Source organism: Gossypium raimondii, chromosome 9 (assembly GCF_025698545.1).
Source record: "Gossypium raimondii isolate GPD5lz chromosome 9, ASM2569854v1, whole genome shotgun sequence".
NCBI lineage: Eukaryota > Viridiplantae > Streptophyta > Magnoliopsida > Malvales > Malvaceae > Gossypium > Gossypium raimondii.
In genome coordinates this window covers 43,338,106-43,395,890 of record NC_068573.1, presented here as the reverse complement: position 1 = coordinate 43,395,890, position 57,785 = coordinate 43,338,106, and the positions used below count along the sequence as shown (strand labels likewise).

General features: G+C 33.6%; 8 protein-coding genes and 1 pseudogene across 12 annotated transcripts; 8 read left to right on the top strand and 1 right to left on the bottom strand.

The window, feature by feature from the left end:
* The first annotated feature begins 759 nt into the window (after positions 1-759).
* On the top strand, positions 760-3,837 carry LOC105800016 (cysteine-rich receptor-like protein kinase 1). The gene is made up of 6 exons (XM_012630872.2): positions 760-1,953; positions 2,040-2,150; positions 2,240-2,590; positions 2,680-2,914; positions 3,046-3,190; positions 3,292-3,837. The coding sequence occupies exons 1-6, from the start codon at positions 1,191-1,193 to the stop codon at positions 3,622-3,624; spliced, it is 1,938 nt and encodes a 645-aa protein (XP_012486326.1). The 5' UTR covers positions 760-1,190; the 3' UTR covers positions 3,625-3,837.
* Positions 3,838-8,685: 4,848 nt separating this feature from the next.
* LOC105800011 (GDSL esterase/lipase At5g03610-like) lies at positions 8,686-10,918 on the top strand (annotated as a pseudogene).
* Positions 10,919-12,344: 1,426 nt separating this feature from the next.
* Positions 12,345-15,849, top strand: LOC105800010 (26S proteasome regulatory subunit 6B homolog). The gene is made up of 6 exons (XM_012630857.2): positions 12,345-12,923; positions 14,338-14,568; positions 14,664-14,822; positions 14,933-15,085; positions 15,277-15,360; positions 15,468-15,849. The coding sequence occupies exons 1-6, from the start codon at positions 12,423-12,425 to the stop codon at positions 15,600-15,602; spliced, it is 1,263 nt and encodes a 420-aa protein (XP_012486311.1). The 5' UTR covers positions 12,345-12,422; the 3' UTR covers positions 15,603-15,849.
* Positions 15,850-16,219: 370 nt separating this feature from the next.
* On the bottom strand, positions 16,220-19,309 carry LOC105800014 (phosphopantetheine adenylyltransferase). 4 transcript variants are annotated; one of them, XM_012630867.2, is made up of 8 exons: positions 19,218-19,309; positions 18,979-19,024; positions 18,452-18,572; positions 18,269-18,340; positions 17,595-17,654; positions 17,087-17,181; positions 16,687-16,756; positions 16,220-16,553 (listed from the first exon to the last, which is right to left on the bottom strand). In XM_012630867.2, the coding sequence occupies exons 3-8, from the start codon at positions 18,569-18,571 to the stop codon at positions 16,419-16,421; spliced, it is 552 nt and encodes a 183-aa protein (XP_012486321.1). In that variant the 5' UTR covers position 18,572; positions 18,979-19,024; positions 19,218-19,309; the 3' UTR covers positions 16,220-16,418. The 4 variants fall into 4 exon arrangements, with proteins under 4 accessions (XP_012486321.1, XP_012486324.1, XP_012486319.1 ...); XM_012630870.2 differs by having other exon boundaries at positions 16,220-16,591; positions 19,131-19,250; XM_012630865.2 differs by having other exon boundaries at positions 19,131-19,241.
* Positions 19,310-23,404: 4,095 nt separating this feature from the next.
* Positions 23,405-28,272, top strand: LOC105800013 (ubiquitin-conjugating enzyme E2-23 kDa). The gene is made up of 7 exons (XM_012630861.2): positions 23,405-23,539; positions 25,517-25,590; positions 26,278-26,357; positions 26,801-26,915; positions 27,199-27,251; positions 27,444-27,572; positions 27,812-28,272. The coding sequence occupies exons 2-7, from the start codon at positions 25,547-25,549 to the stop codon at positions 27,946-27,948; spliced, it is 558 nt and encodes a 185-aa protein (XP_012486315.1). The 5' UTR covers positions 23,405-23,539; positions 25,517-25,546; the 3' UTR covers positions 27,949-28,272.
* Positions 28,273-28,419: 147 nt separating this feature from the next.
* Positions 28,420-30,796, top strand: LOC105800009 (probable inactive receptor kinase At2g26730). Its single transcript, XM_012630855.2, has 2 exons — positions 28,420-29,979; positions 30,065-30,796. The coding sequence occupies exons 1-2, from the start codon at positions 28,683-28,685 to the stop codon at positions 30,631-30,633; spliced, it is 1,866 nt and encodes a 621-aa protein (XP_012486309.1). The 5' UTR covers positions 28,420-28,682; the 3' UTR covers positions 30,634-30,796.
* Positions 30,797-32,096: 1,300 nt separating this feature from the next.
* LOC105800012 (WAT1-related protein At5g40230) lies at positions 32,097-35,684 on the top strand. 2 transcript variants are annotated; one of them, XM_052621466.1, is made up of 7 exons: positions 32,097-32,412; positions 32,494-32,556; positions 32,637-32,753; positions 32,863-33,103; positions 33,180-33,338; positions 33,420-33,571; positions 35,378-35,684. In XM_052621466.1, the coding sequence occupies exons 1-7, from the start codon at positions 32,222-32,224 to the stop codon at positions 35,499-35,501; spliced, it is 1,047 nt and encodes a 348-aa protein (XP_052477426.1). In that variant the 5' UTR covers positions 32,097-32,221; the 3' UTR covers positions 35,502-35,684. The 2 variants fall into 2 exon arrangements, with proteins under 2 accessions (XP_052477426.1, XP_012486312.1); XM_012630858.2 differs by having other exon boundaries at positions 32,098-32,412; positions 35,391-35,684.
* A 10,734-nt stretch (positions 35,685-46,418) lies between these two features.
* Positions 46,419-52,516, top strand: LOC105800008 (alpha-mannosidase I MNS5). Its single transcript, XM_012630853.2, has 16 exons — positions 46,419-46,679; positions 47,049-47,091; positions 47,173-47,238; positions 47,307-47,368; positions 47,528-47,627; positions 47,833-48,015; positions 48,427-48,475; positions 48,561-48,740; positions 48,959-49,079; positions 49,829-49,910; positions 49,999-50,084; positions 50,208-50,308; positions 50,458-50,599; positions 50,718-50,868; positions 50,974-51,218; positions 52,200-52,516. Exons 1-15 carry the CDS (start codon positions 46,540-46,542, stop codon positions 51,196-51,198), a joined length of 1,731 nt encoding a protein of 576 aa, XP_012486307.1. The 5' UTR covers positions 46,419-46,539; the 3' UTR covers positions 51,199-51,218; positions 52,200-52,516.
* A 1,232-nt stretch (positions 52,517-53,748) lies between these two features.
* On the top strand, positions 53,749-54,646 carry LOC105800007 (snakin-2). Its single transcript, XM_012630848.2, has 4 exons — positions 53,749-53,906; positions 53,986-54,033; positions 54,100-54,151; positions 54,227-54,646. The coding sequence occupies exons 1-4, from the start codon at positions 53,853-53,855 to the stop codon at positions 54,409-54,411; spliced, it is 339 nt and encodes a 112-aa protein (XP_012486302.1). The 5' UTR covers positions 53,749-53,852; the 3' UTR covers positions 54,412-54,646.
* The last annotated feature ends 3,139 nt before the right edge of the window (positions 54,647-57,785 follow it).

Below are 57,785 nucleotides of genomic sequence, written 5' to 3'. Positions count from 1 at the left end.
AACAAAAATCTCTTCACCTTTCAAGGTGTATCTTGGAGCCCTTTTGAGATCATCAAAGTCTCCTATAGCTGGGCAAAGCAGTACATTTCAATTCATAAGAATACTTAGATTAGCCAACATGAGGATAGCTCTAGTCAGGTATTGACAAGTAATTGGGTTCTTTTAAATACTGATGGTGTTGTTAAATTGGACTCAGGAATTGGAGTTGCAGGGGGAGTAGTGTGTGATGGGAATGATGATTGGATTTTCGGATATAATCGACATTTGGGGCAATGCCCAATGTTTGATATAAAATTATGAGGTATTTTGGATGGTCTGGTGTTCCTTCAAAAACAAGGCTATAAAAAGGTAGTTATTCAATCTGACAGTTTGTAGGTGGTTAAAGTTATCCAAGACAGTTCATTGATAGACTCAAGCGGATTCAATAAGTTTTGCAACATTAAAGTTATTGGCTCTTAAGGCATGTTCCGAGACAAAAGATTCAAGCCGCTGACTGCATGGCAAAAATGTCTTTTGATAGGAGGGAAGATTTGCAAGTGTTTGAGAGTCCGCTTAGGAGATAATAAAAGTCTTAGTTTCCGATAGATTAGAAGGAAATTGTGGCCAAATTAATTTAGTTTAATTCCTTTTGTTTGTTTTCATAAAAAAAAAATATAAAAAGAAAAGTTCTAATTTGGTATTATTATACTAAATTTAATTACCTGAATTGGCTATTTAATTACAATTTTAAACAAAGCTGGCTGTCCCGCAAGGCGGGGCAGTTGTGGAAGTCGACCCACGTTGCCGGCTGAAGGCTGATATGGAACGTTGGCGCAAGGGTTACATTACAGCGAAATCCCATGAATCAGTTATCTAAAAATGGCCTTAAAACAACAAGGAGAAACGAAATTCAGTTCTTGATTTTTGCATTTTTATCTTTCTGTCTCCCCGAAACAATAAAGACAAACAAAACAAACCATCTTCCCTTATGCATGCAAAAAGCACCAGACATCATACCTCGTACACACAACAACGACTCCATACCTCCCTAGCCTTGGGCTTCAAAATCCTCTCTCCATCCGCACACCCATATTTACCCAAACAACACAGGGAGAGAGGGGTAGGATAGGAGAGAAGACAAGAGAAGACAACACAACTGGTAACCTTCGATGTGTTCATGAAAATTGCACCAACAACCGAGATAGAATTCGATGCGATTATCAATCCCATATCCTTGGAACATAAAAACAATATGGATGTTTTTGGTATTTTGTTCATGTTTTTTCCCTTCCTTGTCCTTCGAAGGCCACCTTATATGTGGAACTAACAACCAAACGTCGGACAACTTTGGTCACAAAGTTAATGAAGCCATGGAATCATTGTGGGAACTCGTGTCTTCTAAAAGTTGGGGAACCGTGTTTAAGAAAGATCCAAAGTACAATATTTTTGGATTAGCCCAATGCTACCAAGATGTGAATGCTGACGATTGTGAACTCTGTTTCAAAACATCCCAAGAAAAACTCCAACAATGCATTCCTGCCAGATCTGGCCGGGTCTATCTCGACCAATGCTTCCATCGTTTCGATCACTATAACTTTTACAACGAAGGGGTTGATCCAAAGTATGATCACGTCACCTGTGGCTCCCCTACAGGTGATTCCAATGACACTTACATGTCTCAGGATTTTCAAAGTAAGTTAGATCATGTGATTTTGAACGTCGAGGAGGCTGCGTTGCGGAAAAATGGATATGGGACAACCGAAGTAAAAGGTGGGGTGGTAACCGTTTACGCCTTGGCTCAGTGTTGGAAAACCATCGATAAACAAGCTTGCGATAAGTGCCTCACCGATGCAGGGATGCGGCTGAGGGAGTGTGGCCCAGCAGCCGAAGGCCGGGCTTTGTTTACTGGGTGTTATATGAGGTATTCAACCAATAGATTCTTTGATCATGGTTCGGGAACGGTGGAAAAAAAGGGTAAATTTTGCTGCCCACATTGATTTTCTTCTTTATCTATGTTGTCTGTCATGTTGGATAGTGATTCTTGTAATTTGTGTTTGTAGGGTTTACAGATTGGGTCACCTTAGGAGTGGCTTTATCTGGAGCTACATTCCTTTTGCTTGCTGTCGTTGGTGCTTTTGTAAGCTACAAGAAATTATCCAGAACAAAAGAAGGTATATATATACATATATCATATAAAGCAAAATGATTGAAATTTGAACCTTTTTTACTTGTTTAACTATTTTCTGTTGATTTCTCGTAGAGGTGACTGGTCTAGATGCCCTTCCGGCCACCGGACTCAAGACTAGTTTAAACTTCAAGTATGAAATGCTTGAAAAGGCAACCAATAATTTCAATGAATCAATGAAATTAGGCCAAGGAGGAGCAGGCTCGGTGTTCAAAGGAGTCCTACCTAACGCAGAAGCTGTTGCAGTTAAGAGATTGTTCTTCAATACTCGGCAGTGGGTGGATCAGTTCTTTAATGAAGTAAATTTGATCAGTGGAATTCAACACAAGAACCTTGTAAGGCTTCTAGGATGCAGCATTGAAGGTCCGGAGAGTCTTCTTGTTTATGAATATGTGCCTAATAGGAGCCTCGATCAAATCCTTTTCTGTAAGTGCATGCTTTCTAAACTTAAATTTCCTTATTATCATTTGATACATTTCTCCATTTTCCACTCTTATTATGATTATTTGATGCAGCTAAGGACAAAAGATATATTCTAAGCTGGTCCCAGAGGTTCAACATCATATGTGGAACAGCTGAAGGGCTGGCATATCTTCATGGAGGTTCTGGCGTGAAAATCCTTCACAGAGACATCAAAGCCAGCAACATTCTCCTCGATGAGCATCTCTCTCCCAAGATTGCTGATTTCGGACTTGCTCGTTGCGTTGCTTCGGATAAATCCCATGTCAGTACTGCAATTGCAGGGACACTGTAAGATATTTAGTTTTGGTGCAAAAAGATAAATAAATGCAAAATCACCGAGACTTGCTCTCTAATCAAAACAAACATATAACAAGATGATATGATATGATACAACTATGAACTTTTAATCTGTGTTGCAGAGGATACATGGCTCCAGAATACCTTGTCCGGGGACAACTAACAGAGAAAGCAGACGTTTATGGATTCGGGGTGCTAGTTCTTGAGATTGCAACTGGTCGGAAAAACAGTGTTTTCTCGGAGGGTTCAAGTTCAATTTTGTACTCGGTGAGATATCCATTATTCTTACAAGCAGATATCTTTAATGTTAATGTTTAAACTATAGAACATGGATAGAGGGGCTCTTAATACTGTGCTTTTTCAATCAGGTTTGGAAGCAATACAAGGCAGACCACATTACACAATCAATTGACCCTGGGTTAGAAGGCAAGTTTGAGGAAAGGGAGGCATCTAATGTGCTACTAGTTGGGCTTTTGTGCACTCAACCTTCAGTTGCAATAAGACCATCCATGCATGACGTTCTTCAAATGCTAACCAATGCACATTGTGAAATTCCTTGTCCAAAACAACCTCCGTTCTTAAATGCCAGTGTGTTAAGTCCGGCACACACCCCCGACGATTCTTTTGCAATGGATTCTTCAGCTTTAGATCAGCCTAAAACAGGTTCTGAGTCATCTACTCAGAAGGCCATCGGGCATTAAATTAAAGCTACAACGGAGTCAACATAGCCTTCGCTCATTTTCTTCTTCGACTTTGGGGAACCAAACAATTGTAAATCTCAGCGATGCAGGGCAAGAGATCTGAGAATTTTCCTCCCCCAACTGCAATGAAACCTTTGTTTTTCCTACTTGGAGGCCAGGCGGGGGAGCAAGAATATTTGCATGGCTTCTTTTTAGGGATCACGGTAGGTCGGATATGTGTACCTTTTTTTTTTTTTTGTAATACTTGAATTCAAATTCTGCTTTAATTTTTAAATTCTTTTATTATTTACATTAAATTTAAATATTATTATCTGAATTTAAATTTAAAAATTATAAAACCTATAATCCTTCATATAACTTAATACAACATATAATTCAACCACAATTCCATGAACAACAAAGTTTCCATTACTACCGAGAATTAAGATGAACTAAATTTTGTAACACTTGTTCATTAATCTCCTATTAGTTGCACCTTACCATCCTCCATAACCATTCTCTACATTTCTCTCTTCACTATATATACACACAAATTTTTTTGTCACCATCTTATAACATAAGATTAGCAATATATTTCTTATACCTCGCTTCCTTATCACTTTAACTAGTAGAAACTTAGCTTCCCTTAACCAATTTCGCCCTCTTTTAATTGCAAACAACATTAGGTGATTTGGATTGTGGTTAGTTGAGTGAAAAAAATGAAAAGAAGATAAATTTTAAATGTACTTTGTTAGGGAGAAAAGTGAGAGAAAGAAAATGGAATGGATGAGCATTTTCCATCCTAATGCATAAAAATTTATCTTTTCAAATTGGAATGATTAGAGGAAAGAAAAAGAGAGAGATGTGGATATTAGTTCAAAATTATGTATTTTCAAATACATTTTCTTTTCTTTTATTTTCAACTCTACTAAGTAATGGATGAAATTTTCTTCTCTCGAAATTTTCTTCTCATTTTCCATCATTCCTACCAAGCACGCCTATTGAAAGAAGATTTATGTTTTTCATTTTTCTTGTTTTTCTACCCTCATTTTTCCATCCTTCTAATTTTCTTTATACTCTACCAAGCAAAGTCCTAGTGATTAAGGTTCGGTTTGGATGGGCGGTGGGGTGCAGTGGGGTGTATTTGGTTTGTTTTTTTGTCTCACATTGCAGTATCACTACAGTATCTAATATCATTACTATCGTTGTTTTTACATTAACTACAGGTAAACGCACCGTCCATCCAAACCTACTATAATTCTATACTAAAATTTAAGGTACTATTTTCATGAAGTAATGATCAATATGTTAAGGTTTTAGCAAGTTTTCTTCTTCTTTCAAGTTGCCTAAAACACTCAAATTTTTGGCTCTTCTCTTTCTTCTCCCTTTTGCCAAAACATGAGAAACGTCTCCCCCCACCATGTAATAGCACCATGTAATGGCGAGAAATTTGACAATTCTTTCACTTGCCACCTAGCTATTTATGTGTCACATATTTCTTACTTAAATTGTTATTAGTTTTTAATGGCTAATATCAAACCTCACCTTCCACTCAAATATGTAGTAAAATTACATTTTAAGTCTATATTTCTCTTCAATTTTAATACAGTCCTTACCCGAAATTGTAATTTATATTTTATCACCTTTAATACTTTTTCTTGATGTCTAATTTAATTCTACTAATATTATTCAAATAATATTTATTTATTCTCTCGAGAAATTTACTACTTATATTCTCGAAATAATATTGTTAACTCTGAAATTCTCGGAACATTATAAAAATAAAATCAATTAATAAAAAATTGTATGCTTTTTCACTGTTAGAGTTCTTCACATGTAAAGAAATTTGTGTACTGCTTCATGTTAGGTTGTCGAGACCTACAAAAAATAAAACGTACTTGAAAAAGAGTAATTAGTAAAAGCAACAAGTAGGGTCGCATCTATAGAGATCAGTAATAACTTTATTTCTTCAAGTAAAAAATAATAAAAGTAAATTGGAAGGGAGATTTTATGAAATCGAAAACTAAAATTAAACTAAAGCTAAATTTAAATTGAAAACTTAGGTTGAAGAAAGCAATAATTAAAAGTTTTAGAAAAATCTATGGGAAAAAGCTCTAGTCAAAGGTAAATCTCCATTTGATTTATGAATTCGATCATTGATGCAAAAATAACATTTACACCTTTAATAAATTAGTTCTAGTCGCTGACTTAATGCTGGGCAACCAATCTCTCCTTACTTGTTTAGTAACCAAGAGGCAGTTCATTTGAAATTACAAATCTAACCGATAAATAACGCTGTAACTCAGCACTAGACCTGTCCATGGGCCGGGCGGCCCGGCCCGGCCCGACGGTCCGCCCGAAATATGGGAGGGTTCGGGTAAAAATATAGGCCCGAAATATGGGCTTGGGCAAAAAAAGAGGCCCGTTTAAAAAATGGGCCGGGCCTCGGGCAGAATTTTTTTGGCCCGGGCCCGGCCCGGCCCGAAAATATATTAAATATATATTAAGTTTTTTATGTTTTAAGTTTTTTATGTTTAATATATATATATATATATATATTTTTTATGTTTAAGTTTTTAGTTTTAGTTTTCAATTTCATTTCCCCTGACAGTTTAAGTTTTCAATTTTATTTTTATGTTTTCAATTTCATTTCCCCCGACATTTACTCTTCTTTTCTAAAATATATTTATTTATTTTTATGTTTAAGTTTTCAATTTTATTTTTATGTTTTCAATTTTATTTTTAGTTTTCAATTTCATTTCCCCGACAGACTGTAGAAAGGAAGTCAAGGCATGATAGCAATTGAAAGTGATAACATTGGTATTTGGTAAATGCTGCACATAGCAATTGACAGGATAGCAATTGAAAGTGATAACATTGGTGTAATATTGGTTGGATATTGGTTGGTTTTAAGATAAAAAAAATGTAAACTTATTTGTTTACAAAATATTTGATAATACAAAAATGTAAACTAATCAAATGTTAGATTTTGTTACAACAATTAATATAATTAACAATTAATACAATTAATAATTTGATAATTTTACTAATCAAATGTTAGATTTTATTACAACAATTAATACAATTAACAATTAATAATTTGATAATTTTACTAACAATTAATTTTAATAACAATTAGTTTTAATTTTATCAAAAAAATTAATTTTAATTAAAAACGGGTCGGACCGGGCCGGGACAAAATCTCAGGCCCATATTTCGGGCCGGGCCCGGGCCTAGGAAGCGGGACGGAATTTTTTCTGGGCCCGGCCCGGCCCATGGACAGGTCTACTCAGCACTCAAGATTTACCTTATCGATAGCATTAAAAATAAGAAATACTGAAATCTAACCAACAAACTCACCTTAGTAAAGTTTATTTAAGTTGGATCACACACCCGCACCGCATAAGCGTAAACTACGATATAAGCGAGTTATGCAAATCGTTAGTAGTATACGACTTTAATTATTGAAAAGGTAATCATTCTAAGCTATCAAAATCAGCCAAATATTAAGATATTTGAGCATTAAAATAAAACAATCTTTTTGTACAAACAAAATGAAACAATTAATTACCTTACTTTGTAACAATATAATAATTCTTGCTTCATCTTTAATCTTAAATGCTTGTATTATAGTTATGAATGGATATTCTTCCTTTATTCATCTTTACAACTTTTAATTGAAATTATAAAAAATACTTTTTGTTAGAAAAATAAATAAGAAAATTGAAAAAATAAAAAAATTAGTAACTATAATGAATTTGAATTTGAGTTACGTAAAATATTTTATTAAAATTTTAATATGTCTTCAAAATACAACAAAATCATCAATACTCTAATTATGGAAATATGTAATAGAAAAGTGTTTTATATACCTACCAAATAGATGCATTTTTCACGAGATAATTTTTCATAAGATTATATTGCTTTTGAAGACAATTTTATATAAAATTATACAACACAACTAATAATGAATAATCATATTTTAATTTCTAATTACTTAACTATTTTAGATAATAAAATATTATTACTTATCAATATAATAAACTCCATGAAAAGATATCAAAATGGTTCCCTACTTCCACAACACCCATCACTTGTAGATTTTCCTCAATAACAACTCAATAATAACAAAAACATATAAAATTTAAGATAACACGGGTCCAAATCGACAAATGAAATAATTTATTGTTCTAAAATACTCTCCAAACAGAAACAGATTAAGAAGTTGATCACGAAGAGTCACCCACTTTCCAAGAACTACTGGTGGTCGGTGGAGTTTTAGCAAACGGCAGGCACCGTCATCTATCTATCACAACTTGTGAAGACAACAAAGATACTCACAAAATAGATCTACAAGTTGAAAAGAGAGAATACATGTGTAGTGAATGAGAAGAAAAAAAAGGGATAATGGGAGAAGAAAAAGGCAGACAATAACCAACCCAGAGACTGACACCATCGCTAAGCAAAACAAAATATAAAAAGCAAATGACTTAAAAAAAAGAAAAGGAGAAGTGTCTTTAATCTTAAATGATTGTATTATAGTAATAAATCAGTATTCTTCCTTTATTCATCTTTACAACTTTGAAAAAATAAATAAAATGTTAGTAAATATGATGGATTAGAGGTGCTTAGAATACTTTTATTAAGATTTCAGTATGCTCTAACATACAAGAGAATCATCAATACTCATGAAAATGACTAATAGAAAAATGTTTTATATACCCACCAAATAGGTATATTTTTCACTAGATTACTTTTTGTTTTTGAAGATAACTTTTCATAAGATTATATAAAGTTATACAACAAAATAATCGTATTTTAGATTCTAATTGTTTAATTTTTTAGATAATAAAATATTATTACTTATTATCATTAAGAATTAGTATCACTTTAAACTCCATAAAAAAATATCAAAGTCGTTCCCGGCTTCCACAACAACCTTCATTTGTAGATTTTCCTCAATGGCCTTATGATAACCAAACGATACAACCTACGTCCTATTCTAATGCTTAGAAGTAAAAAATTTCCTAGTCTATCATTTAGCCAAGTCAACTTAAGAGAAATATACGCATGTTAGAGAAAAATATAAGTTTAAACTCTTGATTAAGCCTTACGTATGTTCCACCATATAACCTCTAGAAATTATTGGTTTACCGTTCATCTTCCAAATATCAATTCTCAAGCTTAAGGTTATCCAAACCAAACCATTTCCTTTCCTTTCTTTTACCCAAAAATTTTCTTTTCCATGGACACTCTAAACTATCTCTTCTCACTCTTTTGTTTCTTCCTAGTTTGTTTTTTCTCAGGTAATAAGAAAACAAATTAACCCCATTTTCTGCTTCATTTGCAAGGAGTTTTTAATAATTTCTTTTGATGGTTAAACAATGGGATTGTAGGTGAACAAGAAGTTGTTGAAGGTAGGAGGTTGCCTTGGACATCATCACCCTTTGGTTTTAGACCAAAAATGTTGTTTGTGTTCGGAGATTCCTATGCTGATACAGGGAACACTAAGATAGCAGAGACAAGATCTTGGAAATTCCCTTAGGGAATTACATTTCCCGGGAAACCTTCTGGTCGTTTCTCCGATGGTTTTGTTTCCACTGATTACATTGGTAAAATATTAATTTCTATCTTTATTACATATTAAGAAAAGCAAATTAAGACTAAATTGGGAATGGTTTTTGGAGAAGCAGCGGGGTGCTTGGGAATGAAGACACCGATACCGTACAGATGGAGGGAACAACTGAGTGAGCGAGTGAAGGATGGATTGAACATTGCTTATGGAGGTACAGGTGTGTTCGACACGATGGTTGCGGAGCCAAACATGACCACCCAAATCGATTTCCTACAACAGCTTCTCCACGACTCAGTCTACACTAAAAGGAATTTGAAAACTTCAGTCGCATTTGTCAGTGTTGCAGGCAACGACTACGCCACTTACAATGCCAAAAACGGTTCTGCACAGGTAATAAAACCATATCTGTTTTATTTATAGTTGGTGATGACTAATTAAACTAAATTATTCAGGCTCCTTTTACAACCAAAACAGAAAAAGGAACCAACATTATTGTAGTTTTGATGGAAGCCATAAATAGTTGGCTGCATTGTAGGTAACTCGGAATAAATGTGAAATACAGCTACAAGTATTAGAATTTACGAGAAAGGATTATATTATAAATTTATATTATGGGTGAATTTGAGATTTAATTTTTTTATTTTTATATTTTATATTTAATTGTTAAAATCATTAAAATTTATAGGATTTTCCGGCCTTCATGGAAAGCCTCATGAACCAACTTATGGTGAATTTGAAACGCATCCATGACATGGGAGTGAGGAAAATAGGCATCACCTCACTGCTACCATTGGGTTGCCTCCCTAGAAACACCGCCCCATTCTCCTTTCAACACTGCGACGATACTTACAACGCCCTCGTTGACCTTCATGACCAGCTCTTGCCTCAAGTTGTCAACATCTTGAACCAACAAACCAACACCTCCAACAGCCCCTCCTTTATTCTTGATCTTTATAATGCCTTTTGGACAGTTTTCAATCGGAATGAAACTTATCAAGGTAAATATTTTATTTAACTCTTCATTGTTAGCTTTTTGTCTTAAAAATAGATTAATCAAATATTCAATATATCAAATATTATTAGGTCTTTCTATGAGTAACCGTGAGCTTATGTTAAATATCAATTTGAATATGATATGAAACATATTTAAAATATATTATCGAAATTTAAATGAGTGTACATGTTATATAAACAATTTGAATCGAAACTAACATTTAACACTTAAGCTGACGAAAAGACTTAATTGATATAATACTAATATGTTTAATATTTTGAATCAATTTGGAGTTTGAGACGTTTACTCATGAAGTACAATTAGCTTTAAATTTTGATAATACTTTTCTTTTTATTGTAGGAAATGATCCAACATTTGAGAAGCCATTTGAGCCATGTTGTTTTGGAGTAAGTGGAGGGTTTAAATGTGGAACTGTAGATGAAAATGGGGAAAACAAGTACACACTTTGCTCAGACCCTAGATCCAAATTCTTTTGGGATGGAGTTCACCCTACAGAACAGGGGTGGTACGTTGTATACAAAACTCCTGCATTTCAAAACAGTCTCAAGCAATTTTATGGTTTGACTTAGGGACTTTGCAATGTTTACTTTTGCCTTTGGTATCTCTTGAGATCCCTTTTGTAATAATCTCTTTGTTCAATCAGTTGTATGAAAGCTCTTCACTGTTATTACCATTTGTATTGGGTTCTAAAATTGTTTGGTTGCAAGATTCTTGTACCTAATGAAACAACAGCAAAAATGTAACCCAATTGCTTGATGTAGATCGGGTTTTTAATCTATGTCTATGGAAGAATCAATTACGGAATTACAATATAAATTTTAATTTAACTCCATTCAATTCAAAATAAATTTAATAATACTCTTTTATGTATAAAAACAAGAGAATGACCGAATTCTTATAAAAAGTTTATCCGCAACTTCAAAAGCAATCGATAGGTCAATCTTATAGAAATGAGATAGCGTTCGATCTAATTGAATGAAAAAGTTTTGAGTTAATCGAGTTGACGAACCCTATTTTATCATCGATTTGAAATTTTTGTGAATCGAGTTGAGTAAAATAAAATTCGAGTCGAATTGAATCGAATCGAGTGAAATTGTTCGAGTTAAATTAAAAAATTAAACGTGTTAAATTAAAATCTTGTTACAATATAACTAATTTCATGTTGGAACACATAAATTTGAAACCATATATATTTGAAAACTTCTTCAAAACAAAGTAATAAAAATTAAGATAGGTAAACTTGGATTATTAATTTATTTATATAGGTCCAAAATTATTAATTTAGAATATTTTTAAAATTTTAATTTTCTTTATATATTTTTAGAATAATTTTAAAAATATTATATTAAATTTGGAAATTTTATAAATATTTTGAATTTTTTATATTTTTATTGAGAGATATCAATTTGTTCATTTTCAAATTGACAATTATCAAATGATTATTTACACTAATCTATTATTCGAATTGTAAAATTTAATTCGATTCGAACTCGTAAATTGAATTATTTATTCGAGTTGACTCAAATAACCCGATTCGACTAACTTGAAATTTAATTTTTTTCGATTTTTTGAATCAAATCGAGTTTTGTTCACCGTTATATATCACTCTTAAATTCAAATACTCCAATTTTCTTTTAAAAAATTGATATTTAGAATTACATGAAATTAAACAAAACATTCAAATTAACAAAGAAGAAATGTATAAGTCCAAACTTCATCCATGATAAAATGCTTCACCCATAGTATTTATATTCGAAAATACATGTCGTTTTGAACAAACTTCTATACCATTTTGAACAAACACAATTAATATTTAATTATTTAATTTTTAAATTAACAGAAATTAAATTACTCTAAACATTTAAAAAAATTAATTTATTCAATTTTAAAATTAAAAAAACTGAAGAAATATTTTTATCAAAATTAAGTAATCAAATGTAATTTTAAATCCAAGTTAGAGGTGAAATTAACCTTTTCAAAGATTGGATAACCCACCTGACCCGATAGGCCAGACTTGATTAGAGTTGAACTTGGACAAAAATTTTCGCATTTCAACTCGGCCCGACCTCAATTCAATCCGACCCTGACCAGGGACACCTGTACATGGAGCCATTTTTGCTGCCAGTATATAATAAACAAAGGTCTCCTTTATCCCATTCGATTTTTATTTAACTTCTGTTGTGACCTTTTCTTGTTCTTCAATCCAAACTCAAAAGTCTGAGAAAGCAAATGGCAGCCTCAACGGTGGTGGCGGAACCGAAATCCTCGGCAGAGCCACCATTCCCCGCCACAAGAACCGACCTCGGCAAGTGCCTGACAATGGACCCTCCCTTGGGTGCCGATGAGGACGATCTGTACAGTAGGCTGAAATCCCTTCAAAGGCAGTTGGAGTTCATAGACATCCAAGAAGAGTACGTAAAGGATGAGCAGAAGAATCTCAAGAGAGAGCTTTTGAGGGCTCAGGAGGAAGTCAAGCGAATCCAGTCGGTGCCTTTGGTCATCGGCCAGTTCATGGAGATGGTCAATCAGAACAACGGAATCGTCGGTTCCACCACCGGCTCCAATTACTATGTTAGGATATTGAGCACCATTAACAGAGAGCTGTTAAAGCCCTCGGCTTCTGTGGCTCTTCACCGACACTCCAATGCCCTTGTCGACGTATTGCCTCCCGAGGCTGATTCCAGTATTTCTCTGCTTAGCCAATCTGAGAAGCCCGATGTTACTTACAATGTCAGTTTCTTATCTTCTTTCTTTTAATTTCTTCTGTTCTTCTGTTTGGTAGTTTATTGATTTATTTTTAGGATATAGGCTATCTGTTTGCGATGATTGATTGGGATTAGGTCCTTTTTTTTATTATATCTTGCAGCCTCAATTCTTGTGTTAATCGATTTGTTTGGGTGTGTAGTTAAAAAAAAAAAAAAACTAGGATTTTTGTATGCCACTGTCGGGAGAATATGGGGTTTTGGGTTTGGCAATTAGATAAGGTTAGTTTTGCTGAAAAGTAAGAAGAATTGAATAGTATTTGAGTCTTTTTTCTTTTTACATTCTTAAATAATTTGATATTTGAATTTGAAGCTACCATATGTTAGACAAAATTTGCACCTTTCATGAGCTCCTCTGTATTGGTTTATTGGACTTTTAGCCAGATTAACATAAGCTTGGAATATAAAGTGAAGCAAATTCCATCTGTTACGTGGGGAAATTAGCTTATTTGCTTTCTTTCTGTATCCTTAATAACTAAAATAGGCTTCAATATTCCAGGGTTGGCCTAAAATTTTGGGTTGTGTCACTAGTTCTTGAATAGGAGTGTAAAACGAGACATTTGTGTTCGCAAGTTATTTGGATTCGAATCACAAAAAACTCAAGCTTGATACAGTATTTATCAAGCTGAGTTTGAGCTCAAGCAACTCAAGATAATGAGAGAGTCGAATTTGAGCAACTTAATACCTGCTTCGAGTAGCTCGCAAGCCCCATTGAGCATTTTATATATAGTTTAATATCCAAAATTGTATGTGCAAAAGCTTAATTTGAGCTTGAGCTCAAGTATGGGAATGGAGTAAGTGAGATTAATTGAGTAGTTCGGTCATATCTCAAGCCAAGCTCAATCTTAGAAAATAAAACACTATCGAGCTTGAGCCATGTTTGGGTAGATTACAGCCCTATTCTTGAATAATGAAACTATGTTATTTTAAAACTGATGGGTTCCACACTGAATTTGTGCCATTTTCAGTGGTTTCTTAAATTTCACATGTAGAATGAGTGGAAGGATAGTATTTTCATTCTTGAGTGGTTATTTATTTCATTTTAAAATGTTCTTGTCGTTTCACTGGTTACTATATTAAAACAAAGCAAGGGATGTTTTGAGTATCTTACATGATTTGTAGTCGTTTGTGTCTTTCTAATATTGTAAATTTAATTTCATTTTTCAACTATTTAATTTGAACCAACTACATATTTGAAATTTAAGATTCTTGTATTATTTTGATTTGGGGATAAGTTATTGTCAGGGTTAGTCCTCTGCTGTAATAGACTAAACAGACTCTGTTAGAGTACATATCTTCCTTTCTCGGAATAAAAATGACAATTGTTATGTTTTGGTGGTTGTTCCCTGTATCTGAGACTTTGTTCTCTTCTATTCACTTAGGATATTGGAGGATGTGACATTCAAAAGCAGGAAATCCGTGAGGCTGTAGAGTTACCATTGACTCATCATGAGCTTTACAAGCAGATTGGGATAGACCCTCCTCGTGGTGTTTTACTCTATGGCCCCCCTGGCACTGGGAAAACAATGCTCGCAAAGGCTGTTGCTAACCATACAACTGCAGCCTTCATTAGAGTTGTTGGATCTGAATTTGTTCAAAAATATTTGGGCGAGGTAAGGCTACAGTTCATGTTACTCATATTGTTATTTAGTGTCGGTTCTCTTCTTCTGTTGGCGGATAATAATCTTGAGCATTGTTTCTGTTTCAGGGCCCACGGATGGTTCGTGATGTGTTCCGTCTTGCTAAAGAAAATGCTCCTGCTATTATCTTTATTGATGAGGTGGATGCCATTGCTACTGCTAGGTTTGATGCCCAAACTGGAGCTGATAGAGAAGTTCAGCGAATCCTCATGGAACTTCTGAATCAGGTATGTATGACTTAAGGAATTTCTTGACGTGATTCTGCAAGGTACAGTATCATTCAAAATGTCTGAGGAAGTTGAAATTTACTTAACCATTTTCTCCAAACTATTTCTAGATGGACGGATTTGACCAGACTGTGAATGTTAAGGTCATTATGGCAACCAATCGAGCAGACACTTTGGACCCTGCACTTCTTCGTCCTGGAAGGCTTGATAGGAAGATTGAGTTCCCTTTGCCTGATAGAAGGCAGAAGAGGCTTGTTTTCCAGGCAAGTAGGGCAATATGTGTATTTTCTATGTCCATGTCATTATTGTCACTAGTACATTTCAGTGTGATTGGTGATTGTTTCTAGTTGTGTATTTTCCTTTCATTCTGTTTATCCATCCTGGTTAGATGAGAGTAGGAAAGGTTGCATTTTGTTTTGTTGGCTGTATTTAATGTGATCTTTACCTTTCACAGGTTTGCACTGCTAAAATGAACCTAAGCGATGAGGTTGACTTGGAGGATTATGTTAGTCGGCCTGATAAAATTAGTGCTGCCGAGGTTGGTTGTGAATACTATCTATCATAGCATCCTATGTTTCTCTCTTTCTAGATTTGGCCTTGAAATCTTTTTCACTCATTATTGGAATGCATGTTGGAATCGGACAGATTGCTGCCATCTGCCAGGAAGCTGGAATGCATGCGGTTCGCAAGAACCGATATGTGATACTTCCCAAGGACTTCGAAAAGGGTTACAGAACGAATGTGAAGAAGCCTGACACTGACTTTGAGTTCTATAAATGATTAATGAATATGGAGTGCGCTATGGATATTGAAAATGGAGTTTTCAAGATCGTGAACGTTGGTTGCTGAAGCTGATGTACAAATCAATTTAAGTTATAAACTATTTCTTTAGTTATATTCGTTTATGGACATAGGTTAACTTGTCAAGTGTTTATCATTGATTTTAGATTTTAAAATTATTATACTTTTTCGTGTTACATAACATATTACAAAATATACAATAAATATTATAATTGAGTAATGTTTTATAAGAACACAAATTTTACTGAAAACTATTCATTACAAAATATATTATGTAGATCGTAAAAGATTTGCAGTCAAATGATACATATTATAGCATTTATAAAAAACGATGAGGTAATTTCTTTTAATGACTTATGACTTGTAGATCTAAATTTATCAGAGTGCTTACCGTAAAAGCCCTCCCTGGTGGATCTATTAAATTCCAACAAAAAAAGTCGACATTTATTTAATTACAACAAGAAAGTTGCCACGGATGAACATTTAATATACTTGCTAAGTAGTTCTTGTTTTCTGTTTATGTTATTGTTGAAAATTATTAATGGATGATAAAATTTAGTACTTAGTTCAAGGAAACGATAGGAGCACATATAATCTAAAGAGAAAAGTAAGAATACACCTACTTTATAAATATATTTATTCCTTGAGACTTCATACTAGTGCTTCTCAATTTCATTTAGTAGACAGTATAAAACACATTGTAGAATGTGATAATGATATGTACATCCATAGCCATTGCAGTAATTGGGGAATCTCTTGTGGACACCTTGCTATAAAAGTCGTTTCCTAACCTTCTCAACATTGGCATGACCTCGACTCATCATCATGCTTACCCTTCCCTTGCTGTTTCTCAGCCTCCAGCTTCCTTAATGTTGTTGAGCTTAGCTTATCTTGGCTACACTCTTCAGAAACTAGATCAACAACTTCAATCTGCACAACTCCATGATACAAATAAAGCCAACTCCTTGCTATTTTCGAATACAGAATTTGCTTCAACTTAATATATATATGTATATTCATCCTCATCACATGAACAAAGAAAATGAAACCCGGAAATACTAACCTTTAGTTGTGAAAGGCCTCTGTCAGCTCTCTTTCTATTGACCGATATTCCACCTGGTATTGTCTCCTTGCTGCAGAGAATTAAAACCAATCAAAGCACGTCCGAGACCATGACTACTTGAGCAATAAAAACAGTACAATATCCTTGGAGATTCAGCTTGCATTAACATAACCACATTTCTATGAACTACAGAAATAAACCCCAATTGGCAAAGCCAACTAGGTTAAAAAACGGAGAACACCTATGAACTATCGACGTATAGCCAGACAAGACTAAAGGCCTGAAAGGCGAACTGACACAACTCATATAAAACAACTATTTTTCTATACACCACACCGAAAAGGAAATGCTCTGTAGGCTTTATTTTACAAGACTAAAAACATGCTGATCAATTACAAACCTGACAACAATGGCATCTAAATTCTCATCAACAATTGAAGGGCCGTATGGATCTGTAATCGGTCCAACATGCACAACCAGCTCAGGTTTGATAGACTGCACAAGTATAAACAAATTTAATACTATCCAAAGACAAGAAGCTAACAAATTATACAAAAAAAAAAAATCCAATAAATAACATCTCAGGTTGAAAGAATGGTGTACTGTGTTATTTTGCTTTCTCTCTTAACTCTTAATTGAATAGATATAGAACACTAGATAGAAGGTGATGCAGTGTCATCTAGCTGACACACAAAATAATGACAGGCAAGGGAAACACATGCAACTTGATACACGCCATCTATATCCATGAACCTTAATGCAGCCTCACTTCAAGCTGGCATAAAACATTCAACTCCAGTTGAATTAAAAAAATGGTGGTGCAATCACAGAAATAAAATGAATTAATCGAATAAATACATTTTTCTGGCTCAACATGCCAGACATTAACAAGATATTCCTTCATTTACCTTTATATAACATTCCACATTATGCATCCTTTCCTCAACGGGCTCTATTAAATCAGAGTACTACAGAAACAAAAAAACGATATATATCATGTAATCTTGGAATTTCAACAGCTTGGAATAAAAATAAAGCATAATATCTTGATGTCTCAAATGGAAAACATCATCTCTTACATTAAAATAGGTCTAAATTTATACGGCAGTGATACAGATTTACTTCAAGAGTGCATTCACTTTTTTGCTAGAATGTAATAACCGTTTGCAAAGCACCTCTTTGAAAGGACCATAATGGAGTAATAACTCAACCAAGTCCGCACTAACGGTTTACCATCATGGACATGTGACAAAAAGCAACAAGTTGAAATACGTATATCTTTTAAATAGTAATGTTGAGGAACAAATAGGGTTTTGGTGCTCATCACAACTCTTACAAAAGGGGATTTTGCAATAAGTAATACAGTCTAGAGAAGGAACTTATATCAAACTACAACAGAGTTCAGACATAAAATCTGTTTCCTTTCAAACTGATTTCAGTTAAGCTAGACAAAATTGCTACTCATCTATCTGAAATTTTCTCGAATGAAAAATCAGTTATCAATGACTAAAACCACATATAATAGCAGTTCATTAGGTTATTACGCACAATCGCCCCTAAGAAAACACAACACAGCATTTACCCGTTTGTTTGTCAACATTGGCCCATCACAAACTCCAACTACAATCCGGCTCCTAGCCAACTCAGTTGATGACTGTTGACAATGCACACTTCTTTTGAAATTTGATTCCTTCAGATGAAAATTTTGAAAGAAAAAGAAAGCTGAAAGTGAGAACTAGAGATTTTTTTTTTTTTAAGTGCTTACTCTGAGGAAGAGACGATGACCATCGTGTAAGCGATCAAACGTGCCGCCAAGAACTACAGCTCCATATGAATTTGGTGGAGAAATCTTTGAATCCACTACTGATTCCTCCAAAATTGCCATTCTGAAAAGCAAAAACAAATATCAGAAAACAAAGGAGACATTTTCTTCTCCCTCCCTCCCCCTCTCTCTCTCTTCTCTTCAGAAAATGAAAAGAGTTTGATGATCTTATCCTGTTTTATGTTTGGGGTACGCAAGATTTAAAGGACACCATTATCTCTCTCGTATACTGCCCTTTTTTGGCATGAGAAAATGAATTTAGAATGTCATTGATCAAAGTTACCCATAACCATGCCAACTACAGATTTTTTTTTAATGAAAAATGCAACCTTTTACCTTTATGGGATACAGAAAGAATTTCTCCCTTCCACATTAAATCAAACAAATAAAAATAAATAAACCCCACAAGTTTTGGATCCAAACTCCAAACAATTATGGAAAACATGATACTAAAAATTAAAGTTTTGTACCTTTTTCTTCTTGGTGTTTCTAATATTTCCTTGCTCTATCAGATACCTGCAAAGAAAATAATTTAAAATTCGATAAAAATCGCCTTTCCATCCATAGAACGAGAGATAGAACGAGAGAGAGAGAGAGAGAGAGAAACTGCAATATGATTTACAGTGTGAAGTATATGTTTGGTTGCGGGGAAACCGAAGCAAAATGAAAATTTTTGGAAAGGACACCCAGAAAGGGAAAAACCCAGTACCATTCTCTAAACCAGTCAAGCGTATCCTTCAAGCACACGTGACATAGAATGACCACGTGTCAAAAACTTTGTTTTTTTAATTAGAATGTTTGTCCGATCCGCTTCCCAGACAAGACAAGGATCTCCCGATCGGTTAGTTAAACAGGTTAAATAAATTAGTGATTTGGTTAATAGTTCGACCAATAACACAAAATCAGATTTTTATAAAGGCTTAGTATTTGGTATATTGGAGAAGTCGTGAATACATGAGTCACGATAGAGTTCTCTTCTAGTCCCTGTATTTTTCTCTATCATTTTGTAATATAGAGAAGTCTCTTTTTGCCAGTTTCAACCGGCGGGGGTGGTCTTATGGCAGTCGTCGGCCCCCCTCTCCTTCCTACACTCTCCTCTCCCTTCTCTCTTGATGATCTTTCCCCTCCCATTCACCTCCTTTGCTGTCCTCTGTTCTTCTTCCTTCTGTTTTCTTTCTCCTTTCTCTTATCTTCCTTCCTCCCTTCCATGAAGGCGGTCGGCTTGTTACCATCGTCACCAACACTTCCACATAGCATTTTAAGCGCCTTTTTTATGCTCTTTCTTTCATCTATAAATAGGACAAGCCTCCCAACATTTTTCTCAAGCTTTTAGGATTTTTTTCCATTGAAGAAGTACAGTGAATGAGCTTATAGTTAAAGTTTTGTATTATATATAATAAGGAAAAAGAAGTAGTAAGAAAAAAAAGTTAAAATATTACACTAAACTCGATATCAATGGAGCCAAAATTTAAACAGAATCTCTTCCCTCATCACGAAAATTTTAATAATCAGAACCTTATACAAAAAGAAAACGTATTCTAATGCTTTCTGAAGGAACTTGAAAATTAATAAAAAGTTTGACCCAAAAACTCGAATCCATTTTTTTGAAAGATCCTGACTTTCATATTTTGAGGAGTTTCAAGATCTTTTCGAGAATCTATGTCATGTTGAAGACATATTTATATGGTTTGATCGATTCGTAAAGCTCGCAGTAGCAACGGAATCGAAGCAAGTATGCAGAAAAGACAATTCTTTTCTTTCTATTATATTAGTATTTTCTTCTTCTTCTATTCTATTAGTATTTTATATTATAATATACCCACATGACTTTAGGTGAAAAAAATTTTGTGATAAATATATTTACTAAAACCTTATACAAAAAGTAAATTAATCTTTAGTTGAAATGAAAGTTAAGTGAAAAATTATTTTCTCGTAAATTCAAATCTATGAATTTTTATTATATAAAAATATAAAACATTTCAATAATAATATAATTTATTTCGTGGTAAAAGTACCATAGAAATTCTTGTATTAGGAATTTAATCGTGTTTTGCTTCCTCAACTAAAAAATGAGTACATTAGCTCCTATATGTTAAAAAAGAAAAGTGTAAATTGACTATTTTGTTAAAATTTGACATAATTACAAAAAAAAACCTCAACGTATGGGGGGTTTTTGGTTTTGTACCATTGTCCTTTTTATTTTTTGATTGACACCCTCAACATTACGATTTTTTAAGAAATCAGTCCAGTTTTAACGGTCAACGTACTGTAGGTTAACATAATATCCCATGTGGCATGCCACATAAGCGCACGGCATCATAGATAACGTCTTCTATTTAACAAAAATTTTTCTCTCATTTTCTCTCTTGCCAAACACCATTTTTCTCCTTTAAAACATATGGTTGCCTCATTTCATCTACAAGAATCTCCATTACCATGATTATAATCATGCTTTTGTGTAATTTTTGTCCACTCCACACTTTCAACTTAAAATCATTGTGTTTTTTTTCTCCACTGTCTGCTGCCATTTTTTTCTCTCATTTTTTCTCTTGCCAAAAACCATTTTTCTTCATGGTACCAACACTAACCTACACCAGAGAAAGAAAAAAGCATCTTATGCTTAACAGACATACATTCTTCCCCACAAACGTTTGTACTTCATAGTTAATTGGTATGAAACAACTTACCATCCCGGACAATTCCGAAACATCCATAAAAAAAAGCCAATACTGCAGCAAGCATACCGGTTGTCACTGTGCGCTTTGCTTGAACTTGGGTGCGTGTACTGATGTCAGAAAAGAATGCAGGTAATAATCCATCCCTGGCCATTGCCATCAAGAGTCGTGGCTGAAGAAATATGCATATCCTCATGCAAATTTAGAACCGGTTAAGCAACAATAGAAGGATGAACCCACACAGAAAGGTCTTTTTGTCTGCCATGGATAATGAAGTTTTGGCATCTCATCTTTGGTTCAGCTCCAACAATTGCTGCAGAAAATCCTTACTGTCCGCCATTTTTGGTCCCTCTCCGAGCTTCATTCGTTGCTTTATCACTGATTCGAGAAACCCATAAAACCACGACAAATGCTTCTTGGTTTTGAATCCAAGCATCGGGAAAATGTCATAAATTCCTCTAATCGATCCTTAATTTCAAGCCCAAGCTTTGCTTCTACTCCGTTCAACGAACCACCCCATAGCATGCTGATCGTAACGATGTTGTCGATTTGTTTAATCTTTTTTGCCACGTCAACGTTTTTATTTGTTTAATTTTTGCCACGTCATCAGTCAACTGGAACGCCATATAGACCAATTTTTTTGATCGGCTGTTGACTAACGGTCAGCTGGCAGTTACCATTTCAACTAGGTTGATGTCTGAATAATCCGTTACGTAAATGGTTGATTTTAGAAAATAAAAAAGTTTGGAGCATATATCCAAATGCCCCTAAAGGTTGAGGTTTTTTTTTTTTTTTGCAATTATGTCTTAAAAATTCTATCCATGTGTGTTGCTAAGTGATGATTGAATTTTTTTAAAATTTTTTTTATTGTAAGTGGTGTAGAATTAAATGATGAGTAGGATTAACTAAGAGTACTATGAAGGTTATTGCATTATGATCTGAATTACATTTTGTCTCCTCTAATAGTCTTTCTGTTAAAAATTACTAACATGTGACCTTAAATGTTAGTATTTTAAAAATTAAAAATATCCTAAACATAAATAAAATTACTTCATAATTATTTAAAAACCACATCCGTATAAACCTAAACAAATAGTTATGCTAGTTCATTTTGTCGTGGACATATTTTTTCAAAAAATTATAAAATGTGGATATTTATTTAAAATTTGCTAAGAATTATTGAAATTTTAAAATTATTAAAATCAATAAAAAATTCAAAAAATGTTTAGAATGATCTTGGACAACTGGTTGTCCAGGTTCAAATACTTGGACAACCATTTGTCTATGATGTTTTTATTAACTTTAAAATAAATTTTAACAATTTTCAAAACTTTATAAATTTTTTTCTTCTTGAGATTTTTTTTAATTTTTAAATATGTACTGTTATGACAAAATGTGACACATCAACATGAGGCACATGTAAGGGTGTTCAATCGGTTAATCGACCGATTAACTAACCCGAACAATCATTAGTCAAATTAATCGACCTTTTTTAAACCCTTAACTGTTACTCGAACCGAAATTATTTAAAAAAAATTAAGCGAACCGAACTTTTTCGGTTAATTCGGTCGGTTAACCGAATTAACCAAAATTTATATGTTTTTTTTTTATTTTTGATTAAAACAAGTATAAAACATATAAAAAATTAACCAACTTAACCGATCGAATACTTATATATTATAATATTATTTATTAAATTCGGTTAATTCAATTAATTGACCGATTTCGAACCGAATTAACCGTTAACCGAACTTCCAAAAAATTATTAACCGACCCTCGATCGAATTAATTGGGTTTTACTCGAAATTTGCACACCCCTAGGCACATGTGACACATCACTTATCACTATATAGTTGTTTTGTTAGTTTCGTCATTACTTAAAATTAGAATAATTAGTTTACTCTTTGATCTAAAATTAAAAAATGAATTTACATTTATTTTAAATATAAAAATTAATTATTTTTTAATAAAAGATAAAATGAAATTCACTCCTAATATAAACCCCTTTCTAATAATTTTACCTTACTTTATATATAAAAACATTTTAATAATTTTAAATTTAAATTAATATGTAGCAAATCACGAAAAAAAATGCATCAACATGACATTTCTCGATAATTTGTTGTCCTAAATAAAACCATGCATGCCACGTAACAGAAACTTGAATCTAACACGTGCACATGAAAATATGACGACATTCACTCCCACTTCCTATTCAAAATATTAAATCTTTATTTTCTTTCCCTTTTCTCTATAATATTTTTCCTTCCGCTCGTTCCCCATTTTCGGTTCATTTCTCCCTTTATAGGAACGATCCCCTAAATTATTTTTTGTTAAAATTACCCTTTGCTGAAACGTAAGATCCCCTGGTTTCATTCTCGCTTTTCTTCTCCCTTTTTTTATCTTTAAGTGATCAAACAGGGAACAATTTGTTGGTCGTTTCTTTTGTGTTTGTGGATGCCCTTTTGCCCCTGGATCGTAATTTATTACGTTCTATTAGGATGTTAAGTTTAATGGGAATGAAAAGATGATGAATTTGGTTATACTTCTATGTGTGTGTTTGTGCGCGCTCGCGCGTTTCTGATGCTATATTTCTCTATTTCAAGAATGCCTTCTATCTGTTTCCAATGCTTTAAGGAAGAAAATGGGGATCCATATGAATCTCAATTTTTTTTTTCTCTTTTTCGATTAGGCTACATTCTTAGGGTAATGGGTAGTTTCTTAAGGATAAACGAGATTTGTATTTGTAGTATTCTAATGCAAATGTGTAGTCTAAAGATTTATGCTTTAAATGTGTAATGTAAAGTGACATAGTGGACAAATTAAGGCATTTTTATATCCTTTTATGGAAATGATCACAAACTTCTTGCTTTCAGCATTATTAGATTTTCCACTTTTAGACTGGAATATTGCATCTTAGGATTGTATATTGATTTATGAATCAAAATCGATGGTAGAAGAATAGGAAAATTGTTGATTCGTGAGATGGTTTTAATATGTAGTGTTTGTAATCGTGACACTTATAACCAGCAAGCAGCATTTGAAGTTTGTGCCTTTTTCAGTGTGCTAATTAAGAATTTTATATACTAGATTTGCAGCAGTATTAATATCTATGGATTACTGGGAATTGAAGTGCAGACTTGAATCTTCTATCTTTACATATTTTGCATTTAGATTTTCGTCAGAAGAATATGAAGCTGCTAAGGTTGGATCTTTGCATCTAGGTAGTGTGTGTATGAACAAACTTGTCAAAATTTCTAAAACCTTGCATCTTTGGTTCAGGGTTACATGCCAATCCAAGTAATTAAAGAGTTTTGAAGTTGTTTCTCTAATTACAAGCATTTACTCACATCTATAGATTCTTTTGATGGCAATCTATTCATATTTACATTTTAATGGCAATCCAGCAGGAAAATATTTCTTGCTAAGACATTGTGCTAAGGCAATATTCTTTGTTTAAGAATTCGATATCAGTTGAAAGGTTATCAGTATTTTTCTTCCGTCTTATGTTCTTTATGTCAAATATACTATGAGGCTTTTCATACTGGCTTTCAATCTCAGTTACTTATAACTCTAAAGTCTAGGAATGTTTTACATGGATAATTAAATATTGTATGGCCATTTTTCAAAAAAGTGTGTTCTTTAACGTCTTTGTTTATAAAAAAAAAAAAACATTTCACTTAGCTTTAATTCGACTTTGTTAAACTGATGTACTTTTTTCTTAAGTTATTGGCTCATATTTGAGTTAAAGTTTTTGATCTGCATGCCGAGCTGTTGAGCTTCATATTGATTTCAGGATTTTTAGGCTAGCTATTTCCCGAAGATTAAGGAGCAGTGAATTAAATTGGTCATAATTTAGAGCTTGTTATCCAGTGTAATTCAGAAATTGAAAATAAGCATGAGCATCAAAAAAAATTGTCTGGACCTTTTCGAATTTCTAAGGATTTGGTTTGTCTTTTTAAGAATTTCATGCAAGTGTAACTTTGGTTGATATGAGGATTTCTTTGGTTATGTAGACTGCGTTAAATATTCAGAACTCACTACATCGACACCCTGTTTTGGATTAGTTCACTCAAAAGTATATACTTGTTTTTATCTCTGCATCAACATTTATTTTTGGTGCAGGACATAAAATTTGAGGGTTCTTAGAATGCAGCCTCTAGGATTCTACAAGTTAACATGTGCCCTTCTCCCATAATCAGACTAGTTTTTTTCTAGAATGTTTTAGAAATAAGAACATTTTGGACATGGAAGTGTGTAAAATGTGAAGTTCATTTCATAAGTTTTAATCTTGCAGAAGTGCAAAAAGTAATTTTGTGTTGATATTCTGCAGGTAGTTTGGAGTCTGCAATATTGGCTTAAAATGTCTTCCCCTAGCAAGAGGAGGGAAATGGATGTAATGAAGTTGTAAGTTTCTCTTACATATTTTATGTTCAGAATAGTTTGCTACTGTAATGCTTTTACTGATAGTATTTTGTATGGTGTTTTGGGCACTTTTCTTTGCAATTTTCTAAAGCAGTGCTAGTAATTAGTGTGGCCAAGGCACCTAGACCGGCTGTCTTAATCACATAACAAGTGATGGATAAGTTGGGATGTTTTGAGTTGTAACCTTTTTAGTTATTAGGAGTAGCATCATGAAGATGTTCGTAGCAGAGATGGTAAATTGAATTTGTTGAATGAGAACATCTATATTCTGAAAATTGGATTTCATAGGGTGGATGGGACTATAACTTGAATGGCCATTATTCATTAAATACTCTGAAAGTCAACTGTCTGTGATACTGTTTTGTTTCTTTTCTACAATTAAGAAATCCATGAACAGTAAAAAATGTCAATGATTTTCAGCTTTCACCTTTACTCAGCAGTGAGTTTATTGCATTTTTATAGGGCATCCTCTCACTTTTAACAGACCTAGTGACAGATTTTTCTTTTTGTTTGCCTGAGTGATTATTTCAATTCTTGATACTTTTAGTTTATTCAAATGAACTATTTCCATTTCCACTTCGTGAAAGCTTTGCTGAATTTAGAAATTGCTGCTAAACTTGGATTTTAGCCTGAGTTGCTGATGAGTTTTTTATTTTTAATTTTATCTAGGATGATGAGTGATTACAATGTAGAAACAATAAATGATGGGCTCAACGAATTCAATGTCAAGTTTCATGGTCCCAAAGAAAGTATGCTTATACTAATCTGTTCAATTTATGTTCTCTTTTTCATGTGTGTTTGATATGATCCCTCTCACATAGTATTTATATGTTTAAGCATGTACTTCAGGTAGTCACCTGGTTGTTATTATTTTTATTTTTATTATTATTATAGAGAGAGGATACAATATCTATTTATCATTACAAAGTAAACAAAACACCTAGATGATCCAGTTCCCAAAATTTGCATCCATAATACGAAAGAAAAATAGGTGCTGGACCAGCAGAGAACTGTTCCATAGTGTTATATATGCTTATAAATTTGGAAATTTGTTGATAATTTTATTAAATTTATTATATACTTAGAGGGCTTTATCTATGCTACAGCTTATAACAAATTGTTTCTATTGCTAGTCCAAGTACTTGTTTTTAATCCACTTTGACTTCTTTAATATCAACTTCAATGCATACAGGTCTCTATGAAGGTGGGGTTTGGAAAATCCGGGTTGAGCTTCCGGATGCTTACCCATTCAAGTCTCCTTCTATTGGATTTGTGAACAAGATATTCCACCCAAATGTTGATGAACTGTGAGGAATTCATAATTTCAGAAGTGACTCTTACAAACTGTATTATCTGCTGTTTAGTTTTTTTCATTCTTTAACTGTCTTCAAAAATGGTCCCTTTGAGCTTTCATGGTCAGCCATCTAAAATTTGGAATTGATTTGCTAAGAAAAATATTTAAGATGCTCTTGTATTAATTGTTAGTAGACAAGGATTCTGGTAACCTTTTTGTATTTCTGGGTATGCCATGCTGATTCTTGTTCAAAGTTGTCAGAATCCGATTTTTTTTCTGTATTCAAATAATTGCAGGTCTGGTTCTGTTTGCTTGGATGTTATTAACCAATCATGGAGTCCAATGTTCGGTAAGCATCAATTGGATTAACATTGCTTACAAGCAGGAGACCTTCTTCATTTTCTTGATTGACACCTAACATACATTTTTTGCATTAATAATATCCTTGCTTCTTCCATATACAAATTAGTACTTTTTTTTCTTTTCTGGAATTTGTAATGGAAACTGAGCTATATACGACTTCTTTTTCCTGTTATTGCAGATCTTTTAAATATTTTTGAAGTTTTTCTTCCACAGCTCTTGCTTTATCCAAATCCTTCAGACCCTCTAAATGGGGATGCAGCATCATTAATGATGAAGGATCGAAAGCAATATGATCAAAAAGTAAAAGGTAAAATATATTGAATCGGTTTATCTTCTTTTCCTCCATTCTGAATTTTGCTCTAGTCGAATGGCTCCAATGTACACTATGCATTTGGAAATTTTGTGATCCGGTGGTAAACTCAGGATTACTGCTTTATTACATTTATCCATGAGTGTGTAAGAAATAGAGGGTGGTTGTTGACTAAGTTTTCATTTCTAGGCTGAGTGATATAACTAGTGTCTTCTTTTTCCCCTTCATGGAAGCAGAATACTGTGAGCGATATGCAAAGAAAGAAGACATCACGAAATCCGCAGCTGACAAGGAAACTGATGACGAGGATGACATCACTGATGAAGATACTGGATCTAGTGATGATGAAATTGCTGGACATGCAGATCCATAACCTACCTTGGAAGATCTGGCTTCTACGAATTAAACATTTGATAAAAGCGATGATGAACCCCCTTTGTTGTTCTCATCGGCATATATTAGATAAAAATAGAACTGGCAAGTAAAGTTAGTGATTTCAATATGGTAGGGCTTAAAAGGAAAAAAAAAAAGCAATAACTATTGATACATTAAACTCAAATATTCTTATTAAACACCAGCTTGTATCTTCTTTCCCCGTAGATCCTGTACTAAGGGAATACATGGTCATGTATTTGTATTTGTATGTGGTTGGTATTTGATTAAATTTGAATAAAGATTTTAGTAACATTTGTTTTTAGCCTCATGCTAGAATAATAAAAGGTTATTTGTTAATAGGAAGAGAATCCTTGGAAAAGTTGCAGTTTTACTTTTGAGATTTATGCTTTTCTAGGACCTGAAGCATTTGGCCCGTGTGTTAGACGGCAACCGAGGAAGACATGCACTGTATTGCAAGGATTCTTTGACACTTTCACCTTGCCGGCAGTCAATTTTAAATGCCACTTTGGTTTATTGACCCATTCCTTGCTCATTATTTGACTGTCTTACAGAACGTAGCAAACCACCTACTCAAATTCAGCCATATGGCAAAGCAAAAGTTGGCAGAGCATGTAAACCATTTTATTTCTGTTTGTTCTTCAACAATTCGTGAACAAGCAATCCCTTTTCCTTAAAGTTGGTAGAAACCTTGCTTCTGTTTGTAAGTTGAAAATGAACCGAGTTTCAATCCGGGTACTGCCCCTTTTGATCTTTCTGCTCTTCAATGTCTCAAATTCAGATGATGATGAAGTAAAGCAATCCCTGGTGAGATTCATGGACAAACTTGCAGGTGTAACTGCAAAGACAGATCAAAGTTGGGGTTGGAACATGACATCAGACCCCTGCACACACAAATGGAAGGGCGTATCGTGCGACACTCAGTTGCGGTCTGTCAAGAAAGTAGTTCTTGATGGGTTAAATCTCACTGGAGTTCTCGATATTGGTTCAGTTTGCAAGGCAAGTTCCCTTCTCGTGTTTAGCCTCGTCAAGAACAATGTTGCTGGATTGATATCGGAAGAGATGGGGAATTGCAAACGTTTAACTCATCTGTATTTAAGTGGTAACCGGTTATCAGGTCACCTTCCGGATTCTCTGAAAGAGTTGAGTAACTTGAAAAGATTTGATATATCCAACAATAACTTCTCTGGAAAGGTTCCCGATTTGTCTCGAATTTCGAAGTTGATTACGTTTTATGCTCAGAATAATCAACTTAGCGGAGAGATACCAAAGCTTGATTTCTCCAATCTGATGCAGTTCAATGTCTCCAACAACAACTTCAATGGTCCACTTCCTGATGTAAAAGGCCGGTTCTCTGCTGAAAGTTGGTCGGGTAATCCAGAACTAGGTGGAGAATTTATCTCAAAGGAATTCCCACCATCAGCAGCAGCAGCACCATTATCTCCACGAAAATCTAAAGATTCATCAAGGAGACTGCTTCTTATCTACTTTGGTTATGCTGTTCTTGGACTTATTATTTTGTTGGTAGTTGCCTTCATATTAATCAGCAAAAAGAAGCTGAAAGAAGCCGAGGCTGATGTTGCGAAAAAGGGAGTGAACGCATACACTAGCAGTACTTACGATGTATCTAAGATCACTGAGCATAAGTCAGAATATTCAGCAAGTTATGAAGAGAGTAGAGCGGCAATGTCACCCCTTGTAGTTCTTAGAAGTCCAAGGGCCCAAGGTTTAAGGTTCGAGGACCTGCTTCGTGCTCCGGCTGAATTGCTTGGAAAGGGGAAACATGGAAGCATCTACAAGGTAATGCTTGATAATGGGTCGACAACCTTGGCAGTGAAGCGGGTAAAGGACTGGAGTGTTACAAGTCAAGCCTTCAGGAGAAGAATGCAGAGATTGCACCAGACAAGGCATCCGAATATACTGCGATCACTAGCTTTTTATAGTTCCAAGCAAGAGAAGCTCTTGGTATATGAATATCAACCAAATGGCAGTCTTTCCAAGCTACTCCACGGTAATTTCATTGTCACCTATGCTTGTTGGTTAGCAACTAATTGGGCTCTGTTCATCACTACTGATATGGTTCCTTGTTGATTCAGGATCCCGAAATGGCCAGGCATTCGACTGGGGAAGCAGGATAAACGTTGCAGCTACTGTTGCTGAGGCATTAGCATATATGCATGAGGAGCTGAGTGAAGACGGAATCGCACATGGTAACCTGAAATCAGCAAACATACTGTTCAACAACAACATGGATCCTTGTGTGAGTGAATATGGGCTAATGATTTCCCAAAGTGAAAATCCATCATCGAATTCCCACTCCAACAGTTTCAGCTTGGATCCTGCCCGTATCCGTACAAGCTTTAAAGCAGACATCTATGGTTTTGGGGTGATCCTTCTTGAACTTGTAACAGGAAAACCGGTCCAGGGTGATGAGTTGGAATTGATTCAATGGGTTAACTCAGTGGTTAGAGAGGAGTGGACTGTTGAAGTGTTTGATAAAGGCTTACTTCTGGAAGGTGCAAGTGAAGAGAGGTTGCTGATCCTTTTGCAGATAGCATTGAAGTGCATAAATCCTAACCCTTATGAAAGGCCCAACATGGACCAAGTTGCTGTTATGATCAACACGCTAAAAGATGAAGAGGATAAATCAAGCCCCTATGTATGAACCACTCCAATTCCATACTTTTGCATTAATTCGACTGTTCATCAATCGGTCCAATTTTCATTTCTGTAATTTATTAAAAAGTTTTTACATTTAATGTATACACTGATTATGTATAAAATACAAAACCTTATTAAATGTAAGATGGCATAAAATTTTAACTTCACTTTTTCTACAAAATTTTGATTGCGGAAAATTACTCATAACTCCCTCCTCAACCCTTAACTAGAAAAATAATATGTTTCAGCACACTCAAACTCACATCTCATTTACTGGCAATAATACTGATACTAATTAGTTAAGACCCAACCGACAATTAAAACTGTAGTTAAATGAGATGATTTTGGTCGGATTAAAAAAGAGTTAATATATAAATTGCTCTCTCAACTTAGCCACTTATAACCAATTGATATTGAAATTATTTTATATAATTAGTACATAAACTTAGAATTTGCCACACTTTGGTATATCTACCATTATGCCATTAAAATATAAAAATATAAAAAAATGTGTTGCCAACTTTTCCTTAGATTACAACTAGGGTTGATGTTGACAGTGACACTAACATTTGAGAAATGTAAATGTTAAATTTTGAATTTTTTATATTTTATAATTTTACAATTAATTTTAATTTGAATATAAAATATCTTATAAAATTTAAAGTATTATAAAATTAAAAATAAATATTTGTAAATTATTGTGAACTGATTTGCAATTTAAAGATAATACATAAAGGAAAAGGAAAAAAATTAAAGTATAAATTGAATAATGTATTTTTCAATAAGTGATAGATCACAATTTATCTACCCATCTTTTTCAATGGTTTTATTCAAAATTTTCTATTAAATGATTTTAATATCTCTTATTAAACTTGTTTAAAAATTAAAGATTGAAAATATTAACTTTCAATGAATTGAATTGTTTTTAATGAATTATTAAATAAGGCTTAATTTTTCCACTTATTAACTTATTTTGGATCAAATTTAAAATTTTCTGAATATTTATTTATTTTTGAATAAAATACCAAATATCTCAAAAATTAATTTAACTTTCTTTTGCTTTTGCCGTTTTGGGCAGATTTTTTAAAATTTTCTAAATATAATTTCAAAAATACAAGAGTATAGAAACTCACATCTACTCTCAACCCTAGAATAGATGTATAATACGCTTCAGCACACTTGAACCAACGTCCTCCTAAACTGACAACAATACCGGTACCAATTGAGTTAATACTCAATCCGCATTAAAATATAAATATATAAAAATTAGAAGATAATATCTAAAAACACACGCGTACGTAGTTCGTTGGTTGGTTGGTTAACATTCCATTGGAGATGGTAAATTATGAATGGGGTTAATTAAATCTCGGGGATTTCCTTTTTCTTTTTCAACAGTATGGAAATGAGATGCAGCACGTGATCAAATATTCCATTTTTCCTGTCTTAAAATTACAGTTTAGTGTCTACCTGTTGTCCGTACTCCGTTGCAATCCCGATGATAGAAGTGAAACTCAGAAAGAGAAAATTATTTTTATTTGTAACAGCGACTTAAGTCAACCACTAACTCCCAGCGATCTGGAGAGAAAGAAGAGATGAAAGTGAAGTCGTGGTTAGTTGCATCGGCGCCATTTGCAGCCATGGTGGCTGTGGAGTGCCTGGATGTTGGCTTAACCACCCTCAGCAAAGCTGCCATGTCCAAAGGAATGAGCCACTTTGTCCTTGTCGTCTACTCAAATGCTCTGGCTTCCCTCATTCTTCTTCCGGCGGCTTTTTTCTTCACAAGGTTCTCATCTATCTATCAATTAGATCCATGGATGAGCAATTAATGGTAACTATTTCTGTTTTGGGACTTCCTTATATGCAGGAAAAAGCGGCCACCAATTACTTTATCTTTTCTGTGCAAAATTTTCTGCTTAAGCATTGCTGGGTATGCAATTAAATCTGAACAGAGTTCAATAATTCCTTTATTGGTGAAAAAATTGGGGTATGAAACTGGGTTTTTTGCAGGATCACTTTGATGCAGAACTGTGTAATCACCGGTGTAAGTTACAGCTCTCCAACCCTTGCTTCTGCTCTTGCCAACTTAATCCCAGCTTTCACTTTCTTGCTTGCTGTTATCTTCGGGTTCGTCTTTGCTACTATGCCATTTGTTTTTGTAGTATAAGGCCTAATCAGCTGTCTTTGATCTTTGCTAGCTATAGCAGTTTTTCCATTTTTTCTTTGAACTTTATAGGATGGAAAAGCTAGAGTTGAAAAGCCCAAAGAGTCAGATCAAAGTGTTCGGCACCTTAGTATCCATTTCTGGAGCACTCATTATGACCCTTTACAAGGGTCCTCCAGTACTGTCCCCACCAATTCAACCGCATTTACACCCATCTCCTTCTACCATGTTAACAACATCTAACAATTGGCTCATAGGTGGCCTCTTCATCGCTACTGCCTCTTTGTCACTTTCAGCAAACATCGTTGGTCAGGTAATTTAATATGCTATTTCATAATCCACAATGCTTTGGCTACTTCAAACTGATACTTTCCCTACTAAATTTGAAGGCTGCGGTTCTGAAAGGGTATCCATCGGAGATAATGTTGGTTTCCTTCTATTGCCTCTTTGGGACCATTCAATCTGCATTGGTTACTTTGCTTTTTGAAAGAGACCCCAACGCTTGGATGTTGAGTTCAGATATCGAGCTCATTTCTGTGGTCTACTCAGTAAGCAGACTGCAACTCCCCATGTTAGCTTTGTCATTTTGGCAAATCGAAGCTTAGTAACTGAGACCAATTTCGTTTCAGGCTTTATTTGGAAATGTGGTAACATTCGGCGTACAAGCATGGTGCATACGGCGTAAAGGGCCGGTCTTTGTGGCGTCGTTCAAGCCCTTAAGTATTGCTATTGCTGCCTTCTTGGGGTTCATTTTCCTTGGTGAAACGCTTTATATTGGCAGGTACGAATTTCCTTATTATCATTTTTAATTTGCGAATTTTTGCAAACTTAGTAAACCGTTCATGAACATAAGCAGGGCCTCACCTATTAATTAGCAAATGAGCATAAATAAGTTTAAAACTAGATAAAAACGAGCGTATTAATTTGCTTACCCTCGTAGTAGCAACGAGATAAAATATAAAATATTTGAAGCCGAAGTATAAGTTGTGTTGTGCCAATAGGATAAAAGAGAGTAAATTATTATATTAGAAAATTGTACAGGTTTATATTTTATTGCAAAAGATATAAGTGAAACATTATAAATAAAGAGGAAAAAAATGTCTTAGAAAGAATATGACGGATGATTCAAAGATGGAGGAACAACCCTCATTTGTAGTAGTACAAAATCTCCACAACTTTGTATTTTTTAGACGTGGGATTGTGTTATTTCAACAAGTTGATTATTATAAAGCGATGTACTGGAACACAATAATAAGCTACAAATAGACGACTGGTTGATTTCACAAGGGATACTCTAAACAAAAATTCCTTAACTTGGACATAAAATCAAAGGGCCTTTTGAGAAAAACATTGTGTAAATTGGTCTGAATTTTATGGAATTATTCATTTAAGCCAAATAGCTTCTTACAATGATGTTTATTCTCTATCTGCGTCATTTACTGCTTATGTTTAAAGGCTCTAGCGAGGCTCATAGTTGTGACTAAATCAGGGGTTTTATGTATTTGAGCATTTAATCGGATGGAATCATCCAATCCAGCCATAAATAGCCTAACATGTTGTTTTGCCCGAATGTACTGACTAGCTCGTCTTAATTTTTGTCGCAATTGTCAATGATAAAGCTCTACCCTTCCTATCTGTTTCAAACTAACCAAATCTCCCAAGCGGAAGGACCAAAACAGAGGGAGCAATAATTGCTGAATTATAATCATTTCAGCACACCCCTCTAACTTAATCTGATAATATCAAAGTTGTGCCTCATTCAGCATGTGGAAGGTTTGCCAAACTTACTTTATCTACCTCAATCCTGTGTTGGTTTTCGAAAAACTATTCACACCGATCCATCAAACTAATTTCATTACTTGGGAATAGATTTTTCAAGTGGGGAAATTGCCCCACTCGGGGGTGTTTCCGTCACGCCTCCTCCAACAGCTGATGGAAGATGGGAAGTATTAAATCACCCTTCAACGGACCCTATTTAAAATTTCCTTTCTACGTACGTGTTGGCTGAAACCTACGCACACAACCCGAATAAGTAAACATGCAATGGTATTAGCTCACCCTATAAGTTTGAAAGCATAATAGGTCTTTGCACTTATATTCTAATCTTATGATGCCATGTTTGTTTTATTTTACTTTTGCAAAACTCTCTTAAGAGTACCATTTCTTTGTTTCTTGCTATAATGCAATGTGATTCATTCATCAGCTTTTCCTTCTCTATGCGCAAAACTGCTTTTGGAAATAGGATTGTTTACCTTCGTAAAGTTATACATATTTGCGTTAGAATTAACACCACAAGAGCAGTGTTTGGCAGATGAGAAAGGTCAAGAAAATCAAGAGAGAAAAAAACTTGAAACGAACTTCTATCAATTTGAGTTTGTAGACTTATCTCTTTGGGTTATTCTTAATCAATATTTCTATTACATCTCTTAAAATTCAGTGGCATTGTGATATGTTCCGCTTTTGTTATAGTGGATCTACATCACAAATTTTATAGTAATTGATCTAAGTTACCATAGACGAATGAAGCTGTATTGCATGCAGCTATCACCACTTTTACCGAAACTTAACAATGAGTTAATAATACTAGTACTCCTTTGCAGTATTGTGGGAGCAGCCATAATTGTAACGGGCTTTTATGGGGTGATATGGGCACAGTCGGACAAGGAAGAAGTGGGCAAGACAACAACCACCCCTCTCTTAGATGGACATGATGTAGATGCCTAAATGATTATATCTTTCTTTTTCTCAGAATTCTTAGTAGTTACCAGAAATCCAGCTGATGTATATGCATGTGTGTATATTCTCCTTGTATTCACATGCCAAAGGAGAAATTGTAGTTATAGTTATTGCTGTTGGCATTAACCGGAGGTATATATGAACTGAGTTGAATCAAATTCGGTCCAAACGCAAGCCAGATTTCCAGTTTAAAGCAAGACACACGAAAACATTATTGTTTCAATTCTAGTGAAGTAATAAGAAAGCATATATTGAAACTAGGCTTTCGTTTTTCAGCTATAGTAGCTACCATAACAAACAATTGCTTGACATTTCTTTAAAAAGAATTAAGTACAAAAAGAAATGTTAGACAATCAGATGTGGAAATGCAAAGTCAGCCATGACATAGTGCAGAAAGGCTTTTAATACACATAAGCGAGGCATCGTGTATCTTAAATCTAGGGCTGATAAAAGAAAATTAAGAAATTGAAAAACAATTCCATATGGTATTTGGACCCCTTTTCTTTTCACAAATTAAAAATTTGTGATTATCGCTATTTTTTAAATTAATAATTAAATTATTTTTTATTTTATATTTAAAATAATGAAAATAACTTAATCTTTTTACTTGAAAATAATATATTTTTTTTATTTATTGTAATATGTGTTTTAAAAGTTGCTTTCTCAAATATGTTTTTTTAGGGATAGTTCAACAATCATGAGTGTCAAGTTTTGTGTATTGATTCCAATTCTAAATTTTCTGTACCCGTTAGAATCGAGGTGATGATTATCAAATAGTTAAAGGTATCTCAACATCTATGGATGTCGAGTTTTTGGTAAACTACTTAAATTTTAAACTATAACGATATAATTTAATTTTGTAAATTGTTTGAATAATATTTAAATAAAGCTCGACAATAGTGGGTATTGATGTCCACTCTAGAAATTTTAAAAGAACTTATCATAAATTGTAATCATTTATTTAAAGAGTGAAACGGTTATTTAAATTAAGATCAATAACGATGGGTGTCGAGTTTTTTAAATAAAAAAGAAAAAGAAACTAACCGAACCCTAACCCTAAAATCAATAAATAATCTATCCTAGTTGGTAGATTTCACATAAAAAGCATAAGGTTTATCCTTCGCGTTATGTATCATCTTACATACCTAAAGCCTCTTTTGGTTACTATGATAACATGAGAAAAAATATTTATTTATATGTATTATAATAGGTAGGCATAAAATGAAGAATAGTCTATATAAATTTAAATTGAAATTAGAAAGATGAGAAAGACTCTTGTAGAAAACAAGACTTCTTTAAAATAAGCGATGTTTTTTTCCTTTTCTTTGCTAAAAATAAGTTATGGGAGTGACTAAATATTATCAATTGAGTTAGTTTATTGTTAACCCATATACTAAAACATATGTAAAAATTAATACTCCTACCAAACGTGTTGGTGTGTGGGGATAAAAAAAAACTTATGAGAAATTAATGAAGGCTTCAAGACGTGTAACAACGTCACTTTCTTTAAGGTTCTATCCGTCCCATCTATATTTTGGTGTACAAAAAAGTTACTGAAAAATAACCTCGAGGATACTATGAAGCCTAATGACTATCGACGTTGTGTACTGACGGAAACAATCCACTGAGTATTGAGCAGAGCAAAAATATCAATATCTATAAAGAACTTCTGCAATAATTTTTTAAAGAACAATCTAACAATATTAAAAGATGGAGGAAAATAGAAAAAAACTTTTGACTTGTTTGGGGTACCAAACAAATTAATTTTGACTATTATTTATAGGAGTTCTCATGTCTCTTCATAGAGACATAACTGTTCAAATAGTCACATCTTTTAGCAATAAATAAAATTATTCAATAGATATCTACTTGAATAATTATGACTCTTTGTTAATAATTAAATGACATGACTTTTGGTAACAAGAGACATAACTCATCACTATAAATGTGACAACTCTTGGTTAATGGCCAAGTGACATAACTTTTGGTATTCAAGAGACCTAATTTATCACTATAAATAGTGACAACTCTTAACCAAAAGTGACACTTTATAACATATTTCGTTTCTAGTTAAAACAACTTATATTCCAAGATTTATAACATAGACTAAAACATGTGTAATCATATATAAATTTCGTTTAGCTTATGGTTATTTTAAATCAACAATGAAAATACATATTATAGATAAACTTTGATTAGTATATCATTTATCAATTAATACACTTAAATAATGTCTCGTAAATAGCACTCAAATGCTAGTTACCAATATCACGATTTGAATAAAACAAATCATTAAATATCTCAAGTTTATGAGAAATAAAGAAAACTTTTGTAGTGAAAAATTTCACACACAATTTGGATGAACTCCAACCAAATATCTATATATAATGTACCAATAAGTACACAAATATTTCTTTGGAAAGTCATAATTTTTCATATTAGGAAGTTTATCAAATAAACATGATTATTCGAAATTGAAATCATTGAACAAACATATGTTTCATTTTTGTTGATTTATAAAAAGAGGATAAAATCTTAACAGCAAATCAATTAGTACGACTCGAATCTAGATCATATCTAAGGTGGTGAACACCCTATACTATCATACTTATGTCACGGGTCACAGTTCAAAGCCCGTGACCATCACATCAAATGCATCCAATGGAGGTCTATTGCTCAGATGGAGATCATTTGGCCCACGAGAACTGGCCCGATTCAAAGAGCTATTGAATAAGTCTGTCAGATTAAAGCCTGGTTGGCCCGATAATGAAGACATGGCAACTTAGGCTAATATGGTAACTAATCTTAAAAGATAGAGGGAATCATATCTTGTAAATATTAGATTAGATTTGATATGGCATATCTTGTAAATCCCTAAACTAAAGGGATACGGCTAATCTCGTCCGTCGATGTAAATGTATCTTGACCGTCGGTTTTAGGGGAGCTCAACTATAAATAGAGAGCCTCCCCCTCAGTTGTACTCATTTCTGTTATTGTTTCATTATTCTTTGTGAATAAGAGAATTGAGAGCATTTACTCAAACACTTTGCAAGCGTTCTTTCTGTTGTTCTTTTGTTTAGCTTCTTTTGGCATAAATCGCTTCCACTCTTCAATTTGGTGCCTTGGAGGAGTTTTTAATGAATCCTCACTTGAGTTAAGGCTAACTTAGGCGAGTTTGGACGAACGGATCGCCTAAGGCCGTACGGATTGCGAAACGAAAGGTCTAGCCCCATGACACTTACACATGATTCAACAAACATATATTTTCAAGGGTACAACCGAAATTTTGGTGTGATTGAATTGATTGATTGATGATTTTAAATTGCATATTCAAGAGAAAACCAATCTAAGCTAATAGCTTTTACCCATTAAAATGCTTGGATTGCAACAAACTTTGGCCTATTCGCATGCCTATGTTGAGTCTGCAATACATCCAATATTTCAAAATATTTTTTTCTGTTAGTGTTTTATTTATCCAATATGAATAGCATGTAGACTTGTTCATGGTTTGGATCACCCGATTTGAAGGTCTGCTCAAAAAGTTGGAGAATTTGGAGAAAAATATAAATTTGAAAAATGATTTCAGAAAGAAAAAGGTTTGTATCCTAAATGGGTCAAACCTCAAGTAAACTATTTTTTGCTCGGACCAACCCGAATTTGTAAAAAAAGAATTTGTTGCTATTTTTTACTTTTTTATTTTTTTCATTATTTTGTTATTATTTCGCTGTTATATTGCGCTACTATTTTGTTGTTATTGTTTGAATATTATACAACTCTTGTTTTATTATTAATTTTGTTACTATTTTAAAGGTATTTGCTTGCTAATTACATTTATCTTAGTGTTATTTAAGTATTTTTTTATTTTTTATTTATTGAGAAACATTTATTTTAGTGTTTCAGTGTTTTTGATGTATTATATATTTAAAATTTATTTTCATATAAAAAATGTCAGTACAGATCGAGTTCGTGCAAAATTTTAAACTCATTTCTGTTAAAATGTTTACACCATCCCTTTATGCAAAATGGAAAAGAATCTTAGGAAGAATTCATAAATTCATAAATGCCTCAAGGCTGGAGACGGGATATCTGAAATTAATGGATCATAACAGCAGGTATGCTATGCCAAAACAAAGGCCTTCTCCTATTGGTCATTTAAACAGGCACTGCCTTTTAGCTGTTAATACCATTAATTTAGACTACTTCTTCAAACTCATCTGAGCTTAGCATTCCTGGTCTAAGCTTAATTTCTGATGTGCAGAATCTATTATATGGCAAGCACAGAGCATACTCTTAAACTCACGAGAGATTTTCTTTTATAGATATGCCATGCTCAGGCAGGAAAAGATTAAGGAAATTTAGCAAAGTATGATTTTTTAAAACACACTGATTATTTTATTTTTCAAACTCGTTATATCTTACAACTGAACATCTTCCTTTCTTATATAGAGAAAGAAAGCTAGATGAGCAGATAAGAAGGAATCTGCTTTTTCTTTTTAGTACAATGACTCATCAAACCTTTTTTCAAAAGCAAAGTACAATAATTTACATAAGGACGGTGACTCACTCTTAAGCAAAAACACAATAATTCACAAATGGATGATGACTCATATGCTATCAGTGTCATAATTTGTGCTTATGTCAGAGGTGATGTTCAATTCTTCTATCTTTCTTTTCTTTTCCTCTCTAGCTGTATATGACTTTAATTTCAGTTGTTCAATTCTTTTTTCTAAGTCATCAGGAGGTTTGTCTTCATTCACGTCTTTTGGTACTGGTGTGTCTTTCATGATTTGACTGCAAAACATTGGATACTCTTGTGACCACTCCTTTGGATTTGGTATGTTGGAGTGATATTCTCTTAAGGCTTTTTTCAATTGTTGTTGATAAGGTGTCGGTGGATCTTTTTCTATATCCCATGGTGCCAAATTTTCCCTTGATGGCCAAATTTCTAAGGGAATGACCTTATTAATTTGACACAAATACTTTTGCAAATCCTTATAATTATAACTGTTTAGGCTTACTTCTGAAAAATAAGTATTATGAATCCATGCACTAGGGAAGGCTTCTAATTGTGTGGCTGGACCATTTTGCATAAAGTATTGAGGTTTATAGAAGATGATTAAGATCCATTGGACCCTGGTATTCCTGAGGAATTCAAACATGATCATATCGGCCCATTGTTCTAAAAGGTAGAACCATTTCAAAAAGGTTGCCAGGTTTTTCATTTCAGGACTGATTTCATCTTGAATAGCCATAGTCAGAAAATGTTGGAGATCTGGGATGAAGAACTCAATTCCTATGTGGAATAAATGAGTTAAGTACCAGAACATCCATTTCAATTCTTCAGGAAATTCACCAAACTGGAACTTTAGAGGATGAATAAATGGATATTTAGGGTGAAGTCATAGAGGTTTTAAGAATAATCCTCCAAAATCTTGGAAAATGCTTAGTTGATAGAAAAGCATCATGTTATTGGCTTCTCTGTGAAATATTTTTTCTAATATTAGGCTCAAAACCTCTGGAGAATGATCAGGATAAGAATTTGGTTGGCAAGGTATTGAAAATGGTGATGGTGGATTTTGAAAGATTTTCTTTTTACCTTTTCCCTTGAAGGAGGATGAAGATTGAATCATGAGATTTTCAGGGAATTTTTCAGGAGGTCTGGTGAGAATATCAGCAAGAACATTGGTTTTTCCTTTTATGTGAATGACATTAAAAAAATAATTTTGAAAACCATTCAGCCCATCTAAGGAGTTGGGGATGAGGTACTTCTTTTTGTTTGAATTTCAGCATCTTGGGGAAGGAAGACGTGTCCATTTCAACAAGGAAATGATATCCAAGTAAATGGAATTAAAATGTGGACCTCTTTTGACTGCAAGGATTTCTTTGAAAGTGGAGTGGTAATGGATTTCAGCATCTGTAAATCTTCCACTTTTGTATCCACATAGTCATCTTTTGCCATATTCTTCTTGAAATAAGATAGCTCCCCAATATTCGTCACTAGCATTTGTCTGTAAGATTCTTTTTCCTTCTGAAGGAATTTACAAATGTGGTAGATGAGCTAGCTTCTCTTTGAGTTTTCTAACTACTAAGGTCTATTTGGCTTTCCAGGGAGGAGGATTCTTTTTTAGCATACTTCTTAAAGGATTTGTAAATTTTGAGATTCTTAGAACAAAGTCTCTGAGATAATTTACAATTCCCAAAAATTGCTGGACTTATTTCTGAGAAAGATTTCTGGCTGAAAATTTCTTCAACTCTTCTGCAATACTCGGATGAGGCTGATACCTGCCTTCTTTGATAATTATACCAAGGAATTCTATTTCTTCTCTGTTAACTTACATTTTTATTTCAGAAAGCATGATCTCATATTGAAGAATAACTTGCTTGAATTTTTCAAGGAGGGTTGCATGACTTTCTTGATATGGGTTGTATAAGAGAATGTCATCTATGTAGATCAAAGCTTGAGTCATTATAGGCTGAAAATTTTTTATCATGGCCTTCTGGAATAGTGATGGAGCAGTTTTTAGCCCAAAGGGTATAACTGTCTATTGAAAGTGTTTGTTTGGGATATAAAATCTCGTCTTGGGTTTATCTTCTGGATCTATTCCCAATTGCCAAAATCCTACTTTTAGATCAAACTTGGAGAAAACTCGGGCTTTTACAGGGCTTGAGAATATTGAATTTTTGTTGGGCAAAGGAAATTTGTCATCTTGTAGGAAGTGATTAAGAGCCTGATAATTGATTACCAGCCTTAATTTTCCTCTGGCCTGTTCTGATCTTTTGTTGACATAAAATGCTTCACAAGCCCACTATGAATTTGAAGTTTCAATCAATCATTCATCTTGTAATTGTTGGCACTCATTTTCAGTTAGCTTCAAATGTTTTGGGTTCATCCCCATATGACTAGCTTTGGTTGGATTGATATCTTCATTCTTCTTAAAAGGGAGTCTGATGAAGAATTCAGAGTTTTTCCATAGAGGATTTTTATATTTTTGAAGGAACTCTGAATGTGATTTTGCACATGACTTTTCTTTCAATTCTTCTACGATCTCTTAGATCTTCTCAGAATATATTGATAATAACTTTGGAATAGGCACAAAATATCTAAACATTTGTTTGTACCTTAATTCGTCTGGTAGGATTCTTATCTGTTTAACTTTGGTGTAATGATCAAAGGCAACAATAAGATCTTTTCCAGGAAGTTTTTATCCTAAAACTGTAGTGGTAATGGAGCATGTTAGAAAAAAATGGATTTTGATGGGTTTATTCCTCAAGTGTGTTATGAAGATCTTTTTTGCTGCTGAACTAAAATGTCTGGTATGAGGTTTCTACCATCCTGATGGTAAAACATCTGGATTCATTATGGTTTCTGCTGCTCCGGTATCAACGAACGCAATTACAGTAATAGGCTTATTGTATTTGTCCAAGTAGATAGAGACATGAATATGCGGCACTAAAACTTCTAAGGTTGAAAGAATTTGAAAGTTTGATAGAAGATAATTGAAGGGCATCTAAGATTGTGCCATGAGTATCTCACTTGATGAAGATTTTGAATCACTGTATTCTATGCTTTGGATTACACACACTGATTGATCATTGGGCTCATCATTAATAGAAAATAGGGATTCAATATCATCTTCTTCAGTGATTCTGATTCCTGACTTTTGTCGTATCTGCTGGATTATCTTGGCTCTTTTCTTATTGTTTGGGCATGATTTCGCAAAATGACCCTTTTGATTGCAGATGTAACATCGAGTGGATTTCACTCATTTGGAAAACTTCTTCTTCTTCTTAAGATATCTCCATTTGTATCTTTTTCTGGGAATTTTTGGAGAAAATATCTTCATTTTCCTAAAATGCTTCTTTTTCTTGGTAGGGCAATAACATGACTTGTCATGTCCACACTTAATTTTGATATGCGAGTCATTACAGGCTTTGTCTAATCTTCTGTCACTATGGAGATAATCTTTGAAGACCTTTCTTCTGTTGAACAGATCTTCTAAGCAATATACGTTTCTTGCTGGATTTCTCCCATGGTTAAGTTGAGAATATTTTTGTTTTGACTGTAGAGATTTTGATTTATTGCTACCTGGAGAGAATCTGGAATAGACGCAACAACTGCTTGCTTTAAACTGGGATCCAATCCAAGGGCACAAAAAAGCTTTGTCATCACATAAAAATGCTTAGACAAATCTTTTTTCTTGTAAGAGCAACATCTTCTCTTAAAGAACTCTCTTCTTTTTAGAGTTAACAGATCATCAGGATTTTTAATAAAGTGATTATAGATAATCCTTATTGCTTGAGATAAATTTGTTAACACTAAAAATTGCATCTGGTTTGCTTGGTCAATGGAATTTCACCAGTCTTTTAGCATTCCTGTGAATCGTGAAACAAATTCAAGCAGGACGTTATAATGGCTGTCTTCTGTCAATTTTCTGGTTTCAAGCCATGCATGGAATTCCTGTAGTCTTTCCGGCCACTTGTTTGTTGGAATGTCATCAAGAGTAAAGATCATTTTCCCTGTTCAAACATGGGATGTAGATATTACATTTGAAGGTTCTCCAGCTTCAGTGGTTTATTCTTCTGACATTTCATCAATTTTAACATCTGGATGTATTGTGGCCATTATTTTTTGGGCTCCCAAGTCTGCTTCAGAGTAACTTGCTGATGTCTCTGAATATTCTGAAACAGATTCTGAAGATTCTGATACTTCAACTAGGGATTCTGGAGATATTCCAGTTTCATTTAGAACAGATATCTTTAGAAGTACTTCTCGACTATAATCCCTCAAAAAATTTGTCAAGGGATTATTAGTAGACTGTTTTTCTTTCTAGATCATCAAGGATTTTGATACCTGTCTAAGCAGAGATGGAGGAGTACCCTCCTGTTCATCTTCCTGTTTTTCTACTGGTCTTTTCCCCAGAGCCTTTTCTTTTTGTTTCTTTTCTTCTGCAATTTTTTGCTTTTCTTCCTCTTTTTGGGCCTTGATTTGTAAAAACAAATCATAAATACTTGGTTTTTTCTTTTCTTCAGGTGGAGGAAAATCTATCTTTACATTTCCAGATGATCTTAGCTTATCTAGCTGCCTTACCGAGGGGAATAATTCAATACCATTTTTCAGTGGTTGAGGAGATGGTATTTTCCCGTTTCTAGGGCTTTGATATGTTCTTTTTCTCTTTGGGCAATATGAGAGAAAAAAGTCTTGTCCTGGAGCAGCTGGTTCAGTTGCAACTTCTTTAAGCCTTTTTTGGAAAAGCTTAATGAGATTCTTGATCATCTCAGAGTTTGCATCAGTTGACTTTTCTATTTTTGAGACCTTGGTGTCAATCTGGCTAACTTTTTTTCTATCTTTTTCAATGCAGATTTTGGGCCAATGCATTTTCTGTCTGCCAATTCAGAGTGGCTTCTGCTGCTGTAATCTTCACTTGTCGACCTTCTGCATCTGCTTGTAGTTTCGAAGGAATCTTTAGGGCATAAAGAAATTCCTTTCTTGAGAATTCTTCTAATGGTGGAAATTCATGTTCATAAGAGGAAGTTGCCTCATACATTTGGAGTTCTGGAATTTTTTATACAGGGGCAATAATTTTTTCTTCCTCTTGAACACACAACTGTAATTGGTTGTGCTTTTGAACCCATCTATTAATTCTTTTGTAACATGGCTGCTTCAAAGGCTTACCTAGCCATCGTTGATCTGAGTCTTTTTTGGGTGGCGACGGCGGAGGTATAGAAGATTGGTTTTTAGGAGGCTGTGGTTTTAATTTTCCTGTAGAATAATCTACTAGGAAGACATACTTGTCATTGTCTTCTCCTAAGGGACCAATGTCTGGATCTCCATTCATCTATCGCTCATAAAATTTTGTCTGAGTTGATTTTTTGCGGTTTTTCTTCTTTCGAGTTCTCTGGATCTCCTCATCTAAATCTTCAAAGGCTGTGTCTTGACATCCATCACAAGAACAATTTATATCCAAATGACAGTGTCTTGTAGGATCTTTGAATAAATACAAAGGCTTTCCATTACACTAGAAGCTCTGTATGAGAGGTGCTTCTGGGCCAGGTTCTGAATTGTCAGAAGGTATTGGCTGTAACATTATCTGGGTGGAGAAAATTGGAGGAGTTGGGAGTTGCTTTAAGTGGCTATGATCAAATTTGATCTCACTAGTTCCATCAGCCCTAGTGATGATCTGACTTTTTGTGGATCGGATTGGCTGGTCATGTTGGTGGATCTGCTCGTAGTTGGTTACCCACTTTTCTGGCAAAAGCTTTAAAAGCTCCTGCTTGGGTATTTGTTTTGGAACATGAACACAATGTGGTTCTTCTCTTGTATTTACAGAAATGAGAAGAGAATATTCAGATCCTTGATTTGATAGCTTGAACACATGATCTTGGACTCTATACACTATCTGATAGTGAAGATTCGCTGTAACTGCCGATTCAACCATCTCAGCTCCAATAATTTGAATCTTGACCTTGAGAGCATCCATCAGATTCGGGTCTTATAGGGACATGGTAAAATTAATACCATTAATATCTGAAATTAATATTATTTTATAATATTAAAATAATAATTAAAACTCACTATTAATCATAATAAACATTTGTTTTAGGAAATAATTTAATTTTATTATTTAATTTTGAAATTAATTTTATTTAACTTTAAAATCAATTCTATTAATTATATATATATTTTTCTTTTAAATTATTATAAATATTAATGTATCATTTTATTTTTTCATTTACTTTTTATTACTTCAGTAAAATTTTAAATTACTATAAAACCAAAAAAAAAAAAATACTGTTCAGTTGGTTAGCAAATTGTAAATGGTGAATTATTTGCAATCCATGTCATTTGGCTAATTAATTAATCTCTCAAATCTGATAAATATTCGCATTTGTTCCAACATTGATGTAGTATTAGCTTCGAACAAATCCTCTCCGGATCTTCAGCGACACCCACCGAGCTCATTTGCCTCTCTCACAATTTCGCTTTCTTGTCCAAACTCAACCCAAGACCAGACTATGCTGTTATCTCGCAGTTATGGAGCTTGGCTTGTCCTCTTCCTCCTCATTTCACCCGCCTTCATTGCTCCTTCCATGTCTCAGATCGATTCCCATTGGGCTGCTAAGAAGAGGCACATGAGAGAGAAAGTTAGAAAAATGTAAGCCCAAATTCCCAATTTCTTTTATGATCAAATTCCGATGTTAATTCATGGGTGTTTGATATTTATGTGTTTGGGTTAATGGGTATTGGTCAATGGTCAATTTGGATCCCCCCCTCCCTCTCCCTTTGGTTGTTTCTGTTTGGTTCCCGAGGAAATGTAGTGGAAAAGAAAATTTTATATGTTTATTCACTTTTTTTGAAATTGATACAACCAACGCATGTTTCCTTCAACTTGAGAACTTTGCATCCTGGGAATGAAATTATTTTGTAAGCAAAGGAAGATTAATTTCTGATTGTACCTGAACTTTGTGCTTCTGGATTTGGCATCTATTTTTTATATAATTTTTGGGCCTTTTTTTTTTTGCAGGTTCTATCACGCATATGAAAACTACATGAAACACGCGTTCCCGGTGAGTCCGTGTTTTCATTTCAATAAGCCAGACTATATTATTTCTCGCATTTCATATTGAATTACATTCAATTCTTTACAGCATGATGAGTTGAAGCCTCTTACCAAAAGCTTCACAGACTCTCTTAGCGAGCTTGGAAATTTAAAGGTAATATATTATTAGTTGAGAATAACAGTACTCAATGGTATACTAACAATTTATTCTTTCATTTGCAGCTTCAACACTTACCGCGAAACTATAATGGATCTGCCCTTACACTTATTGAATCATTGTCCAGGTATGACCTGTTACCTAAAACAAATTTGTAGGCAACATGTTAATGCTGTGAATCAAACCACCTATATATTCGCTTGTGCATGTCTGAATTTTGCCAAGTCTATTTTGCCAAGTCTTATGCCGAGTCCTTGTTCTGATACAAGTTTTCTGCTCTTCTCAGCCTTGTTATCATGGGAAACAACACAGAATTTGAAAGGGCAGTTACATGGCTATCTGAAAACCTGACTTTCAACATTGATGCCAGGATAAATCTTTTTGAGGTATCTAATATGGTACCTTATGCAGAGAGAATTAAGTAGGGTGGGCTTGTTTAAGATTTTCATAATCTAATTGATTATATTTGAAACTTACTGTTATGGGATCAATGGTTCTATCTTTTAGAGTTGTAGGTCACATTCTCAGCGAGATCAACTTACATGATGCATTTCTAATTACATCCCTTTTCACTTGATTTTTATTGTGTAGTGCAACATAAGAGTTCTTGGAGGACTTATTTCTGCTCATATTCTTGCAACTGATTCCACAAACAGGTTGGTTCAAGGGTGTTACAAAAATCAGCTGCTTAATCTTGCTGAAGATTTGGGGCGCCGCTTTTTACCTGCTTTCGATACACCAACTGGGTTACCATATGCCTGGGTTAACTTAAAGGTAGTACCGGAAACACACTAGTGATATCTGTAGCATGTATTGAATTCCAAAATATAAGATACATTCTGATGGTTAGTGTTGCATGAAGACATTTGGAGGTGGTAATAAAGACACTAGTCGCATTGCTGTTAGGGCTTTGCCCTCCTCTTATAATTCACCAAAAAAAAAAAAAAGCAAATGTGCTTAAAAAGTGGTGCAGCTAAACCATGTAGCAAACAACCTTTAGGAACGCTAAGACACTTTGATACTGGCTGATTCTCTCTTTCTGACATGTTTGAGACTTCCCTGATCTCACATGATGTTTTAATCAGAAATGCACCTTTTAATTTCTTGGAAGTATGAATATGCTCTGTTGATTATGTTTGTTAAGAGGATATATGACTCCGCATCAATGCAAAATTCTGTGGGCAGTACGGAGTAATGGAGGATGAGACGCCTGAAACAAGCACTTCAGGGTGTGGTAAGAATCTTATTAGAACGATGTAAGCTGTGTACTTCATAGAATATGTTATCCTTAAATAGTCAAATTTTCCTTTTTTGTTTAGGTTCTCTGATTCTTGAAATGGGAGCATTGTCACGATTAACTGGTGACCCCAGATACGAATCTGCAGCTTTACGTGCTCTACGAAAATTATGGAGCATGCGCAGTTCCTTAAATCTACTAGGAACAACACTAGATGTAACAACTGGAGAATGGATTGAATATTCATCTGGCATTGGTGCTGGTATGTGCAATCTGTGCTTTGATGTCATGCAAGATCTTCTATTATGCGGTATAGAGAGTTGCTAAATATATTGGCATCATCTGGTCATATGGGTAACATTTATTTTCTATTTCAGATCTGAAACACTTCTCAATTGAATTCCATGATTTGCTTCATCAAACCTTTTCTGTTTCAGTCATCAACTTTCTGATGTTAGCTTTTGAATGGGTTTTTCTAAGGGGTTGATTCATTCTATGAGTATCTGTGCAAGGCGTATATTCTATTTGGAAAGGAGGACTATTGGAGAATGTTTCATTCTGCTTATCTTGCAGTACAGAAGTATTTCAGACATGGTCCATGGTACTGCATTGATGACACTTCTTCAACTTAGTTGAATGTTCTGTTATGTTGTTGCATATTGAATTTTTTTCTAAATGCATTGAGGCTGAGCTCAGGTACTCCCAACCTCCAAATTAAATGGGTCATTTGCTGATGCAGGAGGATCCTAAAACTCTTTATTGTTCTTGAAGCACCCATGTTCATAATGTAACCAACAGATTTGGTATAGGGAAATTTTCAAAAAAGTGAACGTACCTATATCTGTCTCTTACTCCTGCGTTCGAGCATTCTCCCATAACCATTATATTTTGTTCATCTACACTGTCACTTAACACCCAGGATATGTGAACAATATATTTCCTAGCTTAATTCCACCGACTTGTAACTTTAAACTAGAAAACAAGTTTATGTTGTAGAATCATATTAGTTACTCGCTATTTATATTTGCAATGACATGCAATAATCAGAGAAGTGGTTGAAATCCTTAAGCGCAAAGCTTTTAGGATTTTTCCTAAGAGACCAAGGTAGTAAATTTGCAGTGATACATTACTTACTCTTTGATATTTTTTTCTTTTGTTGTAGATCTCATTGACTTGCTCTATCACTATTTTCCATGACTCTTTGGTAGTTTGAATTTTAGAAGATTTATAATTTAAAGACATCTCAAGTTCTTAAAGAATCAACTTCTAATAGCTGGCTATTGCAATAACTATACTTGAGAGCTTTACAAATTAGCACTAACTGGTTATGATCATTTTATTGTAATAAAGGTACCATGAAGCTGATATGAGGACAGGAAAAGCAACATATTGGCAACTTACAAGTCTTCAAGCCTTTTGGCCTGGTTTACAGGCAAGTAACTGAAGCCCCTGACATCAGGTGCCTAGTTATTTTACAATGGAAAGGCTCCTGTGATTTAATGTTTGAATTCTTGTTTTAGGTTCTTGTTGGGGATATTGGAGCTGCTAATTCATCACACCGTGAATTCTTTTATGTATGGAAGAAATTTGGAGTTATACCGGAAAGGTGTTTGACCTTTTGAAGTTTTATGAGCTTATGGTTTTTGGTTTTGACTAGGGACTAGTGGTTAGTTGATCATTTTCTTTTTCCATCGGAATAATAGTAACTTAAAGTATAGAATTTCTGTAGGTATTTGTTGGACCATCAGATGTTACATCCTACTGAAAAGTATTATCCCCTGCGGCCGGAGTTGGCAGAGTCCACATTCTACCTCTATCAAGCAACCAAAGGTCGGCATGGCAATCTTTTTTATCAGTTCTATCTTCTAAGGTTTTCTTCTACTTATGTTTAATATTTGATCGAGGGTTTTGATAGCTCTTGATAGTAATGAATTTTCTAGTTCATTTTAAATAAAAAAAAAAGAACTCTTTAAATACAGATCCATGGTACATACAAGTTGGCGAATCAATTGTCAATTCTCTTAATTTGTACACCAAAGTAAAAGGTGGTTTTGCAAGTGTTAGAGATGTGACAACAATGCAATTGGAAGATCATCAACATAGCTTCTTTCTCGCTGAAACGTAAGATGACATTTTTTTTAATCTATTTCTTTCCATCTTCGGCCTTTCTACCATAATGATACAAAAATACATCCCTCAAATCTGCCGTTTTTCCTGATCTGTCTTCCATTTTCTATAGGTGTAAATATTTGTATCTTCTTTTTGATGATTCTTTTTTGGTTGATCGGAATTATATTTTCACAACCGAGGGTCATCCTCTTCCAATATTAAGTTCTTGGCATGAGAGGCTTCCGGCAGCATACATTCCTACGAATTGGACTTATGCAAAGGTCTTCCTTCTGCTTTTCTCTTAATCATTCATTCATAATATACCAAGTTTTACCATCCTAATTGGTGATATAGCAAGTAAATGTGTGCAAGTGTTTATGGTGCAGAGTGAACAGCAAACAAGACGTGCAAGTGCGATGTCTCTACAAGTCTGTCCTGCAATAACTTTGAGATCAGGATATGGTGTCCAACAGGTTGAGAGTGCATGCCACATCCCTGATTCTCGTGCCGATCATAGGTGTTTCAGTGATGAGGAATGTGGAATTGACTCTAGTACGTGTAGAAGAAGATCATGCAGCATGGCTGGTTACTGTGGGTTGTGGATCCAATGATCACTGAAGATCAAAAGCAGGTATTCTTTCTAGCATAGACAAATACATTGAAATCACAAAACAAAAAAGTTAAAAAGTATTTCCTCAGTTTGTAAACTAGTTATGAAAGATGAAACAGAAAAAGCAAGCTTAGAAACACATGTAGCACTTGCAAGATAATATGGATACGCATTGTCACCTAATTTTCCTTCAGGAATTAGCTATTAGGCTACCATATTGTCCCTGAATCCATTATCCAACAAATACAACCTATTGGTCGATGCTTTTTCTTTTCTTTTATTCATTTTTTGAGGTTTAATAGTGTGTAGTCAATATTGAACTGGTATCATTGTAAAAGTTTAAACATTATCAATATCGTACTCTTTTGCTCTTTGTATTGATCTGAACCGACCATAGCTGTCAATATTAGTCAATACTAAGTAAAGGATTTTGATTTTTCTTTTTTAGTTTCACTTCTCGTTTTGATCATTTTTACTTTTAAATAACTACGTTTAAAAATAAAACATTTCATTAAATTTTGACTATTTAACCTAATCATTAATAATTTGTTATAATTTTATATATTTTTATCTAGTTGTTTAAATTTTTGATATAAAATATATGATATTATAATATTATAAGTAAAAAATGTGTATTGGATAGAGGTGCATTTGCATGTGTGTATATATATATAAAATATTTTATACTTAAATATTTAAATTGCCCAGTGCACAATGGAGAAATTATTTAAAAAGAAAATAATGTGAATAAATAACCAAATAAAACTTGAAACATGTAAAAAATATTACATTTAAAATTGATTATTTCTATTTGTGTGTTTGATTCAATTTTTAAATGTTGATATTTTATTTTTATAATAATAAAAAGAATTGCAATAAAAATAAATTATTTAAATATCATTTGATTAGAAACGTGGGGAAAAAATAGTTGTGAAGAAACATGAAAATAACGTGTGGCAGTGTCTAAAATAATGTTGGGGTTGTGATCCCAAAACAATGCAGGCCAGGGTTTGACAAGCTGGAATGGATAGGGTCATCAGGAGACTTGAAATCCAGCTGGAATAGAGACGCCGATGTTGAACAGCGCAAACTGCCTGCTCTTCCCATTCCCCAAACAAGTTTTTGTCAGTGTCCTTACTCTCGGGATTAGGATTTTGTTTATTCTCCATCCTTGTTAACGTTCAATGTTTGCTAAATTCAATCGGTGCTGGAACATGTACCTCTTCAATTAGATTAATTTAATTGATTTGTTTAAAACAAAATTGAGTCTCAATTTATTTGTATTAAACTGTTTTTCGAATTAATATTTTAATTACTTATCTCTCGAGTTCGATTTAAATATTTTTAATTAATATGAAATAAATCTTAAATTTCTACATTCAATTTGATTTATTTTATAAAGTAATATATAAAAATTTTAATAATGTAGTGTTATATAAATAAAGTTTTGGTTTTATGCACATAAATTTTAACTCTGATATTTTTTTTTATAGAAGAAGAGGGCTACACCCTAATTAGCAAGCGGCTAAGTCACTACTGCATTCATTATCCCGCAATATATGACCAACACTCACTCGAAAAGGAGATTAACAAATGTTAGATGTAAATTACATTATGCTTTAAAAAGAAATCATTAGAGTAAATTCTTTGGTACAATAACCCCAGCACAGAACGTACATAATTTTGGAGTACAGAGCACAAACAGCTGTCTGCAATAACAATTTACGCCTGTCCTATATAAAAAGCTTAGAAAAAGTTCGTAGGTCGACGGCTAAAAAAATTTATTCCCTTTAACAACAAAATTTCAATAAAAATACTCAATAATAATAAGTCCATATCTTATAAAACTCTTTGAAGAATTATCTTTAACAAATTCGACAAATAGTTCTGACCTAAGACTGAATCCTAAAAATTTAGAGGTAAAAATTTTTCCCAAAGACTTTAAAACCAATAACAAAACTCACTTCAAAAATAAACAAAGGGAAATCTCACAAATAAAAATATTTGTTTCGAATAATAATAAAGAGACCTTTATATAAGCTAGCACTCTAAATGTAATAAAACTCTAATTAATCTAAATAAGAAGTAGTTTTAAAAAATTAAACTTTATTGTTAACTAAGAAATATAAAACTCTTAAACAACTTTAAATATTTAAAATATCCTAAATTTTAGAATAAATAATAAAAATTAAGCCTAAAAATAAAACCTATGATTTAAACTAAATTAAAGCTTGAAATTTATAATTTTCGTAATAATTTAGTATAAAAATTTTACTCATGTAATTTTCATTAGATCGTCATAACTTGAACTCTCGAACTTAAAAATAAGTCTTCAAATATTATACAAACATGTCAACTCACCAATTGGCCGCAAATCAACGAACTTAAAAATTAATAGGTTAATTCAATTGTTTTTCACCCATCCATGTGTCATAATTGGGTTCAACAAATTTCATTTTAAACCGAATCGACCAACACGACACCCTGAGCTTACCAATTCATTGTATTTATCCAAAGCCGAAATGGTGGTCTAGTGGTAATAACAATGAAATTGAATGTCCAATTAAGTAAGGTCACCATGAACAAGACCACTATAAAGATGAATGCCATGTTAAGCAGACTTTGTACTAAGCTCACTTTAAAAACATAGCAGCCATGGCAGTCCGTATGCTTCTTGCGTTAGGTGTCCTATTACTCTGCCTTGCAGAGGTAAATTAGCTTTCAGTTTTGCTTTCTGGGTTTAAGTTTTAACCTCTTTATAAATTATATGTGACCGTCTTCAATGTAGGTTTCATCTGATCTGAAGGCAGAAGAAGATATAACGAATGTCGGTGAGGTATGTCCACAAAATTTTGCTTTCTGTGTTGTATAGGTTCACTGAAAATGCCGTTGCTTTCTTCAGGTGGGTTCTTTGGTTACCAGAGGCGGAAACAGAAGACTGATGCTAGAGATTGGTGGGTTTAGTCAGTGAGATATTGTGAGTAGCGCTTCCTCTTATTATTGTTCTCATGTTTGCAAATGTTTGGCAGATTGTGGAGGATTATGCAAGAAAAGATGCAGTCAACACTCGAGGCCAAACAGATGCAACAGGGCGTGTGGGACTTGCTGCTTGAGGTGCAAGTGCGTGCCACCGGGGACTTCAGGGAACAGGGAGGTCTGCGGGACCTGCTATACTGGCATGACCACCCATGGAAACGTTGCCAAGTGCCCTTAACCTTTACGTCGCCCAATATGTGTTGCAGCCATCAAGGGGAAAAATGAAATGTTTGTTTGTGTAATATGTATGTTGTAGCTCAGACCTCTCACCTACTCCTAAAATTATTAGTACTTTTAATATATATTTTTAAAATAGTAGTATGCTTTTAGCCTCCGTTCAGTATTACAATGTGGCTTGCGGTTTGGTATTATATTCAATATGATATCTTTAAAACATGCCAATTCATTACTTATCCAATGGACCACCGTTCTAACTGAATCCAATACTTAAACCTGAATTTTACGTTGGGAGATGAACCTTTTTAAAGCATAATTGTACCCTTTGACCCTATTCCTTTGTCTACATGCAAAGATAAGAGTAGTGAGTTGAATCAATTTACTAAAGATTTAGTATTTTTAGTTGGATTTTTTTATGAGAAAAAACTTTATTTGTTATCCTCCCATTAAAAATGGATAAGAAAAAAGGCCAAGCTGTAAAAGTTATCGGGAGATAACCCAAGGCGGAGGGAAAAATACGAGGTACTTTATTGCTTAATTTGACTTTTATGGAAGCTTTAACAATTTATGAGTTAGTTGTAGTATTGACACTCTTATTTACAAATCTTTTTGTTTAATCTCATAAACATGAGAATTTTGTATTTTTTCTTCTTATCGTGGAATTACAATTTCTTACATCCTTTTTCTCGATTTTTTTGTTAGTGTTTCCATTTGAGTATTGATTATTTTTAAAATAGATTATAATCCACTGGTTTTGATTCTTTCCATTTTGCGCCTTCTTATAGCTTATTTCTATGATCTCTTCCCACATTTATATTAGTGAAAAAAACTATAGATCTTTTGAAATTAGATCTTTCTCACCATATTATTTATGGTATTTTTTAATTATTTAATAATATTTCAACAATTTTTTATGTCAATAATATATAATTTTAATAATTTTTATTCTAAATTTGAATTTAAAACTTTAAATCTCACCGAACTCTGAAGATTCAAGTTTCAATGAAGATTCAAGTTTCAATATTTAAGATTTAAAGTAAAAATTTTATCAATGATATAAAAGATTTATTAAAATATTATTAAAAATTTATAAAAGACATAAATAATATAGGTTCTATAAAATAATCTTTCCTATATATACCTAAAAACTGAGAAAATAAATGGGCGACAAGGGATACTGAATTTAGATTTTGGGCTTGAATGGCAAACGAGCTTGGACATTTAACACCAGACCAGAAAACTATGAGCTTGAGTCCAATTTTGAAGTTTAAATTTTGATTAAAATGGTCTTAGGCCTCGTCTTTAAGCCTTGATTAAATTCAATCTTTTAAAAGGGGTAAGCTAGAAAAATGGAAAAACATGGGACTGAATTTCTCATTGGTCCACATATTTGGTCTTTCAAATTGGTTTATTCCAACACAACAAAATTGGATACCTATCTAGTCGGCCACCCATTTTGATTTTTGTTAACATGGACAAAATTTGATTTATAAACTTTTATTTGATGTAATTATATGTGTGAAATTTTTATTATGGTTCAAATATATTCATGAAATTTTAACTTTGATTCAATTATTTACATTTAAAATATAAATATGTCAAATTTTTATATTAAATAAATATAATTATTTGTGTACGTAATATATAAACATAAAACAAGACTATATTAATAATTTGTGAGAATTTGATTAAAGGAAAATTTTATGTATAAAATTACACATTAGACCAAATTTTATGTATAATCTTGAGATTTGTCTCTTGATTTAAACTTAAGTAGATGCAACTCGATTTCGTATGCTTTTTTTAATAGTTCAATTTAATCCCTGATTAAAACTTCAAATTTCAGTTTAGTCCTTAAGTTTTTGTAAATGATTTGGTCCAAAATTTCATATAAAACCCATTTCAGTCCAATCATTGTAAAATCAAAATAAAAAGTCTCGAAATCGTGTTATAACGGTATTTAACATATTTTGTATTTTTATAAATTTTGTCATGCTATTTCTTTTTCATGTTCTATTTTTTTATATAAGATTTGGTGATAAAGGTTGAGAGTTACTTAAAATTATTTTGAGAGTTATGAAGAGGTCCTTGCACATATGTTTGGATGTGATTTGATATTTTGCAGTCTTGCTAAAGAGCCTCCGGTTGAGTCTAGAATGATTGTCAACGTGTTGAGCAGCAGTAAATAGATATTGTAGAAAGACGTAGCCTAAACATGATGATCATGGTCGATGCAATCATTTTGGATGAAGTAGCCTCTCAACTATAAGTAGGACGAACTCATTCTCGTTCTCTTTTATAATCTAGGTGGTTGACCAAGGTAAAGTTGTCATATATAACAATTGTCCCTCAATAAGATTATAAAATACATTTCTCGAGATGATATGTTTTGGTCAAATAAAGTTTTACATTGGTGAAGGAGAGATGATTGAAGAATTTTTTTATACTTAGTAATTCTTTTTCCATTTTGAGAGTATTGTTATTAGAGTGTTGTTTGAAGTACGGAGATGATATGCGAGATATCCTCTGTTATTTGTTTTGTGCAGCTTTACATAATTAATTGGAGTGTTACGTGTATAGATATCTAATTTTGATCATGTCCCCTTATCATAATTTCATTATAGTTGTGTCAAAATACGTCATAAAAATTTCAGGTTAGTTTAACATCGTTTCTCAAAAATACTTTTACGCCAAAAAAACACCTTAATAAAAGTTAAAATTTTCTGCTTTTACTTTTGGCTAAAAAAGTGGTTTTACAAAATATTTTTGAAAAACTTAAAAACATCTTATTTAGTAATGTTTTTATTTCAAAGTATTTTTTATTTCAAAAATACTTTTTATGCTTCTTCCGATGACCTATATGTCTGCTTTGTCAACAGGGCAAGGCGATAGTTCTGCACGTGTGTCGTGATTGCCCATCTGTTTCTCAGATATGGTTTGATTGTATGAACTTGGTATCTCATGTCACATAACAGTAATATAGATAATTCCAAAGACTGGTGATCTATTTAATTTGTTTAAAAAGATGATATGACGTGCACTGGAATATCTGTTACTATCTAGGATATTTGGCACCAGGAACAAGTTAATTCATTAAGATAATTATACTACCCTACTATCACGTTTTATCAACTTTTACCTTCTCACACTAACATTGCAGGGGTTCCCAATTTTGTTCTCGGTCCATGACGTTCTGAGCCTTAGCCTCCTTCCCATTTAGGTGTCTATAAGATCAATTTTGATACGGCTTTTTAACCGTCTGAGAGTCTTGGTGCCATAGAGGGATTTCGAGGGAGAAGTTACGAGCATGTATGCTTCACAGTTGAGGCCTTGGTTGCCTTTTTGCCATTCTCTTTGCACCAGATCAGGTTTTAT

What these genes read in the sequence shown, in the direction of transcription:
- LOC105800016 (XM_012630872.2), top strand. Translation starts at nt 1,191, where the DNA reads ATGCGATTATCAATCCCATATCCTTGGAACATAAAAACAATATGGATG. An exon ending in GGGAACGGTGGAAAAAAAGG is followed by an intron (nt 1,954 to 2,039) that starts GTAAATTTTGCT and finishes TTGTGTTTGTAG; the next exon opens with GGTTTACAGATTGGGTCACC. An exon ending in ATTATCCAGAACAAAAGAAG is followed by an intron (nt 2,151 to 2,239) that starts GTATATATATAC and finishes GATTTCTCGTAG; the next exon opens with AGGTGACTGGTCTAGATGCC.
- LOC105800010 (XM_012630857.2), top strand. Translation starts at nt 12,423, where the DNA reads ATGGCAGCCTCAACGGTGGTGGCGGAACCGAAATCCTCGGCAGAGCCA. An exon ending in AGCCCGATGTTACTTACAAT is followed by an intron (nt 12,924 to 14,337) that starts GTCAGTTTCTTA and finishes CTATTCACTTAG; the next exon opens with GATATTGGAGGATGTGACAT. An exon ending in TTCAAAAATATTTGGGCGAG is followed by an intron (nt 14,569 to 14,663) that starts GTAAGGCTACAG and finishes TTTCTGTTTCAG; the next exon opens with GGCCCACGGATGGTTCGTGA.
- LOC105800014 (XM_012630867.2), bottom strand. Translation starts at nt 18,571, where the DNA reads ATGGCAATTTTGGAGGAATCAGTAGTGGATTCAAAGATTTCTCCACCA. An exon ending in CAATGTTGACAAACAAACGG is followed by an intron (nt 17,655 to 18,268) that starts GTAAATGCTGTG and finishes TTGTTTCTGTAG; the next exon opens with TACTCTGATTTAATAGAGCC. An exon ending in GAGGCCTTTCACAACTAAAG is followed by an intron (nt 16,554 to 16,686) that starts GTTAGTATTTCC and finishes GGAGTTGTGCAG; the next exon opens with ATTGAAGTTGTTGATCTAGT.
- LOC105800013 (XM_012630861.2), top strand. Translation starts at nt 25,547, where the DNA reads ATGTCTTCCCCTAGCAAGAGGAGGGAAATGGATGTAATGAAGTT. An exon ending in GAAATGGATGTAATGAAGTT is followed by an intron (nt 25,591 to 26,277) that starts GTAAGTTTCTCT and finishes AATTTTATCTAG; the next exon opens with GATGATGAGTGATTACAATG. An exon ending in ATATGATCAAAAAGTAAAAG is followed by an intron (nt 27,573 to 27,811) that starts GTAAAATATATT and finishes TCATGGAAGCAG; the next exon opens with AATACTGTGAGCGATATGCA.
- LOC105800009 (XM_012630855.2), top strand. Translation starts at nt 28,683, where the DNA reads ATGAACCGAGTTTCAATCCGGGTACTGCCCCTTTTGATCTTTCTGCTC. An exon ending in TCTTTCCAAGCTACTCCACG is followed by an intron (nt 29,980 to 30,064) that starts GTAATTTCATTG and finishes TTGTTGATTCAG; the next exon opens with GATCCCGAAATGGCCAGGCA.
- LOC105800012 (XM_052621466.1), top strand. Translation starts at nt 32,222, where the DNA reads ATGAAAGTGAAGTCGTGGTTAGTTGCATCGGCGCCATTTGCAGCCATG. An exon ending in TTGCTTGCTGTTATCTTCGG is followed by an intron (nt 32,754 to 32,862) that starts GTTCGTCTTTGC and finishes TGAACTTTATAG; the next exon opens with GATGGAAAAGCTAGAGTTGA. An exon ending in TCATTTCTGTGGTCTACTCA is followed by an intron (nt 33,339 to 33,419) that starts GTAAGCAGACTG and finishes ATTTCGTTTCAG; the next exon opens with GCTTTATTTGGAAATGTGGT.
- LOC105800008 (XM_012630853.2), top strand. Translation starts at nt 46,540, where the DNA reads ATGCTGTTATCTCGCAGTTATGGAGCTTGGCTTGTCCTCTTCCTCCTC. An exon ending in ACATGAAACACGCGTTCCCG is followed by an intron (nt 47,092 to 47,172) that starts GTGAGTCCGTGT and finishes AATTCTTTACAG; the next exon opens with CATGATGAGTTGAAGCCTCT. An exon ending in AGCTTCTTTCTCGCTGAAAC is followed by an intron (nt 50,600 to 50,717) that starts GTAAGATGACAT and finishes CATTTTCTATAG; the next exon opens with GTGTAAATATTTGTATCTTC.
- LOC105800007 (XM_012630848.2), top strand. Translation starts at nt 53,853, where the DNA reads ATGGCAGTCCGTATGCTTCTTGCGTTAGGTGTCCTATTACTCTGCCTT. An exon ending in ATATAACGAATGTCGGTGAG is followed by an intron (nt 54,034 to 54,099) that starts GTATGTCCACAA and finishes TGCTTTCTTCAG; the next exon opens with GTGGGTTCTTTGGTTACCAG. An exon ending in AAGACTGATGCTAGAGATTG is followed by an intron (nt 54,152 to 54,226) that starts GTGGGTTTAGTC and finishes AATGTTTGGCAG; the next exon opens with ATTGTGGAGGATTATGCAAG.